This window comes from Myxine glutinosa, unplaced genomic scaffold, assembly GCF_964187855.1.
Source record: "Myxine glutinosa unplaced genomic scaffold, kmMyxGlut1.1 SCAFFOLD_1882, whole genome shotgun sequence".
Classification (NCBI taxonomy): domain Eukaryota; kingdom Metazoa; phylum Chordata; class Myxini; order Myxiniformes; family Myxinidae; genus Myxine; species Myxine glutinosa.
In genome coordinates this window covers 32,238-89,944 of record NW_027617977.1, presented here as the reverse complement: position 1 = coordinate 89,944, position 57,707 = coordinate 32,238, and the positions used below count along the sequence as shown (strand labels likewise).

The 57,707-nt window shown below is 44.5% G+C and overlaps 1 protein-coding gene across 3 annotated transcripts; it reads right to left on the bottom strand.

The window, feature by feature from the left end:
• Positions 1–15,710: 15,710 nt before the first annotated feature.
• Positions 15,711–46,447, bottom strand: CDC23 (cell division cycle 23). Of its 3 annotated transcripts, XM_078769271.1 has the most exons (15): positions 46,169–46,447; positions 41,955–42,030; positions 37,792–37,929; positions 35,336–35,378; positions 35,107–35,212; positions 30,986–31,118; positions 29,349–29,526; positions 27,272–27,369; positions 27,100–27,181; positions 23,608–23,761; positions 18,108–18,227; positions 17,433–17,508; positions 17,286–17,347; positions 17,114–17,192; positions 15,711–16,010 (listed from the first exon to the last, which is right to left on the bottom strand). In XM_078769271.1, exons 1-15 carry the CDS (start codon positions 46,273–46,275, stop codon positions 15,822–15,824), a joined length of 1,641 nt encoding a protein of 546 aa, XP_078625397.1. In that variant the 5' UTR covers positions 46,276–46,447; the 3' UTR covers positions 15,711–15,821. The 3 variants fall into 3 exon arrangements, 1 of the variants encoding a protein (XP_078625397.1); XR_013621663.1 differs by lacking the exon at positions 17,433–17,508 and having other exon boundaries at positions 15,890–16,010; positions 17,286–17,379; positions 46,169–46,295; XR_013621664.1 differs by lacking the exon at positions 17,286–17,347 and having other exon boundaries at positions 15,957–16,010; positions 46,169–46,324.
• Positions 46,448–57,707: the final 11,260 nt, after the last annotated feature.

The following is a 57,707-nucleotide window of genomic DNA, read 5'->3' as shown; positions in this document are numbered from 1 at the left end:
AACACGTAATAAAAACACCTCACAGCCATAAAACACGTAATAAAAACACCTCACCACCACGAAATTAAAAACACCTCAGCCATAAAACACGTAATAAAAACACCTCACAGCCATAAAACACATAATAAAAACACCTCACAGCCATAAAACACGTAATAAAAACACCACACAGCCATAAAACACGTAATAAAAACACCTCACCACCACAAAAATAAAAACACCTCACAGCCATAAAACACGTAATAAAAACACCTCACCACCACAAAATTAAAATACCTCACAGCCTTAAAACACGTAATAAAAACACCTCACAGCCATAAAACACGTAATAAAAACACCTCACAGCCATAAAACACGTAATAAAAACACCTCACAGCCACGAAATTAAAAACACCTCACCACCACGTCATTTAAAAACACCTCACCACCAAGTCATTCAAAACACCTCACAACCACATAATTCAAATCACCTCATCACCAACCAATTCTAAACACCTCACCACCACATAATTATAAATACCTCACCACCAATTAATTCAAAACACCTCACCACCATGTGATTTAAAAACACCTCACCATCATGTGATTTAAAAATACCTCACCACCATGTGATTTAAAAACACCTCACCACCATGTGATTTAAAAACACCTCACCACCACGTCATTTAAAAACACCTCACCACCACGTCATTTAAAAACACCTCACCACCACATAATTCAAAATACGTCACCACCACGTGATTCAAAACCACCACAACGTTATTAAAAACACTTCACAACCACGGAAACAAAAGTTTGAGGGAGTCGTTAAGTGAGAACACAGACACTGCCCAGATGTGTCGATATATCGATAAATGACTACCCGAGTTGCCGTTTTGTCATGGTTTAAACCAATCATAATTCAAACAATTATTTTGCACAAATGTATTTGTAATATACGTGATATCACATTTTATAAACAATTGAAGTTGGAAAAAAAAAAAATCCCCCAAATTTTTTTTTTTATGGAAAATTTTCCAAAAACAATACCCTTAAGACATACCGACGGGAGAGATATGTGCATTCCAGAAGATTGGTACGATTTCACAAAAGTTTGAGAAAGTAGTTCAGTGACAACACAGGACAGGACAGACGCTGCACAGATATATATATATATATATATATATATATATATATATATATATATATATATATATATATATATATATATATATATATATACACGTATATATATATATATATATACAGTGAAACCTTGACTTACGAGTGCACCAACTTACGAGTTTTCCGAGATACGAGCCGTCGCTCGGTCGGTTTTTTGCTTTGTGATGCGAGCCGAGATCTGAGTTACGAGCGAGCGAGCTTGGATATAAAACACGTAATCGTCGAAAAACATGAGCGAGGTGTGCGTGTTGTCGACTTGGCGAGGCAGTACGATCGTAGTACTTCTACGATATGTACGATTTTGAAGCAGAAAGAGTCGATAAAGGCTATAACGCCAGCCAAGGGCGTTAAGATTATTTCAAAGCTCCGGACCTCTGTCCATGAAGAGATGGAGAAGTTGTTGTTTGTGTGGTTGACGGAGAAGCAGCTCACAGGAGATACCGTGACCGAGAGCATCATCTGTGAGAAGGCACGAGACATTTACGGGGATTTGGTGCAGCAGACGGCGGGAACATCAACGGACAAGGCATTCAAAGCCAGTCGGGGATGGTTTGATAATTTTAAGAAGAGGACCGGCATTCACTCCGTCGTCAGGCATGGTGAGGCAGCAAGCTCGGATGTGAAGGCAGCTGAAGATTTTATTATAACTTTTGCCGAACTGATAGAAGCCGAAGGATACATCCCCAAGCAAATCTTCAACTGTGACGAGACAGGGCTCTTCTGGAAAAAGATGCCGAGGAGGACGTATATAACGGCAGAGGAGAAGAGCATGCCAGGCCACAACTTGTTCAGAGTGCCGGCGATAGCTCGCCTTCTCTTTGTGGAAGACACGGTGAGATCCTTAACATCCAACAACTAATGGGACGCAAACGGGGCGCCCAGTTTAGCGGTACACACATTGATGAATCACCCTGCCTGTGAAACACCGACATGACAGGTTATAGCTGGGTCGGGATTCAAACCCAGGCTGGACAGTTTAGAGTCAAGTGTGCGTACCTCCAGTCCAGGCCATCCTGCCAACTTGTATGCTGCGTACAGGTGAAATATAAAGCGTGAGATATTTATATATATATATATTTCAAAAAAAATTGGTGTGGTTTTTGGGGCTGGAACAGATTAATAGCATTTCAATTCATTTTAATGGGGAAATTTAATTTGAGAAACGAGCAAATTGAGTGACGAGCTCGGTCACAGAACGAATTAAACTCGTAAGTCAAGGTTTCACTGTGTGTGTGTGTGTGTGTGTATATATATATATATATATATATATATATATATATATATATATATATATATATATATATATATATATATATATATATTGTTGCGAATATGGCATTTGGCCTCCATATCCGCTTGTAAATATTCCCCTATTTCCCCAATACTCCCCAACTATCCCCAATCCCCCATTCCCTAGTCCCATTGCCTGTAAATAACACTCTGTAGAACCGACCTTCCCCTTTTTCCCCCATTAAATGTCGTGCCCAGGTCCACCGCATCTCACGTAGACAACTTTCGGACATCTTGCTAGTTATTCTTAGTCTATGTCAGTTAAGGACTCGTTTCCATTATTTCTGACTCTTCGTTGCACCAGAATGTGATCGTATGGCACCAGTAGTGAGTTTAGGACCTCCCCTTACCTCCTCCCATCTTCCCCACAACAACTACAACAACAACAACTACAACAACAGAGGGGCGTGGCGCGGCGTGCGGGGAGTGTGCGTCCTCACTCCGGCTCGGTTAGCCGCCATTACCCATGTGCGCCGACGGGGTTACCAAGAAGGGGCTGCCTGTCGGCCCCTCGTCAAGGGCGGAGCCGGTAACCCCCCGCACGCACCCAATGAGAAGCAACGGGCCGATTCCATCTGGGGCGGAGCTAACGAGCCGAGGGCGTGTCACTCCCCGCCGGATATACGCAGCGACTTACCGGATGTGAGATGAGATGCGCCCCCAGCTTGGAGAAAGAAAGTCACCTTCGAGCGCTGAGTGAGACCTCCCGCATCTCTGGACCGGAGCAGGTCGATTCTGTCCTTGAGCCAAGAGTGCACCTTGAGCCATCGACTACCCGCTTTCCTTGCCATCAATCCCCGTGTGAGTCAGTTTTGTCCCGTTTATCTGTCGTCTGTCGGGGCTAATATAAGAGTGTGTCTAAGTGCCTGCCTTTCTATGCTGTCCCTCTTGTCGTTGTAATCTGACCTTCCGCCCTAATATAACCTCCTCCGGAGGTCTTGAGAACTGAACCCTTGGTGTCGTGTCATTTTAATCCAGCCGTTGTGTCTTTTCCATCATTGATTTAGCATAGCGCGACTTAGTCAACGTTCGAGCATAATCGGGTAAACTGTGCAGACGCGGTCATACCAAACCGCTCGGTAAACTAACATCCACAACCGCGTCTGTAACATTTGGTGTCAGGAGTGGGATTCGAACCTGGGACTAAATTTATTAGGCCCAAATTTTGGAACACCAATTGTACCACTAGGGTAACAATTGGTGTTGGGAGGTAGAATTCGATCCGGAGCGCGTTTTACGCGCTCGAAATTATAACAGCGAAATTTGATTGTGTTTTACAAAATATAAAAACCCGAATTTTGAAAGTCGCGCTATGGCAGACCAAGTCGGCTGGGGTCCGGTAGAGGAGAGTGAGGCAGGGTCGGTCCAGGACCAAATTGAGGGACGCGAGGAGAGCGAAGCAGCGAGGGTAGCAGACGCACAAAATAGCGTCGTTGCGCCCGACATTGCGGGTGCGCAAAATGGCGCCTCGCTGGTCGCGGCGCCCGCGACCGTGGTAGCGCCGCCGATGGATTTGAACCTTTTTTTAATACAAATGAAGGCCCATATGGCCAAGAATAATGAAGAAATGGAAAACAGAATGAGGAGGGCAATGTCAATGAGGGACGAAGCGAGGGCTCGGAGGGAGCAATTGGGGGTAATGGGAAACCAAATGGGGGTAATGAGGGACGAAGCGAGGGGTACCGGTGAGGGGTTAGACAACGGGATAAAAGAGGTAAAGAATGGGTTAACGGGGGTAGAAAACAGAATGGCCGCTCAAGAGAATCAAATGGAAGGAATGCAAAAGGGGTTAGAGGGGTTAGAAAACACCATGGAAGGCAAATTGAGGGACATGAGGGACCAAGCGGAAAGGGAAGTTAAACAAATGGGGCAGCAGATAGAGGGGGTCAGAATGGGGGTAGAAACCAAACTGGATGCTCACAGGGAGGAAATGGAGCAGATGAGGGTGGCATCTGGGCAGGAGATGCAAGTGATGGGAGAAGAGATCAGAAGAGGTGTGAGTGAGGAGGTCGGAGGAGTGCGCGAGGAGGTGAGGCACTGTAAGGAGCACATGGAGAAGGGGGTGAGAAAGGGGACTGTAAAATTGCAAGGGGCATAGAGGACCTGACGCAGGAGGTGGAACAGCTGACAGAGGGACAAAAAGAACTAACGGACCAGGTAAAGAAGAACACAGCGGTAATAGGAGGGTTAAAAGCGACACAAAGAACTAAAAGATGACTTGATAGCGACGAAGAGGGAATGTCAAATGGTACGTGAGGGACTGACAACGAGGTTGGACGAGGTGATAGAGGTAATGGAGACGAAGGACCGGCAGGTGAGGACGCACATGGAAACGGTCAAGGTAGCCTTGGAGGACGAGCTTGAGGAGATGTACCGGGGAATAAAAGAGGTGAAGCAGAAATTAGAAGAAGTGGAAGAAGGGATGAGCGAAATTAAGAAGCGACGGAGAGGGGATAAGAAAGAGATAAAAGAGGAGATAAAAGAATTGGTCCAAAGTCTGTGTTTGGATCGTGATGATGTGCTCATTAACCGGATGAGGGATTCGCAGGTGATGGAGGAGAAGCGAAGAGGAAGAGGACCCGGTGTAAGTGGTGACCAATATGGTCGTGCGTATGATGCGCCAGATGATTTAAGAAGCTTGGGGGTCGAGATGGACCCGGGTGTTCGTGAGAGGCCGTTGGTGAAGTGTGCGACAGGTCTGGTGTGCGAAAAAGGAGGTGTGCGAGAAAGTCCGACTCTGGGGTGTGTGAGGAAAAAGTGCGTGCCAAGGAGTGAGGGTGCTGGCGAGAGTGAGTCGGTCGTAGCGCGTGTGCGAGGGAGCACATGGAAGTGCGGTGTGGTAAGTGTTACAGAGGGTGTAACGGGAGAGTGTGCGCGAGAAAGGTGTGTAACGGACAGGTGCATGGGGAAAGAGTGCGCTGTCGGAAGTAAGGGTGAGTGCGCTGTCAAGAGTGGAGGTGAGAGTAGTACGAGTGACACGGAGCGTGAGTTGGTTGGGACAGGTGAGAAAGGAAGCACACCTGGAATGGTAGAGCGTGAGTGGGAATGCACGCTGGAATTGGTAGTGAGGCACGTGGTTGGGTGTGCGAATGAGAGCACACCTGTGATTGTCACAGAGGAGGTGACCGAGGAGGGGGCGCGAAGAGGTGTGTTGGTGAGGTGTGCGACCAACGAATGTGTGCCAAAGTGTTCGGTGGTCAGGTGTGTGACCAAGGCTGTGAGTGGAATGAGAGTACCGAGGTGTGTAAGGAAAGGTACGAGGAGCATGGAGACGGCTGGATGTGTGAGCAAGGAACGGGCTGCGGGGTGTAAGCATGCAGGTGAAGCATCGACGTTAAACGGAGCAGCGGTTAGGTCGACTTTTAGCCAAATCGGGCCCTCGGTGCGTGCCGGGCCTCGCTTTGAACGGCCGCGTCCGTGCTCCACTAGGCGGAGCTGGCAGCCCGATAGGAAGGGTCGTCATGGCGACCACTTCTTGGTGAGACGTGCCGGCAGGTCGAGATCGGGCAATTGGATGGCTCCACGCCGAGGGGGTGCGTGGGATCTCGGCCCGGGTAAGCCCCCGTCCCTGCACCGAATGCGGGACGTGTCCAGCCGCTGGCACAGAACAACCCGCATTCATGGCTTGGCTTTACGAAGCCGGGCTTTGGACAGGAATTGGCGCACCGAGAGGCATTAGTGAGTAGACGGGTGATGAGGTTAGTGTTTTGGACCCAAAATTAGAGAAAAACAAAATTTGATGATTGGCAAAGGATTGGCAGTAATGATTGGCAGATGATGGGCAGTGATTGGCAAATTTTTGATTTGTTGAAATTTGATGTGCAAAATTGGTAGTGAGCGATGGGCCCGGTGGGTAAGGGTGGCATCCCTGCCACCCTTCCCATATGGGGGCAAAGGAGCAATAGATTATGGGGTGTATGGCAGTGAAAACTAGCCCGGGTGGGTTAGGATATTGATAGGGGTCTAGTGAAGATGACATTAGGTGACGTTAAGGTTAGTTAGTGACTGATACCTGTAGTGGGGACGCAGGTAGATTAGTGTGGATGATAATGACGTGGGAGCGCAATAGTTTAAAGGGACGACTGGGAAGCGCAAGTTTCAGAGGGGAGTAGTTAGATGAGATGATGCTGTGTGAGAATTGAACAGGTGTGATTGCACAGGTGTGCAACTGGACAGGTGTGTGGAGCAGTGTGTGAGTAGTGAGTGGGTGGATCAGCGCGAATGCGCTTGGGGAGAGAAGGGTGCAGGCAGCACCAAGAATGAGAGCACAGGTGTGCAAGTACAGGTGTGTGGAGAGAGTTGGAGTAAGTGGTACGGAGTGGTGTGCATGGTGCGAAGGTGTGGATGGGGGAAGAGTGGACCCCTTTCACGAGTACCCGGGGCGGGTAGTGTAAGTGTTAGGTAGAGGGTATAGGTAAATTGTGGTTGGATATTGGCATCTGTGGTGCGGGTGACAGAATGGTATTGTGGATGGGTGCATTAGTGTTGTGGAAATGGCTGGGCGTGTAGCCTGTTAGTGTGTGTAGTTGGTTGGGCACTCCACCACTGTGAGGATGTCGGCCAGGTGAGGCCGCAGGTGGGCTCTGGGAGCCGGTAGAGTTGTGGATGGGGCCCGAGGATCCGGAGGATGGACCCGGGTAGCCCAGTGCCAGAGAGGGCACCGAGTGGGGAGAGCGCCAGAGGGCCTTCCCCAGGTAGTTAGGTTAGGGTAAGGAGCAGGTAAGCTCGGAGGCAACTGCAGTGGTGGAGGTGTGCAGGTGGGTAGACCCGCTGGGAGAGGTACACGCCACAGCCCAGAAATTGTGCGAGGGCACCGGGAGATGAATCGGGGGAGTGAGACCCCAAATTGAAAAGCACCACAGTTTGCTCAATGGGAATTGGTTTTTAGAACCCATAGTGTAAGAGGGCCAATGGTTTGGCAGGAGAAAGACCCCGGGTAATGTAAAGTTGTTAAAGTCATTTAGGAAATAGTTAGGATTGATGAACCTGTCGCACCATACGCAGCCACTTACCTGAGGTGATGATGATGACTCCACACCTGTGTTTTCTTTGTTCTGTGTGCAGGAAATGAGAATTGCTGTGTGGATTGGTGAGACGCATCACGACGTGGATGAGACATTGGGGTGATTCCATCTCTCCCTCCTTAGGAGGGACTGATGAGGAATTGGTAATGGCAAATTTTGATGTTCAGTTGAAGATGGCAAATTGTGATGAGAGTTGGAAATGGCAAATTTGATTGGTTAGGAGGGAGAGAAGACGAATTTGGTTTATGGGAGGAACGGGGAAGACAGTAGGGACGTTTGTTGATTTGTAAAGTAGATGTTTATGGGTAGTGTTGTGTTTTGTGGATACAGTAAGGGGTAAGGGAGGGGCCATGTAGGTTACCTTGTGGGGGGGGGGGGGCGTACGGTAGGAACGTACCTGTCTCACCTGGTTCCCATGTGCCCCCAGTGTGCATCACCTTGTATTGCGTGCACTTTTGCGCCCTTACCACCTTACTCACTTGTCTGCTTCTTTTGTCTCCCACCTCCGAGGATCTGGCTTTGGGGCAGAGAGAGAGGAGAGAGAGGTGCTGGATCCGCAGTTGTGGGCCTGCACTTTCGCTGCTTGCTGCCTGGATCGATACACCATATGGACCGCAATGTTTGTGGCCACCCACAATGGACCGCAGTTCTTTTGCGGCCAAGCACCACCCTTGGATGGACCTATGGGTCAACGTGGCACCTATGCCATACAAGGTGAACCACTAACAGTTGGCCCCCTGACGGCCACAATAAAGAAATGGACGCGGTTGGCGCCTTTCTTTATTTTTGAAAGAAGCCAGAAGGCCAAGTGCACCACATGAAGAGCAAGAGACACCTGCAGGGTTAGGGGTTGTTGAATTTATTTTTATTCATTGAACAATGGTGACTGCACCGATTGGTGCTGGGGTGGTGCTTTTGGTGCTTGGATGGGGTGCTCTGCACATTATTAAAGGCCGTAAGGCCACAGAGCACTCGTGGGTTGGTGTATCGATGCTGGCATGCGTGCTCTCTCTATGCATAACATCTGCATGTGTTCCTCCAAAAACAGGTCCTGGATCGTAGTGTAAATATCAGTGTAGTCTTGTGTAAATAATGCTCCCTACCGGCTGTATGTTTAGTTTGCGAATTCTTTCCGGATTCGGTTATCCTGTGGGTGTGTTTCTGTGAGGAGAAGGGTGCAACGTCGCAGGGGACATATTTACTCATTTGTGAATATCTGTAAAACTGTCGCACTCAGGGTAGAGTTAATAGTAGAGGGAACGACATCTGCGTGCCACACTAAAGTAGGTAAAAATTTATCGGGTCGGGACGCCCCGAGGGTAGAGAAGGGTGCAATGTTGCGAATATGGCATTTGGCCTCCATATCCGCTTGTAAATATTCCCCTATTTCCCCAATACTCCCCAACTATCCCCAATCCCCCATTCCCTAGTCCCATTGCCTGTAAATAACACTCTGTAGAACCGACCTTCCCCTTTTTCCCCCATTAAATGTCGTGCCCAGGTCCACCGCATCTCACGTAGACAACTTTCGGACATCTTGCTAGTTATTCTTAGTCTATGTCAGTTAAGGACTCGTTTCCATTATTTCTGACTCTTCGTTGCACCAGAATGTGATCGTATGGCACCAGTAGTGAGTTTAGGACCTCCCCTTACCTCCTCCCATCTTCCCCACAACAACTACAACAACAACAACTACAACAACAGAGGGGCGCGGCGCGGCGTGCGGGGAGTGTGCGTCCTCACTCCGGCTCGGTTAGCCGCCATTACCCATGTGCGCCGACGGGGTTACCAAGAAGGGGCTGCCTGTCGGCCCCTCGTCAAGGGCGGAGCCGGTAACCCCCCGCATGCACCCAATGAGAAGCAACGGGCCGATTCCATCTGGGGCGGAGCTAACGAGCCGAGGGCGTGTCACTCCCCGCCGGATATACGCAGCGACTTACCGGATGTGAGATGAGATGCGCCCCCAGCTTGGAGAAAGAAAGTCACCTTCGAGCGCTGAGTGAGACCTCCCGCATCTCTGGACCGGAGCGGGTCGATTCTGTCCTTGAGCCAAGAGTGCACCTTGAGCCATCGACTACCCGCTTTCCTTGCCATCAATCCCCGTGTGAGTCAGTTTTGTCCCGTTTATCTGTCGTCTGTCGGGGCTAATATAAGAGTGTGTCTAAGTGCCTGCCTTTCTATGCTGTCCCTCTTGTCGTTGTAATCTGACCTTCCGCCCTAATATAACCTCCTCCGGAGGTCTTGAGAACTGAACCCTTGGTGTCGTGTCATTTTAATCCAGCCGTTGTGTCTTTTCCATCATTGATTTAGCATAGCGCGACTTAGTCAACGTTCGAGCATAATCGGGTAAACTGTGCAGACGCGGTCATACCAAACCGCTCGGTAAACTAACATCCACAACCGCGTCTAACAATATATATATATATATATATATATATATATATATATATATATATATATATATATATATATATATATATATTTATATAATCGGGAGATTAAATCAGACGCGGACGTAGCTTCAGGACGTCGATCTTTAATTGTCGACTTTAAAAGTCGACAATTAAAGATCGACGTCCTGAAGCTACGTCCGCGTCTTATTTAATCTAACGATTATTTATTCAATGCAAATGAGACGCCCTGCTCGTACTGTGGAGTTTCTACTATTTCTTACAGTTATATATACATATATATGTATATATATATATATATACTAGCTTGGCTCGGCTCGCTGCACTCGCCTCACCACGCGTCGTTACCGAGGAACGGGCTTATTTTACCTGATGATAATGACTATACCTGAGTTGCTGTGTTATCATGATTTACACCAATCATAATACCATAATGCAAACAATTATTTTGCACAAATTAATTTGTAATGCTCGTGATATTACATTTTTATCGACAAATTGATGAATGTTCGAGTAAATTGAAGGAAGGACGAACGAATGGTGCCGTTGGGGCACAGGAGAAGCCAAAGGTGGCAGAATTTGAATCGGAATGGGGGGGGGGGGGGGGCAAATTGGGAATTGCACCAGGAAAATGAAGAGGCTAATGGGGAATGCATACAGGAGGAAGGGGCGTGTCCACAGGTGAACGTGGAGTGCCCACAGGTAAATTGGGAAAATTTGATTGCGGCATGTGAAGAGGTGAATGTGGAGTGCCCACAGGTAGATGAGGAATGCCAACAGGTGAGCGTGGAGTCCCAAAATTGTAATAGGGAATGCTTCCCACATTCTGGCCTGGACGTTTATCGGGACCGCGTGGATGTCACAACACCCCAACCGGGGGATGAATTCGGAATTGTGCAGCACCAGGACGGTGGTGCAGAGCGAGAGGGGGTAACGTTATTGGGGGTCCGTGTAATGGAGCCGGACCGGGTATTTATTGGGGATATTGCGGAAGACCTGTCGGAGCCGGAATTGATGGGGGATGATGGGGATGATGTGATCCAGCGGCTGGGGACCTGGGACAGTCCCATGGAGGTAGGGGTTGACCAGGCCCAAAGGAGCCTGGGTGATGAGGTGAGTTGGTCCAAGGAGGTGGTTGAGGTGACCAAGGGGACCCTCACCGGGCACTCCGATTTGGTAACGGAGGCTCCAAAATTACAGAACCATTTGAGGGAGTGTGTTGGCTCCTGGCTGGATTTGGATCTTGGAGGATCAGGAGATCGAGCCTCTGGAGATTTGGTCCCTGTAGGGAATTTGGACCAGCTGCAGCAGGGAGGGGCAGAACAACCTGAGGGAGTTGTTACCTGCAGCTGTGGTTTGGCAAGGGGAATGAAAATTTCTAAAAGGAAATTTTAAATTAAATTAAAATGGGAAATTGATTTGGAGCAGCCTTGGTTGGAGTTGGTCCCCGGGCTGCGGGATTTGGACAAGGAGAGGTCAGTGGAGATGGCCTCGGGCAAAAGTTGCCCCTTTCGAAATTTGGGGATGCCAGCCAGCTGGGGGGCTGTGCTGGCGAGATTTGGACGTGGGGTCCAGCCTTGGGTGTCGAGGTACGACCTGGGCCCCACGGAGGGTCTGGTGGAGTGTGGCGTCCCTTGTCCATCGGGGCGCCGGCCGGGCGTGTGGCTCGGGCCGGCAGGGTCACCGGACCCTGGTGGGGGTTAAGACCTCCGGGGGGGGGGGGGGGCTCCGAGGTGGTTTCGCAAGCCTGGGATGGCAAATATTGAGGACCACTAGGGGGAGGTGTCGTGGGTCACGCTTTGGTGGTGACACCGCGGACGGCCAGCTTGGGCCTGATGTAGTGACCACCCGGGCATGCGGCCTGGCACCCTCCTCCTGAGGCTCTGGGACAGCCAGCATGTGATGACCTGCCATGCCATGCTGGGCTATGGACGCGGGTCGAACCGAATGGACAGGGATGGACATAGCCTGCTGGACAACCATTGGGGCATCTGTGGAACGTGATGGTGTGAGAGTGACCTTCCACAGATGTTCCGTTATGATTTATGGACTCTCGGTTTGGGAAGGGAGCCATGGGGATGTGAATCGGGAGATGTGTAACGAGCCGAGCATATGGGCCATGCTCGGCTGGCATGTGTATGGCAAAGCATCTTTCTTCGGTGAGGTTAGTGAATTGTGATAAATGTTTGGCATGGGTAATCTGTGGGTTAGATGCAAATTTAAGGGTGAATTTTGTGAAGAGAAATGGTGGTCACTGCACAAAGACACCGTTATTGATCCAGGTGTGTAGACCAAAGTGTTGGAGGCTGTGATAAAATTGATAGGGTAGCAGGACAGCTTTCAACTGGTTGCGGGGGCGACTGTGCTGATATTTGGGACGCGGGATCATGGGGATCTAGTTGGGTAGTTGAGGGTCAACGTGGTGCTATGGGTGTCCGAGGTGTGTGGACCATGTCTTCTGGGTGGGTCTCCTGGTGGAGCATGGCTGTCGACTGGACCTTGGTGTGGTCAAGTGTGGGTGAGCACTGGGGGGGGGGGCTGCAGTTCTGTGGTTGGACTGGGGGATGATGTAGAGGTACAGGGGACGTGGCTGTAGAGATGCCACGCACTGCTACCGTGCCCCCCAGGGCCGAGGTTGTGCGTGCGGTTGTGTGTTTTTGGCAGCAGGTGCTCACCACATTGGCCAGCTGGGGCTGGTGCAGCCGTGTTCCTCACAGGGGGGCCGAAAGATGGATGGTGGGTCGCAACCTTATGGACACTCATGGGCCATGTTGGCGTTTTGACTGCTCACCTTGTCCCGATGACCCTTGCATGGTAGAGGTGCAGAGCTGTCGTAGCCACAGGTAGTTGTGTAGTGATGATCACCGTTGGATGCGGATCCACATGCCTGCCAGTGTAGTGGGGACAAAAGAGAAATTTGGTGAAATTTGGTCGGCCCAATGTGAAATTTTGGGATTTTGAGGGTGGATTGCACTTTGGACCTGACCAACCTGCATCTACCTGCACTTGAGGTGAGTGTTTTGAGGTGTACTGTCCCAGGCTTCAGGACTTGCTTGTGGAAATTTTGGGGACATGTAATTTGGAGTTGGGAGGCAGGTGAGAGTGATGACATGGCCGGTGAGGGGGATGGAATGGGGGCCACACAGTGTTTTGTGGGTGGAGTATGTTTTTGTGTAGTGGTTATGTGTTTCTATGTGGTCGTGAAGTTGGAGGAAATGGATGAGTGGTGATTATTGTGCTTTTGGAAATGTGTAATGGCAAACGTGAATTGGGGATTTCACATGAAGCAGGCCATGGCAAGCCTTGTAACATCTTTTACACCATCTATGGAATTGTGCTGAGTTGTGTTGAGAATTGAATGGCAGCGGGGGAGGAGATGTGTTTTGGGGATCTTGTGGGTGGGGAAGGTGTGTGTGTCCGCAGGTACGGATCAAGCTCTGAGGAGCGATGCCTGCGGCCCCCCTCTGCAGCAATTACCCGTGGCAGCCGGTGGTATCTGGAAATTGGAGCTCGTCGGTGGAGGGTCTGGTTGGGCGCCCTGGGGTAAAGGAGACCCCCCGGCGACCCGTGGAGCTGCGCGGCAGCAGGAGGCAACAGAGCCTGGTGTGTGTGGAGACCATCACCGACGAGGTAACGGCGGAAAGGGGCTGTTGGGCTGCCACGGGCCAAGAGGTAAAGGGGGGGGGGGGGGCAATGAACTTGTAAGTCGGTTGACTTGTTTTTGGGACTGCGGGCACCACAGCCTGAAGCGCCCCCACCATCTTTTTGTGTGGTACCTCCCTGCTGCCTAGTTGAGGAATGCACACATGTATAGTATATGACATCAATGCCATGGTCCTGCAGGGGGGTGTAGTGAAGTAAGTGCTTTGTTGATTTTTGAAATGCAGTAATGAGTGGTGGAATGAGAAAGAGTGGTTAAGGGGTTTGTGTTGCATGAATGTAGGCGAAATCCACCGAGCCATGTCACTCACCTGTAACATCTGGACAGGGCCCGTGGAAATTTAGGGGCTCATTGGGGATGGCCCCGCAGGTAAGGTTGTGTCTTGTGGCATCCACCGGGGGACGCGGTCTGTAGACCGGGGTTGTACAAATGTTGAGTTTTGAATTTCTGGTTAAGGTTAAGTTTTGTGGTTAAGTTAGATTTTTGAGTGTTGTTTGTTTCCTCCCTCCGCAGGAACAAAGAAGAAAATGTAAATACATGAATGCATGATTGTTAAGGGGTTTAGAATGTTAAGGAAGTGTAGGTAAGTAGTCCGACTCACTTCCCACAGCCCTCCTGATTTATTTCATAGGTTAATTAAGTGTGTGACAGTAAGCGTTAAGACTGGGATGGTAGCGCCTGCAGTGAACCTTGCAGGAGCTACGGTTCCAGGGGGGGGGGGGGGGGGGGGGTGTTATGTCGATGTGGTAGTGATATGTAGAGCAGATAGATCTGAATAGGTAACGTGCTTCGTCTGTCGCGGTAAGGAAAACTACCTGTAATAAGTTCATGTGTAGGCGTTTTGTCGGGTAAGGAGTATACTTGTCAACCTACCAGGAGGTTCGTGTGTTAAGTATAGTAGGGAGTAAGAATAAACCCCTTTTGTGTCCTCACCTGGTTAGCCAAACCTTTGTCCCTTTTGGCGCTGCAGACCAACATAGACATTCCGACAGGTCCTTAGCGCAACACGAAGTAACGCCCTTCCCTGACATGACTGTGAAAGAGAAACGGCAGAAGGAAACCAGGCCAGGACACCGCCGCATGGCCGCCACCATTTACACCTCCGACAGGCCTATCCACCTCGAGTGCCACGTGCTATGATGACACCACAGGCCTGTGATTTGGTGGAGGCCACTGACTGGGTGGCGCGCCAAGGCTGACGTCACCGCCGTGGAGTGATACAAGGGCGGCAGGACTTTCAAAGAGTGAGTGAGTTGGCAAGGAGAGATCAGCGAGCGCCGAACGCCAGTCTGAGAGTGGAGGGCAGTTGCGCGGCAGTTGGTGCAGAGCAGTTGCGCGGCAGTTGGTTCAGAGCAGTTGCTTCTGGCAGTGGACTTGCGCTCTCGTCCCCCCTTTGCCGTTCTTCGTCGTTCTGTGTTCGTGCTCGAGTCGGGGCCTACCTCGTGTGCAAACGATCGGAGCATTGAGCGGGGCCTGGTGGCGCGAGCGGGGCCGTGTTACACGCAAGACTACATACAGATAAGACTGTACACTACATTACCTTTCCCAATTACACGATGAACGTGTTCTTTTTATTAATTCATATCCCCTCGTCTCGTTTCTGAAATCTGTCATGTGGGGACGTCCCGATTAGGATATTTGTTACCGGCGTGTGCTTTTTCCTGTCGTTGCCTTTTTCCTTTAATAAACCCTTGTATTATTTTGCATCCCCTGTTAAACCTGTGCCCGCTTGAGTTAATCCCCTTACAGGACCGGAGCTACGTCGGTGCGCTGAAGATAAGCTTTTGCCGCAGCCTCCATTTTCCTTCTTCCTCCCGCGCGACATATAGTAAAATCCGTGTTTGGGTAGTTGCCTCCGAATAAGACCGTTTAGGCCATCCGCGACTCTGGTGTTAACCGGAGTTGCGCGACAATATCATGGTTGGATAAGTATCCACTACCCTGAGTTAATACTTGGTGGAAGCACCTTTGACAGCAATTACAGCAGCGAGTCTGTTGGTATAGGTCTCTACCAACTTTGCACATTGGGCAATATTTGCCCATTCTTCTGTACAAAACTGTTCAAGCTCAGTCAAATTGTGTGGGGGAGCATTGATGGACAGCAATCTTCAAGTCATGCCACAGATTTTTGATTGGATTTCGCTCAGGGCGCTGACTGGGCCACTCAAGGACATTTATCTTTTTGTTCCTTAGCCACTCCAGTGTAGCTTTGGCTGCGTGTTTCAGATCATTCTCATGCTGAAAGGTAAACTTCTGTCCGAATTTCAACTTTCATGAAGAGGGCAGCAGGTTTTCCTCTCGGACGTCACTTGTAGAGAGTCCAAATATGGTATTACTCACACTGTTGTAGTCGCAGCAGCGGCGCGCACACACGGCCGCATCATCCCAGCGCTCAATTCGATAATAATAATGAGCCAGGTTGCGGAATGCAGAGCTAAGTTCCTCATGTTCTAGGATCTCCTGAAAACATGAAAAAGGATATCAAATGTTGTGCAATTGTACACAAGGATTTTCACAACAAACACGCAGCTGAATGGCAATTTTCAGAAAGGACAATAATCCAAAATATCTCAATTTCTCACATTTTGCCGTCGCACTCACTGACGTGCACTTAAATCATTTTGCAAATAATGTGCAAACAAAAAAGCTTATCAATTGGAATCTAATTCAATGTCCATACTCTTTTCAAAGAACTGGTGTATCTTTGCAGATAATGCACTGAGTGGTTTGCCATTGCTTTTCCTAGCGCTAATCGGGGCAGGAAATATTGGAATTTGGCCAGGATGCCAACACACAATGGATGCCTATTCTTGCTAAAGGTGCCATGAGATTTTTAACCTCCACCAGCAAAGGCTAACAGATGGGAGAAAGATGACGATGCAACATTCGATGATGCAACATTCGATGACGCAACATTCGATGACGCAACATTCGATGACGCAACATTCGATGACGCAACATTCGATGACGCAACATTCGATGACGCAACATTCGATGACGCAACATTCGATGACGCAACATTCGATGACGCAACATTCGATGACGCAACATTCGATGACGCAACATTCGATGACGCAACATTCGATGACGCAACACTCGATGACGCAACACTCGATGACGCAACACTCGATGACGCAACACTCGATGACGCAACACTCGATGACGCAACACTCGATGACGCAACACTCATTGACGCAACACTCATTGACGCAACACTCATTGACGCAACACTCATTGACGCAACACTCATTGACGCAACACTCATTGATGCAACACTCATTGATGCAACACTCATTGATGCAACACTCATTGATGCAACACTCTGGAGAAAGATGATGAACAGGAGGGCAAAGCGAAAATATCCACATCCCTCCTGATCAACTGCAAGCGAATACTGGACTTATTTTTTCAACCATGTTTACAAGAATCATGTTAAGATGTTTACTCCGTCTACAAATATGAATACTAGAGATGTGTGCAAGAGTGGTCGATGGAAAGATGCACTATGTGACAAAGAATAGTTGTAGGTACCATTTTGCACGTAACAACGATTCAAGACATACCCCTGCTTCACACATATCGTGTATGTATCTGTGATAACACTGTGCAGCCAGATCGCTTTCATTGAGTCGCTCATACAGCCTAGAAAACAAAACAGACAAAATATGCAGGGATATCACCAGAACATACAACATGTACTATATAACCGGAATAGATCAGGAATGCAGTACTCACTTGGCGAGGTTAACTAGGGCAACCTTTTCCATGTCTCCGACACTGTAGGCTTTCCAATAACACTAACAAAAAATGAAGGTGAGGAAAGGTCAACCTGCAAATGGAAACGTTCAAATTTGAATTTTTCCGTCAAATATGAAAATTTACCTTTTTAGCTTCTGCAAGTTTCTCCAGCTTATGGTAGCAATCTCCAAGAGCAACGAGCATCCGCGAATCATTTGGCCTTCACAAGAGAAGACACATACAGTTAACATGAAATGAATTGAACAAAATGAGACAAAGAAATCCAAATTATGACATCAGCAATTCAAATGTCATAAATGAAAAATAAATTAAGTGTGGCAAAAAAAGAAACTAGTTTGGCCACACAATTAAAAACTAGTGGGCCAGAAAATTATTTTTCCCAGAGTATATAAAAATAACCACCTTTAGAGGCCATTTTCCCCGCAAAGCGGGGGTTGGCCTTTTTCGGGAACCGTGGTTGTTGTTTTTTGGTCCCCTTTTTTGAAGCAATGTTTTACGGCTGGATGCCCTTCCTGCCGCCAACCCTTTTTGCCGCCTTTTACGACAAACAGGGAATTACCAGTGAACTGGTACTCAATTAGCCGACCTCGGAAGGATGACAGTCTGAGTCAACCCCCCTGGCGTTAATTCAGCAATCGACTGGGATTCGAACCCAGGATCCTCGGATCCTAAGCCGGCACCCTAGCCGCTAGCCCAACACCAGGGATAACACCCATGTATACACATTTCTACACATACATATGCACACATTGTTTCGGTAGATAGAATTGCCTGAAACAACATCTCTCCAACACATACCTGAGCTGATGTGCCTGTCGATAGTAGTATATACAATAGAAAGGCATCTTCAGTATCTCGTACGACTGGGCAAGGCCATACCAGGCCCGGTAATCTCTCCTGTTCACTTCAATTGCACGTCTGAAAAGCAAAAGCAAATTGTACAATGGTGAACTATTAATTAAGTGCAGGCGGAAGGCCCAGAACAGAATAGGTCATGGGTACACATACATATTGCTACGTTTGTGGGGAGAGGGTAGATATTACCTTTGAACAGTTAGAAATGTATATACATTCGTATGGTCCGTGTTTGGGTAGTTGGCCAATCTTGATGTACTTTTTTTTTTTTTTTTTTTTTTTTGTATACAAGATCGAGGCTCGTGAAAGAGCGAACATTAATCACACAGAAAGACAAACCGACACATAAAACATATAACATCGGGAGCGGTAGACAAGATGGGGAGAGAGGGGGAAGGACACAAACACAACATTTGAGAGCAGGGACCGAGAGACATGGAGACATCGAGAGATCTGAGAGAGGGCGAGGGCTTTGGGGGGGGGGGGGGCATGGGAAGGGGGCGGTGGGAGAGGTATAAAACATATGGACACTGCCAGGACTTCCAGGAAAGAAGTTGGAATTTCAAACAAGGTGGATCTGGGGTGAATTAGCGGGGGTAGAAAAGATCAAGGTTTTGGATGGGGGAAGATAAGAGATGGTGGTGAACAGCTGTTTTAAAGACCTGGAGGGAGGAGTGGGATTGAAGGGAGTGAGGGAGTTTGTTCCAGAGGCGGGAGAAAAGAGGAATGAAAGAGTGAAGGTGAGCAGAGAGCCGAGATTTCGGCAGTTTAACCATCAGAGGGTTGCTGGCAGATCTTGTGCGACCTGTAGGAATATTTGGGGGACAGAGCACAGAGAGAGCTGGGGGTGCAAGGCCGGAGAGGAGTCGGTAGAAGACAGAAAGACCACCTACCTGCCTGCGGTGAGTGAGTGAAAGGCCCTCAGAGATAGCTTCATCGCGGGAGATTCCAATAATTCTGAAAGCTTTGGTTTCAACAGCGTGAAGCCGAGCTAGGTGTGAGGCAGGAGCACCGGCCCATAGGGGAGAACAGTATTCCATTGAGCTGCGGATGAAAGCCTTGTATGTGGTGAGGAGCTCAGGTGTGCCGAGGAAGGACTTCGCACGACGGAGGATGCCCAGTCGGCGACTGGCTTTGGAGGCCAGCTTGGAAATGTGGTTTTCCCAAGAAAGATCATGGCAGATAGTGAGACCCAAAATCTTGAGCGACAGAACTTCTTGGAGAGGATTGTTGAGAAAGTAGATGGGAGGGTTGTCCAGTCGATCTTTTCGGAGAGACATAGTAAGAGTGTGAGATTTGTCAGGATTGAAAGACATGTTCCACTTGTTTGACCAGTCTGTGATTTTGTCCAGGTCTTCAGAGAGTGAGGAGGCAGCAGACTGCCGATCTGAGGGAAGAGGAATGGAGCGGCAGAGAGTGGAGTCATCTCGGACTAAACAGAGAAATGTAGCTTAAGGATTGTCTGTTTAAATGGGCACCATACGGAAGGTGGTGCGTTGTAATAAATAGTTGGGATTTAAGGTGAAGCAAATGTACATGCAGCCTGCTGACACGTCACCGGTGGTGGCTGGATGTGGCCTTAGAGAGAGAGAAGGCAGAGTTGAAATTGCTTTCAGAGGGGCGGAAATTCATCGCATCAAAAAGAGTTGCTTCGGTGGAAAAAGTGGGAAAGTTTGCCTCGCCTTAGAAGTGTTCTCCGCTCGTGTTCCTGCTTATTGCCTGCTTCGTGTTTCTGCTTCGTCATCCTGCCTTGTGCCTTGTCTTGTTCGTGACTGCCTCGCCTGCCTAATCATCATCATCATCATCTGCTTCGATGTCTCCACAGCCAAACTAAGGCTTCACCCAGTTTCTCGTTTCCCATTCCCGTCTGTGCTCGAGTGAGGTGTGAGGTGCATTCGATTTTTATTCTCTTGTATAAAATTATTTATTTGTTCATTGTATTCCTCATTTTCTTCCCTTCCTTATTCCGCCATCATACCTCAGTGTCAATCTTCCCGTTATTTGTTGGGAAAAACCTGCCCTTTAAAGGAGCTAAGGTTCTCGTGTGCTTCCAGTGATCCCGTGTGCGCAAAGCCGCCATTCATCTGACTTGTCCAAGGGAGTAACAGCCAGTTCGGTCCATCTGTCCAGTGTTAAATAACACCTTGGACACGACAATATTGTATACAGTGCCTCCAGAAAGTATTCACATCCCTTGACTTTTTCACATTTTGTTCAGTTGCAACCTGAATTGAAAATGGATTAAATTTAAAAATTGTCACCGATCTACACAAAATACCAAGTTGTTAGACAAAGTAAAAGCATGTTTTTAGAAATTATTGCAAATTGAATGAAAATGAAATTTAAAAAAACAAACAAAACTCCTAACTTCTTCCTTTTCCCTATCACACCCTATAACCCTTGCAAGATTGGGCCTGCCTGTTTACCCACCACCCACTCACTATCTGTATGTTACCATTCTAGCCTCAATCTCCTCGCACTTCTACGAGCAGATATATTATACTGAACATCAAAATAAACTTATCATATCAGAAAGTGATAAGTTTATTTTGATGTTCAGTATATATTTTAAAAGTCCTTCAAAAGATGACCTGGAAGACTGAAGACGGACTAAACCTTAGTGTTATGTGTGAATGCAAGTTTCAAACCAGTGAGATCATCAAGAAATAGGTTATGAGTAAAGGGTAACACAAAGATAACTAGAAAGAGCAATCAGAGATCGAAGACCCTTGCCAGGTAGTGTTTTAGTGGTTTTTAAGGCTTTTGTGTAAAAACAAATGACTGATGACGTAAAAAAAAAATTCTCCACCAATTTATCCCGAGATGACACAATAAATTTCATCTTGATCAGATGAAGTTTTGTACTTGTGGAATTATGACGTCAAAATGGAGGCACCTATGACATCATAATTAACATGTTATTCCCCATGGAGAGTTCTTTACAATGAGCCATGTCTCAATTTTTTCTATTCAGCGCTTTCGGAGATGTAGAGGTGCAAAGTTTTTTGGCTTTTCCAAGATGGCGCCCATACCACGTGACCGATGATGTCATAATTATCATTTTAAAATTCGACAGGAGGAGATGCACCGATGGTGAAAATTTCCTGTCAATCAGACCAATGGTTGCAGACAAAATCATATTTATTCTGTGCGGACAAACAGACAGACAGAGACAGGCAGACAGAGAGACAGACAGACAGACAGACAGAGAGACAGAGACAGAGACAGAGACAGAGACAGACAGACAGACAAACGGACTCAGGTGCAATACCCTCTCCTCTGGTGAGGGTAATAATATGGAGGTAGTGCAGTGTTTATATACAATAAGTTCTGGAGAGCATGTCTATTTTACGTGACAGCCAAATACAGACTTGGCATTTAATATGGAATATTTTTTTTGTGGGGCTGAACTTACTTTTCAAGATGACTTAGAACCAAAAGATCATTGGAATTATGTTGAAATTATTCTAGATTTTGTTAATGTGACCTTTAAAAGAAACAAAAACCACATTTGACATTTCAAAGCAAATAAATTGATCCTTGAAAGTGATGTAAACTGATATCGAACTCAATTCACGGACAGTACTGTGTTAAACTTCTGTGCGTTTTCCAGAAGTATCTCTTTATTTTGCACATTAGCCAAAAATTTTTTTTAACAAAAACAAAAGTTAAATTACGACTGGGATTACGGACAGTAAAATTACAGTTCAGTACTTCGTGTAACCCCCACGAGCATTCAGGAGAGCACGTACACGTTGAGGCATGCTGTTCACGAGATTTGCCAAGGTTTGGACAGGAATCGCTTGCCATGCAGTTACAATAGCCTGCTGCAATTCACGCACAGATGTCGGCTGCTGGTCCAAGTTGTCGATTTGACGCGTTAATTCTGCCCACAAGTTCTCTATCGGATTCATATCCGGGGTCATGGCAGGCCACTCCATATGCTCTACACCACGGTCAGCAAGAAAGTGTTGGATCATGCGAGCATGATGAGGCCGTGCATTGTCATCTTGGAAGACAAAGTTTCCTCGAAAGGCTGCACGGACAAATGGAAGCAATGTTTCTTCCAGAATGGCCCTGTGCTTGAACTGGTTCAGGTTTACATTCAGAACAACCAGGTCAGTTTTGCCCCCTGCATGAAAAGCAGCCCAAACGGTCACCCCACCACCACCAGCTTGGACTCTTGGCACTATACAATCTTCGTTGTAGGCTTCATGCACTTGTCTGCGCACTCGGACACGGCCATATTGACGATAGACCAGAAATCTAGACTTGTCACTGAAGATCACATGATTCCAGTGTCCTGGCTGCCATTGACGGTGCTATCTAGCCCACTGCAATCGGCGCTGGCAGTGTTGTCTGGTCAGACGTGGCTTTCTCAGGGGACGCCTGGCACGATGGCCTGCTTGAACCAGTCGTTGGTTGACTAGCCTTCTGGATACAGGCACATTTGTCAGTTGCTGCCACTCAGCCCTAAGCCGATTAGCTGACTTGGTACGGCCATTGCGGACTAACCGGTGCAGCTGGCGATCATCCCTCCTTGTGGTTCTGCGGGGACGTCCTGACCTCGGTATTGGAGTAGGGACACCCCTCTGAGCATTTTGTTTCAGGATCTTTGACATCTGACCTTGAGTGATGCCATACTGCCGAGCAATAGCACGCTGTTTCATGCCGGAATTTCGTAAAGCCACCACAAAATGACAAACAGCATTGTCAAGTTGACGGACCATCTCCAGGGGAAGCGGCAATAACTTTTGTCGACGTGCAGCAGTTGTTTTCCACTAATACAGAACGCAACAACCCTTATATACCCGATTGTGAAGCCAATCGTCAAATGTACCTGTCCGTACATTTTGTCACACCACCTGCGATATAATCCTGTTATCGACTTCTTGCTGTGACAGACAATCAGTGAGATGGTTCTTTTAACAAAGAAATCACTGAAGCGTAAAAGAAACTCACCAGATTGATATACCGAGTTCAGAAAGTAAACCCAAGTCAAGAAAAAAAAAAAATTCCATATTAAATGCCAAGTCTGTATTTGCATGTATGAGAACAAAGGCTCCAAAGTTTGATATTTTGATCACAGAATGTTCTAAGTGTCTGCAACGGTGCACTATCTCAGGTTGTTTTATTTATCACTTGGGACACTATTTACAGCTCTCAATTTGGCATACGCCATGGTAGAAGAAAAATATTTTAAACACTAAAAGTAGATGTGAACCAATGTAACATGGAGCATCCTGTATGGTGAAATGGAATCAAACCAAAAACACTAATCTCGATTGTATTCATTACTGCGCAGCAAAATCATTGTTGTTTCTTAAAAGTAAAGAAAGCTAAAAACCTTTCGACTCCCTCCCGCACAAGGTTCTCCATGAGGAGGTGTGTGCATTTGTGTTATTAACTTTTGGGTTTTTTTAATGATAGCAATAAAACAGACCGGTATGCTTGGATAGCAGCAGCAGTGTTCTTCATCTCCATATACTCATGGCCCATGAGAGTCCAAGCACTCAAGCAACGAGGATTCAACTTGAGAGCCCTTTGGAAGTAAACGACAGCCTTCTCATGTTGAGTACACAGGCTGTAGTAGTTACCTGCAGTCCGACATGGATGAGAATGAAACAATTAAAGAAGCAAGCAAAGAAGATCCGACATTACAGTTGATCATTTCATACAGCAGGAATTATCAAATTTAGACAGCAATGGCATTTGGCAATTACAGAACTGTTGAAACAAAGAAACAAAAAAACCCACTCATGTGAACGGGTTTAAAAAGTCTCACTCCAACGATGTGTCGTGTGAGTGGTTCGAAATTACTGCCCAAAACAGCTAAGTGGTTATTAGATGAAAACAAAAGCCTCGTGATATTTCTCCAAACAATCCCTCCTCCGAGGTCTCCAACTGGTTTCTGACACCGTGCCTCCACCTCCACCCAATGCCTCCAAGCGGTCCATCCCCTCTGCCCCTCTCTTCAACCCCACCCTCCCTGAGGTCTCCAACCAGTCGCCGACCCTAAGGCCCCACAAACGGTCGCCTCTCCACTCCCCCGAGGCCACCCAAAGTCACAGCACCTGAAGCCCCCCAAGCAGTTGCTGCTCCTGAGGCCCCCCCAAGTGGTCTATGCACCTCAAGGCCCCCAAATGGTCAATACCCCCCCCAGGCCTTCAACTGGTCTGCATTCTCCCCCCCCCCCCCCCCCACCCTCCCCCTATACCTTTTAAATGTTTGTCATGGTTCACACTGAATGAAAAACGTAAAGGTAGAGGCATGGTGATTGTGATATATGACAGGTTCGACAATTTGTTCGGCCTGAACGGCACAGGAATCAAAAGGCGGTGTGTGGAGTCAGCTGTCGTACGCCATGATGACATCACAGACGTAATCACATCACATCGCCCCTGTCACGTGACCATATCCTCAGTTCTGATTGGTGTACGTTTGAGGGGACATACATACATACTGTGGTGAAATATGATGCAATGTCTCGAGCTGGAAGAGAAGGTTCGGTCGAAGGGCCGACCTTGAGGGAGCTTATGTAGGACCAGAATGTTCGGCGCTCGGTCTCGTGGCAGTTCTGTTACCTTATTGCCAAGACACTATCGGCATTAACAGGTATGTAATTGCTTGCAGGGGGTGGGGGGAGGGAGGTGTGCTTGGAGGAAATGTTTGTTTTGATTGCTTCCTTTGTAGTGCTAATGATTGTGCTTTATTTTGTGTTATAGGATGAGTGGAGATATAGTTCAATAAAACCTCATTACTTGAAAGAGGTCTGAGTTTTGATTTACAACACAAACAAACAAACATACATACATACATACATACGGACAGACAAACACTGTTCTAGACGGCTTTGCCCTATGGGTACGCCGTAAAAATACAACCGTCAGTCTCATGCTTGACATGCTGCGACGGGAGCCAATAAAGGCTATTTTTAGTCACTATGGCTTTGCCCTTTCACATTTTGACCGAATTTTTATTTACTTTCTCCATATTATCATAATAAATGTTTGTTGAAAATTTGATGACAAAAGCTCAAATGGTAAAATAAGTTATGGCCTGGAGATGCACATGCGCGCACACACACACACACACACATCGTTTTTTCCTTTTCTGTTCCTCACAATTCTATCTCTCTTTTATTCACACACACACACACACACACACACACACACACACACACACACACACACACACACACACACACACACACACACACAATTAATTGTACAGTATCGGTTGTTCCTAAACTTAAATATAAATAATTTAAAGGATTGTTGTAAATGATGTTAATTTCACAACATCCCATATTCAACTTTATTTAAATTGTAAACCTCAAACATAGTTTCTCCACCTAAAGCAAGAACTTTAACCCGTAAGCAACTGACTAGTTTCCCGACTGCATGGATCATCAGCTAGGCACCGTTCTTCCTCGAGGTTTCAATCCTTTCAGCCCAGGACCTCTCCAAACGGCAGATCCACAACCTCGATCATGGATCCACATCAATAGATGGTACATCAGTAGATCCACAACCTCAGTTGCGTCCAGGCAGTCAGTCAACCCATCAATGCACCAACATATTGCATCGCACATTTGCTACAGGTCAATAGGTAAACTATATTTGAGGTTTTACATGTAATTAATTCTTTAGTTTCTTTTAACTTGTAACATCTAGCCGTTACTGTACAATTAATTCTATTCTTTGTGGTTTTCATGCTTTGAAATGTAGTTGAACAAACATAAAATATCATATAAATGTAGTTTAACAAACACATTAAATTCACATCAACAAAGAATAAACATATAAATATATGAGAAACAGTATAGTGGATTTTCCACCAAAAGATCATGACAAATCAGCGGGAGAAGCCTCACCAAAAGAAATGTCAATCATCACACACATCTCGTTTTTCCTTTTCTGTTCCTCACAATTCTATCTCTCTCTTTTACACACACATACGCACGCGCACACACACACACACACACACACACACACACACACACACACACACACACACACACACACACACACACACACACACACACACACACACACACACACTGCTTTCAGAAAGTAGTCACACCCCTTGACGTTTTTCACATTTTGTTGTTACAACCTGAATTTAAAATGGATTAAAAATTAAGATTTTTTTTTGTCACTGATGTACATAATACCCCATAATGTCAATTTTGGTAATTTCTACAAATTTATTAAACATGAAGTACAGAACTATCTAATTTACATAAGTATTCAATCCCCTGGGTCAATACTTTGTGGAAGCGCCTTTGGCAGCGATTACGGCTTTGAGTCTTCTTGGGTATGTCTATCAGCTTCGCACATCTGGATTTGGGGAGTTTCTCCCATTCTTCGTTGCAGATTTGCTCAAGCTCTGCCAACTTGGATGGGGAGCGTCGGTGAACAGCAATCCTCAAGTCTTTCGACGGATTCTCAATGGGATTCATTCTTGTTCTGAAGCCATTACAATGTTGCTTTGGCTGTATGTTTGGGGTCATTGTCCTGTTAGAACGTAAATCGTCGCCACATTCCAAGGCCTTTTGCACTCTGAAGCAGGTTCTCCTCAAGGATTTACCTGTATTTGGCTCCATGTATTCCTGGAGGTCGAGATTGTTAGCAATCCTGTTTTATAGGGATGGGGTGCTAGATTATGCTGGAATATGGAACAATGTTACCATAAATCAGCCACAATTCAGCTATCCCATGAACTAGACACAATTGTGGTCAGTTAATGGCTCGGTTGAGATTGCGGTTATCAGGTGGTTACCGTCCATGATACAATATCATCTTTACTGAAGAAGAAATCAATTTATTGCGTCGGGATCCAATCAGAGACAAACTAACTTTTACCCCTTACACATGGTATACTTACTGCCTTTACATTTATTTTATAAGCAAGCACTCGACAAGACACTTACCAATGACAAAACATGTCTCCACACGGTACTTGTCAATTTCACACAATTTGTGAGCGAGGTAACAGAGCTCCATTTGCATGTTCTGTGTGTAAATGGAAAGCATCCACAAAGTTGCTTCATCAGGCAGTAAAACAAAACAGTTAAGAAAAGCATCAGGTTGCAGATCGATTACCTTTACATAGAGCAGGTTTGATAGATGATCCATATTCTCAATGCGGTATGGATCTTTCTTCGTCAAGTCGGTGAACAAAGCCAACGCTGTGTCGATATCTGTTCATGAACAGTGAAGGAAAAAAGTATTAGTGAAAATGTTTTTCACACTAAACACAGGGGATGGAAGGAGGGAGAAGACCCACAACAGTCTGTGATGTTATTTCCACTGCTAAATTAGAAAGGGCTTCTGGTTCTGGATCCTTGGATCGGTGAATGTGGTAGTGGGATGTTGTCGAGGATTCACCTGATCAAAACCGTTAACCCTTTCCTGCCTGTACCAACTGTGTGCCCTGCTGCCCCCAACTCACCCCAACCCACTCTTCATCTCAGAGTATGGCACACCAATATTCAGTGTCCATTCTAATATTACTAATCTCTCCATTCAAGTTTCTGTTGCAACTCTGGAAATTGTACACCAAATAGAAACACTCCTCTCAAAGATGTCCCCAATTCCTCTGTGCCTCTCCATGGCTACTCTCTCTTCTGTTTTGACAGGCCGCACCCCCTTTCTGGAAATGGTGCGCGTTTTCTTTCAGCTTTCTTGAGGCCCAGATGGCATCAGTACCCATGCTCTTAAAGTCTCTGTGAATTTATTGTTTCTCCTCTGTCTACTGTTTCATTAAGGCTGTCTATTCAGCCTGTCCTTCTCCCTTGGTTACATCCCGTCCACCTGGAAATCATCAAATATCACACCTGTCCACAAGGAGGGTCCAAACATGAATCCTCTAATCTACAGACCAGTAAGCTTGCTTCCAATTATAAGCAAGGTAATGGAATCGATCACAACTACCAATGTCAATTAATTCCTGTTGTCAAAGAGCCTATCTCTGACCATCTGCTTGGATTGCATTCCGGTCACTCAACATTGGAGATGCTAAGCTCCCTCGGTCTCTCAGCAATAGCTGGAGACCCTAAATGTCAAAGAGATCATGACTGTTTGCCTGACCACATCTCGGGCATTAAGCACAATCTGTCATCCTGCTTTGCTTGCCAGGCTTTCGCCTGTGATATACAAGGCTGCCATCATTCCTGGATTTCTGACTTCCTCCACTCACACAGTCAATCTGTTGCTGACAATGGAACCCGCTCCTTCCACCTAGTAAAAGCTGGAGTGCCCCATTGCAGTCAGTGGGGTGGGCACAGCCTTCTTCCTCACCTACATAAATAACCTCTCCGATACACTAGAAAACCCTCGCCATTTTTGCAGAAGGCTCCACACTGTGTTGAAAAGTACCCTCATTCCACTTTTAGGCTGACAGCAGGTGCATCACTCTTCACTAATATGGAAGTGATCAGATGCTGGGCTGATCAATGCAATATGTCCTTAAATCCTGGAAAATCTCAGTTCAGAAAGAAAATCTTTTAAAATCACACCTGTCTCCGGAATACTGTGGAATGCAAAGCTTTCATCGTGATTGGAAACTCCTGCGATGAGGTCAAAGCACAAGATCTGCTGCTTCCACATTGCAGGTAGATCAGTCACCTTTGCTCTCTCAGTCCTCCCAACTCTCAAACAACTCCAGGGTATATGTGTTTATTCCTGCAACCACTTCCTGGTTAAACGGCTAAAATCCAGGCTGACTGCACACCTCAATTATTTTGTTATTCGCTTCTCCCGCATGCATGTGGAACTTCCTCCCAGAGACTTAAAGCAGATGGTGCACTGTCATCTGATGTCATCACCCATTCTTACCTATATTATTAACCCCCATTAATGCTCCTTAAGGTGGTGAGCTGTTTCCATCCGCAGATGACGTGGATTGAACGCAACACGAGGAAAGCAAACATCTTTAACTGAGCACCTCCACAGTTCATTGTTTAATAACAATGTTTTCATTTTGTTTTCACTCATTTTCTATTCTGACAAGAAACAAATAATTGTCACATGTGTTAGGTTTTCTGCAAATACTGGATGATACGATGAAAGAACAGGCTGCAAGCTAAAATATACCATAACTTGAACAGAATAAAATTATAAGGCCGATGCAATTTTGAAGGTGCTTTAGCATGCTGTTGACAAATATGTGCACGTCTACCTCGAATGTTGTGATGGGCTACTGCGATGCGAGCTGTAATATACGTGCTTTTCCCAAAGCCCGCCTCTTGCAGTGCATTGTATTTCTGCAGCGCCTCTCCAGTCATTTGTAGCTCAGTATACACGTGAGCCAAGAAAAATTCCTTCATCCAGTGGTTGGGAAGAGCGAGGGTTTTCATCTAAAAGCAGTCAAAAAGCAAATGCATGTGAGACAAGCAGATACCAAAAGAAGAAACACGAAAAAGAGCAATCAGAGATTGCAAACCCTCGCCAGGATGCATTTTCAGTGGTTTTTAAGGCTTTTGTGTTTAAACAAATATGGCGGCCGAACCACGTGACCGATGACGTCATCATCATTTTTTTATTCTCCACCAGTTTATGCCGACATGGCGCTCAAAAAATATTTTATTCCCCATGGAGAGTTCTCTACAATGAGCCATGTCTCAATTTTTTTCTATTCAGCGCTTTCCGAGATATAGAGGTGCAAAGTTTTCCGATTTTTTCCAAGATGGCGGCCGAACCACGTGACCTATGACGTCATAATTATCATTACAAAATTCTACAGGTGAAGTTGCACCTATAGTGAAAATTTCCTGTCAATCGGACCAACGGTTGCAGAGAAAATCATATTTATTCTGTGCGGACAGACAAACAGACAAACAAACGGACTCAAATGCAATCCCTCTCCTCTGGCGAGGGTAATAATAAACGCCGATTGGGCCATGATATTTTGAGAGACGAGGAAGCAAAGAGATAGGTGGTCTGGACTGCCACAAAGAGACGGAGATTACAAAAAGTGGAACTGAGCCCAGAGAGGAAGGTCAGTCCGATGTCCATGCAAAGCTTGCTCTATATGAAACTAAAGCAACCTTTATCAAGGTGCTATTTCCCTCTCGGGACCATAGCCAGCAGGAATGAGATAGTTTGGAAAATGTATCCATGCAGGTAGCATTATACTGAGAGCAAATTAAGACAATACCATGAAAAGCAATGAGAAATCGTCTTAACAACCCTGCATTGCACTCATACCATGAATTAATTGACATGTGGGAAAATTACATGCCCAGACCAGGAATCGAACCCAGGTCCTCTGGAAAACCATACCACTGCTCTGCCATCTGGGCGACCCTGACCGAGCATGCAATTTTCCAACACATATAATTGCCACTCTTTCCGTCAAGTGCTTCAGGGGCACTCGCTGCCAACCATAGTAGCACCAACGGCCTGAACACGAGAGGGTCTTCCTCCAATGGGGGGACAAATCCATGTCCACTCTTAATAGCTATCAGAATCTGAGCTATCAGGATCTCTGCCATCTGAGCTAAGAAATTGCGAGCTTGGTCAGGGTCGCCCAGATAGCTCAGATGGCAGAGCACAGGTACGATTCACCAGAAGACCTAGGTTCGATTCCTGGGCTGGGCATGTAAATTTTCCCACATATGTCAATTAATTAGTTATAATCCTGTTCATTTATTTAATCATACCATTAAGCATCAACGATCAACCCGCAAAAGGGAATAAAAATTTAACAGTATGTACAAGTACATAAAGCAGTCTGCTATTGCAATCATCAACAGCATTCAAAACCCAGGGGAAAAAAAACCAAAACATTTGTACCAAATAAAAGGGGACTCGTACCATGTCCCGATCAGTAATAAGTGCAGCCAGCTCAAGCCAGACACCCCAGTGCAGTGGTGTGTACTGCGCAGCTTCAGCCAGCACATCAATGGCCTCTTGATGAAGATCAAGCTTGCGCAGCACAACTCCATACCTTAATAATGCAAACAAAGTTTACAGGGCCAAGTGGGTCAGTGTGTGAAATCAAATCATGATGGGGAAAGGAAAAAAAATTACATTAAAAAGAAAGTAATGAATAAATAAATTAATACCATTGCTGGACAATAATGAATCTTCTAATCATATTCACTTTATGGGAAACAACAGTTATTGGTGCAGCTGGATGAATGAATGAATGAATGATAGTTTTTAAGGCCATTTTTTCCCCGCTAGAGCAGGGGTTAGCCTTGCGGGCCCCATGACAATCATGGTGCCCTGTTTGAGGCAATGTTTTTATGGCCGGATGCCCTTCCTGACGCCAACCCTTGGTCACGCTCTTACGATGCGCAGGGATACGGTGCACCTATTCTAAACCGGGGTACACACCGGGATCATTCATCCCAGCAAGCTGGTACTCAAGAAAGTAAACCCAAGTCAAGAAAAAATAAATATTCCATGTCTTTCAATCCTGACAAATCTCACACTCTTACTATGTCTCTCCGAAAAGATCGACTGGACAACCCTCCCATCTACTTTCTCAACAATCCTCTCCAAGAAGTTCTGTCGCTCAAGCTTTTGGGTCTCACCATCTGCCATGATCTTTCTTGGGAAAACCACATTTCCAAGCTGGCCTCCAAAGCCAGTCGCCGACTGGGCATCCTCCGTCGTGCGAAGTCCTTCCTAGGCACACCTGAGCTCCTCACCACATACAAGGCTTTCATCCGCAGCTCAATGGAATACTGTTCTCCCCTATGGGCTGGTGCTCCTGCCTCACACCTGGCTCGGCTTCACGCTGTTGAATCCAAAGCTTTCAGAATCATTGGAATCTCCCGCGATGAAGCTATCTCTGAGGGCCTTTCACTCACTCACCGCAGGCAGGTAGGTGGTCTTTCTGTCTTCTACCGACTCCTCTCCGGCCTTGCTCCCCCAGCTCTCTCTGTGCTCTGTCCCCCAAATATTCCTACAGGTCGCAAAAGATCTGCCAGCCACCCTCTGATGGTTAAACTGCCGAAATCTCGGCTCTCTGCTCACCTTCACTCTTTCATTCCTCTTTTCTCCCGCCTCTGGAACAAACTCCCACACTCACTTCAATCACACTCCTCCCTCCAGGTCTTCAAAACAGCTGTTCACCACCATCTCTTATCTTCCCCCATCCAAAACCTTGATCTTTTCTACCCCCACTAATTCACCCCAGATCCACCTTGTTTGAAATTCCAACTTCTTTCCTGGAAGTCTTGGCAGTGTCCATATGTTTTATACCTCTCCCACTCCCCCCCTCCCCCCCTTCCCATGCCTCCCCCCCAAGCCCTCTCCCTCCCACAGTTCTCTCGATGTCTCCATGTCTCTCGGTCCCTGCTCTCAAATGTGTTTGTGTCCTTCCCCCTCTCTCCCCATCTTGTCTACCGCTCCCGATGTTATTTGTTTTGTGTGTCTGTTTGTCTTTTTGTGTGATTAATGTTCGCTCTTTCACGAGCCTGGATCTTGTATACAAAACAAAAAAACAAACAAAAAAAAAAACAAACAATTTGCCGACCTCGGAAGGATGACAGGCTGAGTCAAGCCCGCCTGGCGTTAATTCAGCGATCGACCGGGATTCAAACCCAGGATCCCAAGCCGGCACCCTAACCGCTAAGCCAACACCAGGATGACAGCTGGGTGAATCTACACTAACCACGATAGAGAATTTCCTTCCTCATTGCATGCATTGTTAAAGGATGTGTGCACCAAGTATCAAATTGATGGGGATTGCAATCAAAGACTACCCCATATTCAGTGATTTGTCACGAGTATTTTTGTGATGTTTGTCATTATAATTATTGATAAGTTAAATCTGTTTGACAGCTCATACTATGTTCATCGCCCTTTTGGTCCATGTCTTCAAGGCCACTTGTAACCGGGCCTGCAGTGACTGTGAAGGTGGGTTTGGCATTCACACCAAACCCAACCACCAATAAATAATATGTCACACATTTTTTACGTGACATCACGCACTACTTAACTGATGCTATACAGACTCATCTGACCAAAGTGAAACCAATAGCTGCACTTGCCTGGTTTGCCAGCACCAAGACAAACTCTTTGCCTGCAAAGACTCAAGAATGTGTGCCATTTGTTTTCTTCCTCTCTGAAATAAAGTAGCGACAGAATAGTAGACGAAGAATTGCCACTCCTATGTGGCCAAAATTGGCAGCAGTATTCGATTGGGTGACTCTCGACACTCAATGCTACGCCCGTGAACGATCGGCTTGGTTGGGGACACAACTTCACGTGGCCTTGCCCGGTCCCAAATGGCCGCAAAGACTTGCTGTAAATGACTGTAATGATGTGAAATTTGAGCGGGCCCTCCTCAGTCTGAGATCTCTGGGTCAAACATATGGAACAGAAACTAGAAACTACTCATTTTCCCCAAAGATTCTTCATTGTGAAATAAACTAGAGAGTTCACAGAACACCTTACCCTGCACAGTGTTGAGAAACAAGGCCATGGGCGGGTCTGCGAGCAGCACATTTTATTGGTCGAGATGATGTAAAATGCCTTAATATTTTGTCCAACTACTGCTCAACAAAATGTTTTTGAAAGTGCCAATAAGACGATTTGTGTTCTATAGTGATCAAGTATATAATTCAATTGAAATAAGACATTTTAAAAGTTGTAGAAAGAAAATCTGGAAGTATATTGCGGTTTATGCATTGTATTATACACCAACCTATTTGGCGTTACATTAGTTATTCGTGCCTGTTGTTTGTCCTTTATGATGTCACTAAAAACAGTAAGTTTCCTGTTTGGAATGATTTTTTATTTTGTTTCACTGCCAGACAGGCAGACAGAGTAAAAAAAACATCTCACTCCTCTCTGCACATGTGCAACTGGGACAAATTCAGAGCTAAAGTACTGTTAAACTACATGTTAGTTTTCTGATTCATGTTCAAAATATAACATTCAATTTAAATGAAGTTGCTTCTCGATCACAAACTGACGTTTGTGGACAGACAAATGAAAAATCACTCATAGAGCAACCCTTGGCAAAAGAGAACAAAGTAGAATGGCACTCAGTAGAGCATCCTTTTGACCTCACAAGCAACAGCTGGTTGAATTCAGTGACCTGACATGCAAATCTTATTCAAATTTCAAGTCAATCAGATGAAAGCTGAGGATTTCGGAAATTTGAAAAGGTTGTTGACCTTTGACCATGTTGATCTTTTGGCCTACAATGGCCTCAAAATAGTTGGTGGTTGAATTCAGTTAGCCGATATGCAAATTCTATTCAAATTTCAAGTCAATCAGATGAAAATTGAGGATTTTAGAAACTTGAGGAAAAGTGGTTGACCTTTGGCCTATGTTAACCTTTTGACCTGAAAAAAAAAAAAAAAAGGGTTCTGTTGGACCACTAACTCTTCAATTTTGTGAAGTTTCGTGAACATGAGTTTCAAATTATGACCTGTAGGCAAGTATAAGTGAGCAGACAAACAAACACAAACACACACACAGACACACACAAGAGTGATCAACATACTTGTCCAAAAAAGAAAAAAATATAGATATATATAAATAAAAATAAAAATAATAAATAAATAAATTAATTAATAAAATAATTCCAAGCAACAAAGTGATCCAATTGCTTAACCCCGCTTTTCGCTTCGCACACGCAGGAAAACAAACCTCAACATCTTTATAAAGCAAATAATCTCTGCAAGAACGAAGGCTTTTTTCAACACCAAGAGATGTTGGAATTGGCGTTTTTTTTATGGTTTCTATGTTTATTATATTCACCTTTCTTCAGAATTTAATGTCTTCAATTTGCTATCAATGGGTATCTTGAGAGTTTGGGTCATTAATTTTGATCAAAACATCATATTTACACATTAAAAAGGTTAAATTACATGGTAGGGCTGAAATTTACCTGATCAAATTTCAAATGCATGGTATCAGACAATGTACGGTATTGTATTAGCTATCAAATTTGTTCCTCTCACAAAACATACACATAAAGACAATATCCATCGAGTTCTTTTTTGAGATGCTTTTTGCTTAATCCAACCCTGAGCAGCCGCAAAGCCTCATTGGTCAGCTGTCCTTTGACAAGGGGCCCTGTTGTGAGGCAATAACACACAAACATTTCAACAGGTAATGTACGGTTACGAGACGGAATATAATCACAATGCAACTCAAGTATGCACCAAGTTAATTAAATTTAAAAGGTAAAAGTATTACCTAGTGTATCCAAATGAACGTGTTCCTTTTTCATTTCTTGTGACTGCCAAAATAAAACGAAAGGCAAAAATAATTAACCAATGCACTTCACATAGAGACAGACCATTGACCTCTTCTGTAAAGATATGGGTGTGCTTGGGGTGTGGGAATAAAAAAGAAAAATTGAGGAAGAGAAGAGGTGACATGGGATAATGGAGGAGGAGAAGAGGTGATAATCATCTCTTCTTGTCTTTTTGCAATTGTTGTTTTCATGTATTGTTATGCATTATGTTTTCCACTCTGTCAAAGCGCCTTTGGGCTTCTGGAAAAGCGCTATACAAAATAAATGAATTATTATTATTATTATTATCTAATTGTTACCTTTGTGGGGGGTAGGTATGAAATACCTTAGGAAAGTTCAGAATGTGTAGGTTTTAATATGGACCGTGTAACGCGAAGAAGAAGCCATCTCGATGTACATAAGCAGGGCAAATGTTCAGGGTAAGAGCGTTTGCATGTCGCCATAAGGGGTGTGGCTTTGAGCTAATTAATTCTAGGGCTTAAAGATTAATTCCCCAGTGTGCAATTTGCCCCCTGTGATCTTCCCTCCGTCTTTATTACAATTAAAAGCCCGCCAGACAACAACAGCGATGTAATGGCCTCATTCGCTCACAACGCCACCAGGGCCGACATAAACAGCATTTGCCGATTGGCAAGTACTGCTCCCTATCCGGATGGAAACACAATCACGGGGTCGGCAGAAACATTCGCTGGTTTGATAATATCTCAATAGAATTACGATTTTGAGTTTCCACTCGAACGACGCCGCTTCTTTCCATTTAACCATCCCAAGTTGGAAGGTTTCGTAACTTTCTCAATTCAATTACGATTTTGACTTTCGATCCATACGAAGTGTTTCGTGTCCTTTCTTTCTCACCGGCAGATTCAGCTGTATTGTTATCCCATTGGATCGGTCTATATTAGTTTACATCACAAATGTTTGCAGCATTGTATTTTGTTATATTAATGCTTTCGTATTAATTTGTGATTGGAATTATGCTGTTTGGAATAACAATAAAGAGAGATTGAGTTTAAAGGAGAATGAGGAAATGATGTCAGGGTTTCCATCTGACATTTGCAGATTCGGCACCTGCAGTTTCACCATTGACTGCATGTAGAAACATTACTCACATTTATTGGTTCATGGGTTGGTATTCACAGTTTTTGCCCAAGTCCTTCACGAACCGACTGTCCACGTGTTGCTTTTTCATATATATATATATATATATATATATATATATATATATATATATATATATATATATATATATATATATATATATATAGTGGAAGGTGTGAAAACATGTTGTTACCCAGGAGACATGCTGAATGGAGAAGGTGGATCACACTCGGCAACGGTTGCTCGAGTGAGATGTGCATGGAAAAAGTTTCGGGAACTGAGTGGCGTGCTGACGAGGAGGGGAGTGTCGTTGAAGCTGAAGTGAAAGGTGTATGCTGCATGTGTGAGAAGTGTTATGATTTATGGGAGTGAGACATGGGTAATGAACGTAGAGCAGCAACGAAGGTTGGAAAGGGTGGAAATGCGAATGGTTCGATGGATGTGCGGAGTATCGTTGAGAGAGAGGAAGACAAATGATGAATTGCGAAAGATGATGGGAATAGAGCCTGTGATGGATGCTGTGAAGAGAAACAGGTTGAGATGGTTTGGCCTTAAAATGCCTGTTGTTGTAGTAGTATATATACACACACACATATATTCGACTCAAGGCGTCATAGGAATGTGCAATTTATTGGTTCATGGTTTGGCATTCACCATTTCCACATTGTTTGTTTGCATAAAATGGGCTCCCACCCGTGCGTAGCATGGGTACCTCACACAAAAAAAAAAACACTATTGCAATAATTAACTTGAGAAGTGAGAGAGAGTGAGAGAGAGTGAGAGTGAGAGTGAGAGTGAGAGTGAGAGTGAGAGTGAGAGTGAGAGTGAGAGTGAGAGTGAGAGTGAGAGAGAGAGAGAGATGCACGAGGAGGAATGAGGTGGTAAAAAAAAATTTCCTTCTCATCGTGGTTCATGGTGAGAGGAGCACCCCAATTCTCTATATGAAAATGTATATCATATAGCACTGCTCCTGGTGCGTGAAGGTATTAAAAAAGATATCACGACGGGTTCTCCGCTTGCATTTTGAAATCAAAGATGCCCAACCTGAAGAAACGCCCATATACACAACATGGTACGTCGCCCACAGAGATGGTTATACTTGGCTCTCTCAAAGAGGCACAATGCTCGAGCAAATCCAAGTATTCCATTGCATTATCCAATTGCAATTCATCTATTTACTTGTATGGAGCCCTGCTGCTCAAATTAAACTCCCATGGTATACCAAGAAAGCATTTCATTGGGTTATTCAAAAAGTACTCCAAGAAAGTTGCAATCACCACAAAAACAAAAGGCTTACCAGATATCGTGCATAATAATGCAAGAAGCTCGCTTTTGGACTCTGGCAGTCTTTCACAGTATGGGCAGCTCTATCGTATTCTTTGAGATCGAAGTACGACTTTGCAACATTGTATGCATCCAAATCTTCCACATCTTCCTAAAAAACAATCACAATTGCATGGTCAGCATAGAAACAAGGTAGCATTCACTACATAATTACCTGAAAAGATTAATCATCACAGCTCCTTGTAAACTGCAGATATTTTCCACACCGGCGCTGACACGAGTTCAATATAGGGAATTGTGTCATGACAAGTGAATGCAGGTAATTTCCGCAAAATCAACACATTGTCTTTAATACCTCCGCCACTGATGGTGGATGGAGGTTGTCTTTTCATGCCTGTCAGATTGTCTGTTTGTGAGCAGGATATCACAAAAAGTTGTGGACAGATAAAGACAAAAATTGGTTTTCAGGTTAGGTGTGCAACAAGGAAGAAATTATGTGATTTGGGTAAAGATCTGGATCCGGATCAGATACTTTTTAAAGCGATTCTTCACCATTGAGTGATTGAGCCAAAAAGGAAATATAGCATGATATTTCAGTTACGTTAAGTTACGGACAGATTCTGAAGAAACTTTGTGAACAGGTTGGATGCGTGACAAGGATGAATCGGTTAAACTTTGGTGAAGATCCGGATGCGAGAATTTTTTGAATGATTCTTCACAATTGAGAGATCAAGCCAAAACGATATCATATAGCACTATATTTCAAAAGAGTGATGGACGGATTATGATAAAACGTGGTGGATGAGTTGGGTCGGTGACAAGAACAAGCCGGTTAGATTTTGGTGCAGGTCTGGATGCAGATGCGTGGGATATCCTATCAGTGGGATACAAAACGTAAACTGTTCGGCCTGGCAGAGGTTTGCGCTCTACTGAGCCATTCTTAATGTCAACTTTAGTGCGAGTCTTGCACGTCGTCTACAGATTAACTAGGCAACTAGCACCGCTCCCTCCCTCTCCATCCCTCACACACCCATGACACCCTGCCATGCTCCAAGCTAGAGTCCCTGTATAAAGAGAGTTGCGCCATGCGCTGAACCGAGATTTCTGGTCACGTGATTTCGTGGCGCCATTTTGTGTCTAACTTCACCGTGCGTGAACGTCAGCTTGGTACGGGAATGTTGTTTATTGCCTAACAAAATGACTGGTTGTTCTGCTTTTGGTTGTTCAAACCAATCTGGGAAATATAAGATGTATAGATTTCCAAGTGATAAAGTCAGAAATATGGAAAAGAAATATGTCAGAATAATAATAAAAATAATAAAGTCAGAAATATATATATATAAAAATATATAAATATATATAAATATAAATATAAATATAAATATATATTATATAAAATAATATATTATAAAATATATTATATTTATATTATATATATTATATATATTATTATAATATATATATATTATATATATTATATATATTATTATATAATATATTATTATATATATAATAATATATATATTATTATTATATAATATATATATATATAATATATAATATAATAATATATATATAATATTAATATATATATATATATATATATAATATATAATTATATATATATAATTATAATATAATATATATAATATATATATAATATATATTATATATATTATATATTATATATTATATTATATATATATTATATATTCTATATTATATTATAATATATAATAATATTATAATATAATTATAATATAATTATAATTATAATTATATATAATATAATTATATATATATATATATATATATTATATATAATATATAATTATATAATAATATATAATATATATATATATATATATAATATATATTATTATATATATTATTATATATATATTATATATATTATTATATATATATATAATATATATATTATATATATTATATATATTATTATATATATATATAATATATATATATTATATATATTATATATATTATTATATATATTATATATTATATATATATATATATATATATTATATATATATTATATATATTAAAATAATAATATATTATATAAAAAATATAAAATATTATATAATTTTATAAAATATATAAAAAATATAAACATATATAAAAAATATATATAAATATATAAATATAAAAAATATATAAAAATAATAAAATAAAAATTATAAATAATAAAAAAATAACAAAATAATAAAAAGTCAGAAATATGGCAATACCACGTACAGAATTTGTTTTAAGTGTGTTGGACTATATGTCGGCTGGAAATCCTACACCGGAATTGCTCTCGGCACCCTTTAAAAAATATTGGATATGCCCACACTCCTTTCTAAATGTTATTAAAATTCAGAGAACGACAGCATTGGTTTGTCTTACTTATAATGTTAGCTCTTATATGCAGTGTTGGCTTGTAATATGCATTGCCATACCACTTTTAATATCACCACACAGCTCTTTTTCACGGCAATAGCTGAGTTTTTGACAAAACAAATATCACCTGTATGTAATAATAAGACTAAATATGTGTAGTAAATTTTTTTTTAGCAGGTTTAGAATATATCACCCCATATCGCGAATGTACATGTATATCTAATCCGACACACTTAGACACAAAATGGCGTCCAAATTTGAGTTGACACAACTCTCTTTATACAGGGACTCTACTCCAAGCTAAACAGCTAAAGTAACTTTTCGCTCTTTTTAGCTCTTTCACGAGCCTCGATACAACAACAACAACAAAACATGCATTTTAAGGCCATTTTCCTGCAAGAGCAGGGGTTAGCCTTGCGGTCCTCATGACAATCTTCTCCATTTTGCCCTATTTTCTGCATCTCTCCTTGTTAACCCCCTTGCCCGCATTTCTTCTTCCACCATCTTTAGCCAAGTCTTTCTCGGTCTTCCCCGTCCTCTACTTCCTTCTACATTCATTTCCATCACTCTTCTCAACCAGTCACTTTCATCCTTCCTCAACACATGACCAAAACCATCTCAACCTGTTCCTCTTCACAGCATCAATCACAGGCTCTATTCCCATCATCTTTTGCAATTCATCATTTGTCTTCCTCTCTCTCAACGATACTCTGCACATCCACCGAACCATTCGCATTTCCACCCTTTCCAGCCTGCGTTGCTGCTCTACGTTCATTACCCATGTCTCGCTCCCATAAATCATAACACTTCTCACACATGCAGCATACACCTTTCCCTTCAGCTTCAACGACACTCCCCTCCTCATCAGCACGCCACTCAGTTCCCGAAACTTCTTCCATGCACATCTCACTCTTGAAACCGTTGCCGAGTCTGATTCACCTTCTCCATTCAGCATGTCTCCTAGGCAGCAAAATGTTTTCACACCTTCCAGCTTCACGCCGTCTCCAAGATCCAATGCAACATTTCCTCTATCTGCAGCTCCCTCTGTGCACACCTTACATTTGAATGTAGCTGCCACACTGGTTAATGACCCTCTCAGACCACGACATTTTTGATGAACCCACTCAGCGCACATTGTACATTGAATGGAATTCACTCCGGCACCCTTCCTACACACAGCACAAAGCCACTTCCCAGTTCTTTCCACCTCACCACATGCTTTACCACTTGCCATCACCTTCGTCTTTCCTACATTCACCTTCAGACCTTTTGTCTCCATACATTCCTTCCACTTGTTCATCTTTTCCTTCAGTCCATCCATACTTTCCGCAATCAACACCAGATCATCTACATGTTGTTGATCACAACATTTCACGAGCCTCGATCTTGTATACAAAAAAAAACAAATAAAAAAACAACAACTTACCATACAGAGATATTATTCATGAAAATCAGGTGCTTTAAAAATGAAAAATAAATCACAATATAATACAAGTACAGACGCAGCACCATGAGGATGATATTTAAGGTCCGTACTGTTTTATACAGCCCCTATTAAGAATACAGAGTACAAAGAATACAGCGACAAACAGGGTTGGCGGCAGGAAGGGCATCCGGCCGTAAAACATTGCTTCAAAAAGGGGACCAACAACAACAAACAACAACAACCACGGTGCCCAAAAAAGGCCAACCCCCGCTTTGCGGGGAAAAATGGCCTCTAAAGGTGTTTTTTTTTTGTTTGTTTTTAAGAATACAGAGTAATGAACTCACCGGTGTGAAGGAAACAGATGCTGGGAGGTCATCTGAGATCGATAGTGGATTCAAGCAAAACGCCAAGTCAGCTGACCTGTAAGATACAGTTGGGTAGCATTCAACCAATCAAAAATAAGTTTATGATCCATGTGAAAAAATAATCCCCCATCCCTAGCCATAATCTTTCCTACCCACAGTAACCTGTCGCACCCAACCCTCTGACTTGCAGGTAACTGTTTCCTACTCTACTCCTGTTTGCTCATTCCATTGCTTGTTGGTTGCCCCACTGTGAGATCATTGCCTTTTTAGCTACCTCTTCCATGCACCTCGATCTTCAACGACAACAAAAAAATTCAACTTTGGGCTGTTTGTTTACATTCCCAGTGGTTATTGTGGCACCTTTGGCTTCACTAGCAGTTGGTACTTTTCCCACAACCATGTCGGCAAATCTTCCCCTTGCCAATGCACATCAGAAGTGAGGCCGAGTCGTGATAGATTTGCCTGGCAACGCACGCTTGTCAAATAAAATGTGAACTTGCATACATCTACGTACTAACTCCATTCTTAAAATGAAGTGAAATGAAACTGAATATCTTCCTCACTTAAAAATAAACTTGGCACAAATCACGCATCACCAATGCCCATTAAACTTTCTTGCGTCTCCCATCCTCGCCACACTAGTTTCTGCTAGTTCAAGCCTTTCTGTGCAAATTACCGATTGATACATGGGTGATATACACTGTTGATAGGGTCAGGTCAGGTCGGGTCAAGGGGGGCAGAGATGTAGTTGAAGGGTCCAGAAATTTTTTCAAAAGCTCTACCAAGTTGGCATTGATAATAATAAAAGGCAGCGCATGTGTGTATACTTAGTCGAGCATCGTGTAAGAGCTAACATATAGTACATATAATGAAGGGAGTAGGGGACAAGATGGGGAGAGACAGGGAACCACAACAACAGTACGGAAAAGGGATATGGAGATCTGTGGATGAGAGAGGGCTGGGGTGGTATAAACAAGGTAAAATAAGGATTGAAACATAGAACATAAAGACATATACATACATAAAGATAGATACATAGGTAAGATAGGTACATGGGATAAAAAAGATGGACGTTACATGGGACTTTCTGGAAAAAAACAAGAGAATTTGAAGGAGGTCAATTTGGGGTGTATTAACAGGGGCAGAAAATATCAAGGTTTTGGATGGGTGAAGATATCAGATGGTGGTGAACAGCTCTTTTGAAGACCTGGAGGGAAGAGAGGGATTGAAGAGAGTGTGGGAGTTTGTTCCAGAGGTGGGGAAAAAGAGGAATGAAAGAGTGAAAGTGAGCAGAGAGTCTTGATTTTGGCAGTTTCACCAGAAGAGGTTTAGTGGCAATTATTGTGCGTCCTGCAGGAATATTTGGGGGACAGAGCACAGACAAAGCAGGGGGAGCTAGGCCGGAGAGGAGTCTGCAGAAGACAGAAAGACCACCAAGTTGCCTGCGGTGAGAGAGAGAAAGGCCGTCAGAATCAGCTGCATCGCAGGAGATACCAATGCTCCTGAAAGCTTTGGTTTCTACAGCATGAAGCCGAGCAAGGTGTGAAGCAGGAGCACCAGCCCAGAGGGGAAAGCAGTATTCCATCAAGCTGCGGATGAAAGCTTTGCATGTGGTGAGGAGCTCAGGTGGGCCAAGGAAGGACTTCGCACGACGGAGAATGCCCAGTAGGCGACTGGCTTTGGAGGCCAACTTGGAAATGTAGTTTTCCCAAGAAATATCATGGCAAATAGTGAGACCCAAAACCTTGAGTGATAGAACTTCTTTGAGATTATTGTTGAGAAAGTATATGGAAGGGTTGTCCACATGGTCTTTTCGGAGAGACATAGTGAGAGTGTGAGATTTGTCAGGATTGAAAGACATGAACCACTTGTTTGACCAGTTTGTGATTTTGTCCAGGTCTGCAGAGAGTGAAGAGGCTGCTGCCTGCCGATCTGAGGGTTGAGATATGGAGTGGCAGAAGGTGGAGTCATCAGCAAAGAGATGGAGAGGATTTTCCAGAGTCGGAGAGATCATTGATGAAGATCAGAAAGAGCACAGGGCCCAGAACACTGCCTTGGGGAACTCCAGCCTGAACAGGAAGAGATGAGAGAATTCCATTTAGAGATACACGTTGACTACGACTGGAGAGGAAGTCCACAAGCCATGCGTGGATACCATAAGAGGTGAGTATGGTGAGCAGAGCGGGGTGCCCGACCGTATCGTAGGCACGTGATATGTCAAGGGAGACAGCTCTGATTTCCTGTTTCGCATTGATGATCTCCATCCATTGTTGAGACAGCAGAAGCAGCATGTCCAGAGTAGAGTGACCTGGTCTGAATCCAAATAGATGATCCGAGATCACGCCATTGGAGAAGAGGAAGGATTTAATATCAGAAGCGATGATGGATTCCATGACCTTGCTGATAATTATTGGGAGCAGGCTGATTGGTCTGTCGGTGCAAGGATCTGTTTTTGCACCTTTTTGTGTAAAGCGGTAATGTTGGCGGATTTCCAAGCAGATGGTAGATGATCTTGAGCAAAAGAGGGTGAAGAGAACAGAGAGAGGGTGAGATAGAGCGGCAGAGCAGGATTTTAGGACCCATGGGCTGATGCCGTCTGGTCCAGTTGCGGAATCAGAGTCGAGGTTTGACAGAAACTTCTCCACCTTGTCGGGAGAGAAGGATACAGAGTGCAGGAGCAGCTGCGTACGACTCAGTAAGGTGGGTACAGAGAGAGATGGGTTTGGGACACAAGATTTTGAGGCAAACAGAGATGAGGCATTCAGATCTCTAGCCAGGGTTGGAATCACTACCGGCTATGAAATGTCATCCAGGTGTTTCATAGGCAGGTGATTTATCAATGCGTGAAAGGTCCCTCGGATGGACGTTAAGCTGGTCGTCCCGTCTGCCAGCATTCAATGGTGGACGTTAAAGATCCCGTGATCACGTGTCCTTCGCGAAGAGTAGGTGAGTTATCGCCGGCACAATGGCCAAGTTACACATTCCTACCCTAACCACTGCTGCTAAGGCAATGGAAAAACCAGCCATTTTTAACCCTTGCCACCAAACTGCTTCGGTACATCAGAATCAGCGAGCAACTTCATTTCGTCAGGCTGTGACGTCACTACTGGCTCAAAAATAATAATCCGAAAATACGGATTCATATTCAGGTTTCGCGATCTAATTGTAATACTCATTAGGAATAGTAATAGTAATACTAATAGTAATACTAATTAGTAATACTAATACTAATTAATAGAAAGTAATAGTAATTACTATTAGTAATATTAATTAATAGTAATACTAATGATACTTAATTAATTAGTAGTAGTACTAATTAGTTATAGTAATAATAATACTAATAGTAATAGTGATACTAATTAATAGTAAGTCATAGTAATAGTAATAGCAATAACTAATAATCAATAGTAATACTAATAAGTAATAGTAATTACTATTAGTAATACTAATAGTAATAGTAAGTCCCACATGAAGTAATACTAATAGTAATAGTAAGTCCCACATGAAGTAATACTAATAGTAATAGTATAAAGTCCCACATGAAGTAACAGTAATACTAATAGTAATAGCAATACTAATAGTAATTAGTAATACTAATAGTAATTAGTAATAGCAATACTAATACTAATAGTAATACTAATTAGTAATACTAATAATTAATAGTAATAGTAATACTAATAGTAATAGTAAGTCCCACATGAAGTAATAGTAATACTAATAGTAAGTCCCACATGAAGTAACAGTAATACTTATAGTAATAGCAATAGCAATAGTAATACTAATAGTAATTAGTAATAGCAATACTAATACTAATAGTAATAGCAATAGTAATTAGTAATACTAATAGTAATTAGTAATAGCAATACTAATACTAATAGTAATACTAATTAGTAATACTAATAATTAATAGTAATAGTAATACTAATAGTAATAGTGACGTCATATTCCCAGTTGAGACGTCATTCTGATTTTCCCAATAAAATAACGAATAGCAACAAAACAGCAGCGTATCGTGATAAGAGAAATTAAAACGACAAAATTAATCGTGGGTAAAGCATGAATATGATGACATATTAATATACAGTAGATGAACACAGTGACGCGATTTACTGTAAGTGTAAGTTACAGCAGTGTAACCAGACCAAGTGCGTCGCCTTCGCAAAGCAAGGTCTATTCAATGACAATGGCCTCACCATTTAGCACTGTGCCACAAACCCCGCTCTCTGCATGCTTGCACAGCGCCAAGCAACTCCTTTTTGACCATTTTGAGATCACCGTCAACGATCGAAAATGCCGCCATCTCTCGTCAAACCAAAACTGTTTTGCACACTTCTGTTGTGTTCTAAGGTAAAGTTCAACGCTTTTATTGAAATTCACGGGATAAGTTTCCACTTGCTTACTTGATACTTGAAAGAAAGCTTAACGTCAGTAAAAAAAGAAAAGAAAAAAAAAGCGCGACAGAAAATGTGAGTGGGAGAATTACAGCCCAGCTGATTTATACACCCCCAAAACAGCTGAGGGATTCAGAGGTATGAAGTGCACAGCTTGTACAATTGTGCTTGCGCATTGATCCGAAGGAGACAGTACATTGCTGTGTTATGAGATTGCAATAAATAAGGGGAAATTTTTTTTCCCAATGAGTCAAGGAGCCCAGCGATGTTTAATTACCTCACAGTAACCTATCATTTGGCGGGTTGGGGTGCCTCAAGCTTTGGTGGTGTGGCTGTGAGAGGACATGTCCATAGACCAATAATGACACCATCACGGATGAAGGAAAACATCTGTCCTACAGACGAAAATCCGTGGTTGGAGGAGTTACGACCCCATCTCCATACACAGCAGCCCTGCAAGTCATTGTAAAATCATGATGTACACAAGCACCAGGGATAGAGCCCCTGCTTTTCTTCCTATCACCACAAGCAGGATGGTGGATGATTATTACGCCACCCCTAAACCCGCAAGGGAGGGTCCCACGCAGGCAAACAGGAAAGGGCCTTCCCCAAATCTTTGCCACAAAGTTGGAAGCACACAATCATCTAGAATGTCATTATATGCTGTAGCGTTAAGATTTCCCTCACTGGAACTAAGGGGCCAAGCCTGAACCATGAAAACCAGTCCCAGACCATTATTCCTTCTCCACCAAACTTTACAGTTGGTACTATGCATTCGGGCAGGTAGTGTTATCTTGGTATCCGCCAAACCCAGATTCGTTCGTCGGACTGCCAGATGGTGAAGCGTGATTCATCACTCCAGAGAACGCGTTTCCACTGCTCCAGAGTCCAATGGCGGCGAGCTTTACACCACTCCAACTGACACATGGCATTGCGCATGGTGATCTTAGGCTTGTGTGCGGCTGCTCTTGTGTCCTAGACGTTTTAGACCATGGGTTCCCAATCAGTGGGCCACAGCACGTTTTCCAGGTGGGCCACAGAGACTGCCCAATATTTGCCCAAATAATATAATATTTTCATGCACAAGGCCTAAAACAAGAGTTCAATTCTGTGTGTGTTGGTGGTGGCCAGTGGTAGCCACCCACTGTTCCGTGCATATTTTTTTAGTCTTGTTTTTTTATATTTTTCCTTTTTTTTTTTTCAGAAACCCTTCTGAAATGACACAACGAGGATATGATGAGCAATACATAAAGTTTGGATTCACATCCTTACATGATCATGGAGAATTAAAGGGACAATGCGTCCTGTGCCAGAAGGTTCTCGAAAAAATCAATCTTTGCGGCCATCGAAGTTGAAGCTCCATTTGGAGAAGATTCATCCACATCATCAACATAAGGATGTGGACTTCTTCAAGCGAATGGAAGAGAACGTGAAGCGCCAGCGCTTGGATCAAAGTGGAACATTATTTCAGCAAAACAAGCGTCTTATGGAGGCTTCTTATGCCGTCAGCCTCCTCATTCCGCAACAGAAGAAACCTCACACAGTCGGAGAGACTCTGATGAAGCCATATGCTCTGAAGATGGCTAGGATTCTGCTTGGAGAAGAAGCTGAAAAAAAGTTCAACAAAATGTCTCTGTCAAATAATACGGTTCAAAGGAGGATTGCTGACTCGTCTAGCGACATAAAAGAACAGGTGATTGCTGAAATCAAAGACGCTGCATTTGGAATGTTCTCAATTCAGTTGGATGAATCCACAGATGTTTCATCCTGTTCCCAGCTTCTTGCCTTCGTTCGGTATGTGAAGGGTGATTCCATCAAGGAAGAATTCTTATTCTGCCGTTCTCTCGAAAGAAATACCAGAGCTGTGGATGTGATGGAAAATGTAACAGAGTTCTTTGACCATGAGGAACTGAACTGGCACAATCTCTGTGGAGTGTCCACCGATGGCGCCCCAGCTATGCTAGGAGCAAAAAGTGGCTTCCAAGCGCTTGTTCAAAATCTATCTCCAGGCATCATTTCTGTTCATTGTCTGATTCATCGGCAAGCTCTTGCTTCAAAAACCCTTCCATCTCATCTTCAGGATGTTCTTGATGGCAATCCAGCAGACTTTAGTCCAGGCTGTTGTGTAATTTCGTTCAGATTTTTTGGAGATTTGCCAACCTATACATATTTGGAAACTACAGAGTATAAGCAACCAAAAAACTAATGTTTCCATTTTCTCGGAAGTGTGTATGGCGGCCATCTTGGATTTTCAAAAATGACCACCCACGCAGGCATTTTTGTCAATATTTCAGCTTCTAAGCCACATGGGGTCCTGGTTATAACAGCCAAACCTCTATTTTAAGGCCAATGAATCCAAAGGCACCCAAGTACAATATTCCTCGTGACCACAGAGCAATTTATTATGCCAATTGTTATGTTAATTTAGGTCATGTAACTGATTAGCTGAACGCCTAAGTTTGGGATAATACTTAGGCAACATTTATGAATAACTACATCTCAATGGCCTTAAAGGAAAGACAATCAGCTTCAATATCATTGCATAACAGAACACAATATTAGGCAAAATCGTTTACTGTGAAAAATCAATCATCATCATCATCATCTTTATCATCACTCTCACCAATTACTGTACTAATGTTCTGAGAATCTTGATCATTCTGGCACTTTGTGGGGCACAAACAGAGATCTTTACAGATTAAGTAATTTTATTTCCCACGAACATCTGGAAGAGGAACAATCTCCTCTGCACTGACCATCCCGAAGATGACCTTGATGTCCGATTTACTGGACCATCAGTGTCCTGGTAGAAGCCATTATGAAATGGATCCAGGATCTCCTGCTGGGCGATGCTTGCCTGATCCCATACACTACCCAGAATATGTGCCCTTAGGATAATTACATCTAAAATGGTCTTAAAGGAGAGATGATCAGGTTTATATCTTGACACACGCCATCACTTGTTATTATAGCATAACAGAACCCAATATTTGACTGTGTAATCAATGATCATCATCAATCTCGTCATTCAATGTAATATCCTGAGAAACTTCATCATTTTGGCACTCTGTGCTGCACAAACAGAGATCTGTACATGATAAGTCCTTTGATCTGCAAGAGCATCTGGAAGAAGAACAATCTCCTCTGCACTGACATCTGACCATCTCAATTATAGCCTTGGGGGCTGGGAGGACCACCGTTGTCATTGGCTTCACTTGACCTTCGGTGTCCTTGCAGAAGCCATTCTCAAGTGGATCCAGGATCTTCTGCTGAGCGACGCATGCCTGACCTCATACTCTGGCCTGGACATGTGCCCTCAGGATGTGCTGCTTAAGAGCGCCAAGAGTAGGAGGAAGTTTCTGACTTTCAGCCATGTGCTTGCAGAAAAGATTGCAGAAACATTTGAGGATTTGCCTCGTTGTGGCAGGACCGTACACATCAGCTTCAATCCAGGCATCGTCTATGCCCGAGTTTTCAATTGAGGTACCAAGAGCTCTCAAAGCAACCATGACATGTAGCTCGCCTAGCCTGGGGACAACAGTGTGTTTCATATCAGGTCGGGCATCTATGAGTTGCACCACTTTCTCGTAGAGGGCCATGTCAAAGGAAATGACAGTTGGGTGATCTTCACCAACTGCCAACTGCCTCAGCTGGCTTGCTTGATTTATGACTGTCAGGAGGGTCGACCACTCATGTGCCACCTCTGGGAATAGTGGTAATACTCCAACTTGAGTGACAAACTGACTAACAGACAACAGTGAGTTGTAACCTGCCCAACCTGGAATCGTGCTGGAATCTCCTATCATCCTGGATACAGCAGAAGCGACAACCCATCCAAGCTGTGACAGCTGATATGATTCTGAGACTCCCGTGTTGTTGACGACAAACTGTTCTGTTCACTGGTTTTGGTTTGAGCTTGTCACAGTGCAGCACATCTACATGGTATGACTATGAACTGACCGATAGGCTTTGTGCATCACCTATTGCAAGAGATGGTGCAATCGGTTCTCCAGGAGCATCAGCTTTCTGGTGCACTGTAGTGATTGTACCATGAGTTGTTCCTTTACCATCAGCAGTGTCTTCGGCAAAGTCTGTGTTGTCTGCAGCAAAGAACACGTAGCTGCCCTTCTTTAGGAAGGGTGGCACATAGAGACCTTCGAACAGTCTGGTGTTTTCAATGACAGCATTGGCAAGGGCTGTTTCTAGTAGCAGGGTGTGGGTATGTGAGACACAGTAACCTTGAGCATTGAGAAGACTCATAAACCTTTTGTTTCTTGTGTCATGATGAACAGCTAGAGCCAGTCCCAGGACTTGAGGGTTTTCTCTTGCACGGTGTTGCCTAAAGGTTGCTGAATCGCTGCTAGGTTTGTACTTCACCTGTCTGTTGGACTTAAATCCAAACATGATGTTTTGGCTCACCGTGAGTGCTGTCCTGTTGACAACACTGGTCCTTTTTTCGGTTTCCAACTCGTCCACAGGCCCTATCATGATCCAGTGAATCAGGGTGTACAGTTCAGCCAGAACTTCGTCAATGCTGCTAGACACTTGTATAGAATTGGCGGGCTTCTCTTTGGTGAAATCAGCAATGCATTTACGTATCACCTGTGCTACTTTATACATGGCCTTCGTGTTGGTCATGTCATCACCCTCACTTGTGATAGCAGAATGGACCAGGTCTTCCTCACATGCAGCTGGAGAGTAGAGGACGGCTGGTTTCCTTCGGTTCTTTTGTAGAACAGACGAAACACTTGGTATCTCAGTGAAGATCCTGTCTTTCAGCCACTGTCTACTGAATGCAGGTGAATGGTTTTTCAAGCCGTCTGCACCGAGCATGTTGACATATGTGGTTTCGATGTCATCCATTGAGAGGTAAGCTTGGTTCTTAGTTTGCACATCAACGAGGTTGATCAGTTCAATCAGACAGGCCCTTTGTAGCATATTCTCTTTGTGTGTGCCTCTACTCCCGGTGTGTACCCTGGTTTAGAATAGGTACACCGTATCCCTGCGTGTCGTAAGAGGCGAACAAGAGGGTTGGTGTCAGGAAGGGCATCCGGCCATGAAAACATTGCCTCAAAAAGAGAACCATGACAATTACAACTACATATGGGAAGGGTACAGCCCGAAGTGGAGATCAGTTTCTGAGGTTTGGGACATGGAATGTAGGAACAATGACAGGGAGATCAGGAGAAGTGGTGGAAGTATTGATCAGAAGAAGAGTGGACATATGTTGTGTGCAAGAGACGAGATGGAAGGGAAGTGTGTGAGAATGGTGAAGGGTAGGCAGGGAAAGAAATACAAGTTTGTGTGGCAAGGGTGCCCGGAGGGCGTGAATGGTGTTGGTGTCCTGTTTTCTGAGGAGTTTGTAGACAGTGTGGTGAGTGTGACTGGAGTGAGTGATAGGTTGATGATGGTGAAAATGATTGGAAAGCTCTTGGTGAACGTCATCTCGGGATATGCTCCGCAGGTTGGTCGGAGCGATGAAGAGAAGGACAAGTTCTGGTGTGCGATAGAGAAGCTGATGGAAAACGTGAAAATGAGGAAGTTGTTGAGGTAGGAGGAGACCTAAATGGACATGTGGGAAGGAGTATGAACGGTTTTGAGGGAGTTCATGGGGGTTACGGATATGGTGTGAGAAATGGAGAAGGTGAAAGGATTTTGGAGTTTGCTGATGGAGCTGATTTGTAATACTCAGTTCCAGAAAGAGGATAATAAGCTTGTTACATACACGTCAGGTGGGTCGACGACAACCGTTGACTACCTGATGGTGCGTAGGCGAGATAGGGGGCACCTCCGGGACACAAAGGTGATCCCGGGGGAGGAGGCTGTTTCACAGCACCACTTGGTTGTCTGTGACATAAGAGTAAAAGGTGCGAGGAGAGCTCGGCGGGTGAAGTACCAACCGAGAATGAAGGTGTGGAGGTTGAAAGAGGTGACAGTAAGGGAGGCATTAAAAGAGAGGATGAGTAGGGTGGAGGATGATGTGGTTGAGCTTGAAAGTGGTTGGATGTCAATGAAAGATAGTCTGTTGGGAGCCGTTGGTGAGGTATGTGGATGGACAAAAGGACCACCGAGACACTCGGAAACATGGTGGTGGGATGATGAAGTTGGAAAGAGGATTGACGAGAAGAGGAAGAAGTTCAAGGAGTGGCAAAAGGCGAAGGGTACGGGAGCAGAAAAGCAGAGCATGAAAGTTATAAGGCAGCCAAGAAGGCTGCAAAGAAAGAGGTAGCAAAGGCGCAGGAGGCATGTAGGAAAATGTTCGGAGAACGCTTGGATTCAGAAGAGGGTCAGAGAGCGGTATTCAGGATTGCAAAGCAAATAGCGAAAGAGAGGTGTGATGTGATGGAGGTGAGTTGCTTCAAGGATGAAGTGGGACAAATCGTTGTGGACCCAGATGGAATTAAAGGAAGATGGAAAAGATACATGGAAATGCTGTTGAATACAGAGAATGAATGGGATGGCAACATAGAGAGTAACCCAGTTTTAGGACCGGCAGAGAAGATAACTGAGAAGGAAGTTGAGGAAGCGATAAAAGCAATGAAGAGTAGAAAAGCGGGAGGGCCGACGGGAGTTGTGGGAGATATGTTGAAGGCAGCAGGAAGTTGGGGTGTAAAGAGAATGACAGAGATCTGTAATCTGGTGGTGAAATAGGGCCGCATTCCAGTGAATTGGGAACTGAGTACCCTCGTCCCTCTATACAAGGGGAAAGGTGACCCTCTGGAGTGTGGCTCGTACCGAGCGATAAAGTTATTGGAGCATGAAATGAAGGTATTGGAAAGGGTGTTGGAGAGGAGGATAAGGAAGAAGGTGAAGATCGACAAAATGCAGTTTGGATTTATGCCAGGAGGAACGACAGACGCGCTCTTTATTGTGAGGCAGTTGGAGGAGAAGTACGTGGAGAGGAGGAAGAAGTTGTTTCTTGGGTTTGTTGATCTGGAGAAAGCATTCGATAGGGTTCCACATGAAGTATCGACATGGGCATTGAGGAAGTTAAGAGTGGAGGAATGGTTGATCAGAGTAGTGATGGCAATGTACAAAAGAGCGTGCACAGCTGTAAGGAGGAAGGAAGGGAACAGTGGTGAGTTTGAGGTGAAGGTGGGTGTGCATCAGGGGTCGGTACTAAGTCCACTACTATTTGTAGCTGTGATAGAGGTGCTGGCTCAGAACGTAAAGGAGGGTTTACCGTGGGAGTTGTTGTATGCAGATGATCTGGTGTTGATTGCGGAAAGTATGGATGGACTGAAGGAAAAGATGAACAAGTGGAAGGAATGTATGGAGACAAAAGGTCTGAAGGTGAATATCGGAAAGACGAAGGTGATGGCAGGTGGTAAAGCATGTGGTGAGATGGAAAGAACTGGGAAGTGGCCACGTGCTGTGTGCAGGAAGGGTGTCGGAGGAACTCCATTCAATCTATAATGTGCGCTGAGTGGGTTCATCAAAAATGCAGTGGTCTGAGAGGGTCATTAACCAGTGTGGCAGCTACATTCAAATGTAAGGTGTGCACAGAGGGAGCTGCAGATGGAGGAAATGTTGAGTTGGATCTTGGAGACGGCGTGAAGCTGGAAGGTGTGAAAACATTTTGCTACCTCGGAGACATGCTGAATGGAGAAGGTGGATCAGACTCGGCAACGGTTGCTCGATTGAGATGTGCATGGAAGAAGTTTCGGGAACTGAGTGGCGTGCTGATAAGGAGGGGAGTGTCGTTGAAGCTGAAGGGAAAGGTGTATGCTGCATGTGTGAGAAGTGTTATGATTTATGGGAGCGAGACATGGGTAATGAATGTAGAGCAGCAACGAAGGTTGGAAAGGGTGGAAATGCGAATGGTTCGGTGGATGTGTGGAGTATCGTTGAGAGAATGAATGATCGTTTTAAGGCCATTTTCCCCGCTAGAGCGGGGGTTAGCCTTGCGGGCCCCATGACAATCATGGTTCCCTGTTTTGAGGCAATGTTTTTATGGCCGGATGCCCTTCCTGACGCCAACCCTTGGTCGCCTCTGGCGATGCGCAGGGATACGGTGTGTAGTGAAATCGTATTAATGCTGAACCCAGGTGATGCTCGCTGCTCACTGACACCGCTAGGGGGGGCGCGGCTATAAGACCCGATGCAGCCGTTGCTCTAGGCGACTTCTCCTGTGACATGTTACATTGACTAGTAGACTCGCTACCGGTACGTACCGCATGGAATATTACGCTTGCTTTCATTGAACTATATTATGGATTGACCTATGTGATGCCAAACCTTATTTCTATTGCATCCCTGTATTTCCAGAATGATGTCAAAGGTCTTAATGGAATTAAACCAACAGATGGACTAAAGTTGTGGACTTGAATGATTTCTACAACACGGTGTACCTATTCTAAATCGGGGTACACACCGGTTCATTCATCCCAGCAAGCTGGTACTCAATTTGCCGACCTCGGAACGATGACAGGCTGAGTCAACCCCCCTGGCGTTAATTCAGCGATCGATCGGGATTCGAACCCAGGATACTAGGATCCCAAGCTGGCACCTTAACCGCTAAGCCAACACCAGGCAACACCAGGCTGAGAGAGAGGAAGACAAATGATGAATTGCGAAAGATGATGGGAATAGAGCCTGTGATGGATGCTGTGAAGAGAAACAGTTTGAGATGGTTTGGTCACGTGTTGAGGAAGGATGAAAGTGACTGGTTGAGAAGTGATGGAAATGAATGTAGAAGGAAGTAGAGGACGGGGAAGACCGAGAAAGACTTGGCTAAAGATGGTCGAAGAAGAAATGTGGGCGAGGGGGTTAACAAGGGGAGATGCAGAAAATAGGGCAAAATGGAGAAGATTGTCATGGGGACCGCAAGGCTAACCCCCGCTCTCGCAGGGGAAATGGCCTCAAAATGCATGTTGTGTTGTTGTTGTTGTGCGCCTCTACTGCTTCTGTCTCGCAAAACATGGAATACATGTTTAGTCCAACACAGTTTGTGGTACCTAACGTCAATTGCATGTGCGTCACCCGGTGATATACATGTGCTCAATCTCGTGTTGAATGAGGCATCACGTGACATCTCTACAGCGTCTCTGAGATCTTTACCAGCGTTTTCTGTCCTGACTGTGCACAACTGCTGGTCATCATCCTTCTGGCAGAAGAAACACCGATCCTTGTTCAGTGGCACTGTACACGACCGTGTGAACGGCAGTGAAGATGAAGTGGTGGATGGGCCAGAATCATCTATTTCGGTGCTTCCACTCTTCTGTCCACGTTTTTTTGCAGTGTTGGATCCTGTTGATAATGCATGGGTTCTGCGTTCTCTGGCACACTGTATCTGGTCCTTGTTAGTTGCATTGGAGTAGCAAGTCCGGTGCCATATAGCGTTCTCTATGGAGAGTTGTTCTTTCGTGCAGTCTTGCAGTCGCTTTTGAACTTTTACATAGTTGCCATCAAACAAACTGCCTCTCTCTTCAACAGTTGCCAACAGATTTTGATAGGAGTCGATTCTGGGTTGTTGTACAAGTGAGCCTTTCTTTGCATCATCAGATTGCCACAGCACACACAGCTTCCAGTTCTTGGATTACTGGGTTTGATGCGTCCCTTGACAAAGGCTAGGTATCTCACTCATGATATATACCGACTGGAATCTGCAAATACAGCAAATGAAACCACCACCTATAAACACAGCCACCACTATCACAGTATTGACAAAGTTCACATATTGACACGTCAGTATGTGTTGTACACATTAATCCCATAAAATGCAGCGGAAAATAGCTTGACAAAGGCATAATGGCCCCCAGAAGTGATTTACCACATCATAACTGGTACCATTGTATTCTCCACCCCTGAAAATGTATGTTTAGCCGTTCAAATGAAGACCCTGGGTGGTTTAGAAGCTGAAATATTGAGAAAATTGCCTTTGTGGGAGGTCATTTTTCAAAATCCAAGATGGCCGCCATATATACTTCCGAGAAAATGGAAACATTGGTTTATTGTTGGTTCGGCTCTGTAACTTCCAAAAGTATATAGGTTTGAAAATCTCCAAAAAAACTGAACGACAGCCAAGCTCTGAACATAGTGAACCGGACTACTTTGAAAAGTCGAAGTTTTTTTCACAGGGATTTAAACTTCGCCATGGCCCAGAACGATTTCCAAAACGATAACTGCAGACTTAACTACATTTCCACCGATTTAACAATCGCTGAGTAACACCGCTGCCACCATGTAAAAGTAGCCGAAAGCCCGGGAATGACGGAGACACACTGGTTCAGTGAGCAGCCATACAACAACAACAACAACAACAACAACAACAACAACAACAACAACATGCATTTTAAGGCCATTTTCCCTGCTAGAGCGGGGGTTAGCCTTGCGGTCCCCATGACAATCTTCTCCATCTTGCCCTATTTTCTGCATCTCTCCTTGTTAAACCCCTTGCCCGCATTTCTTCTTCCACCATCTTTAGCCAAGTCTTTCTCGGTCTTCCCCGTCCTCTACTTCCTTCTACATTCATTTACATCACTCTTCTCAACCAGTCACTTTCATCCTTCCTCAACACATGACCAAACCATCTCAACCTGTTCCTCTTCACAGCATCAATCACAGGCTCCATTCCCATCATTTTTTGCAATTCATCATTTGTCTTCCTCTCTCTCAACGATACTCCGCACATCCATCGAACCATTCGCATTTCCACCCTTTCCAACCTTCGTTGCTGCTCTACGTTCATTACCCATGTCTCGCTCCCATAAATCATAACACTTCTCACACATGCAGCATACACCTTTCCCTTCAGCTTCAACGACACTCCCCTCATCATCAGCATGCCACTCAGTTCCCGAAACTTCTTCCATGGACATCTCACTCGAGCAACCGCTGCCGAGTCTGATCCACCTCCTCCATTCAGCATGTCTCCGAGGTAGCAAAATGTTTTCACACCTTCCAGCTTCACGACGTCTCCAAGATCCAACTCAACATTTCCTCCATCTGCAGCTCCCCCTGTGCACACCTTACATTTGAATGTAGCTGCCACACTGGTTAATGACCCTCTCAGACCACTACATTTTTGATGAACCCACTCAGCGCACATTGTACATTGAATGGAGTTCACTTCGACACCCTTCCTGCACACAGCACAGGGCCACTTCCCAGTTCTTTCCACCTCACCACGTGCTTTACCACTTGCCATCACCTTCGTCTTTCCGATATTCACCTTCAGACCTTTCGTTTCCATACATTCCTTCCACTTGTTCATCTTTTCTCAGTGAGCAGCCATGATGGAACCACGGAGGTATACATAGAACCTGGAGAGCCAATGAGATGTGGCACAGCATTAGCAGCCGTGAAGCCGAGCGGCGGCCATATTGGCGGGCCGAATGTT

What these genes read in the sequence shown, in the direction of transcription:
- CDC23 (XM_078769271.1), bottom strand. Translation starts at nt 46,275, where the DNA reads ATGGCGGCATTTTCGATCGTTGACGGTGATCTCAAAATGGTCAAAAAG. An exon ending in CAAACCTGCTCTATGTAAAG is followed by an intron (nt 27,182 to 27,271) that starts GTAATCGATCTG and finishes ATTTACACACAG; the next exon opens with AACATGCAAATGGAGCTCTG. An exon ending in AACTTGCAGAAGCTAAAAAG is followed by an intron (nt 17,348 to 17,432) that starts GTAAATTTTCAT and finishes ATTTTTTGTTAG; the next exon opens with TGTTATTGGAAAGCCTACAG.